The sequence below is a fragment of the Bubalus kerabau genome, chromosome 15, assembly GCF_029407905.1.
Source record: "Bubalus kerabau isolate K-KA32 ecotype Philippines breed swamp buffalo chromosome 15, PCC_UOA_SB_1v2, whole genome shotgun sequence".
NCBI lineage: Eukaryota > Metazoa > Chordata > Mammalia > Artiodactyla > Bovidae > Bubalus > Bubalus kerabau.
In genome coordinates, this window is record NC_073638.1 from 48,766,337 (window position 1) to 48,838,425 (window position 72,089).

Sequence of the window (72,089 nt, forward strand, 5' to 3'; positions counted from 1 at the left end):
TGACCAAGATAAACACGATGGTGTGATCACTCACCTAGGGTCAGACATTCCAAAGTGTGAAGTTAAGTGAGCCTTAGGAAGCATCACTATGAATAAAGCTAGTGGAGGTGATGGAATTTCAGTTGAACTATTTTAAATCTTAAAGATGATGCTGTTAAATTATGCACTCAATATGCCAGCAAATTTGGAAAACTCAGCAATGGCCACAGGACTGGAAAATGTCAGTTTTCATTCCAATCCCAAAGAAAGGCAATGCCAAAGAATATTCAAACTACCACACAATTGTACTCATCTCACACTCTAGCAACATACTGTTCAAAATTCTCCCAAGCTAGGCTTCACAGTACGTAGTCAAAGACTTCCAGATGTTCAAGCTGGACTTAGAAAAGTCAGAGGAACCAGAGATCAAATTGCCAATGTCCGTTGGATCATAGAAAAAGCAAGTGGATCCAGAAAAAACATCTACTTCAGCTTCATTCATTACACCAAAGCCATTGACTGTGTGGATCAAAACAAACTGTGGAAAACTCTTCAAGAGATGGGAATGCCAGACCACCTTACCTGCCTCCTGAGAAATCTGTATGCAGGTCAAAAAGCAGCAGTTAAAACCGGCCATGGAACAATGACTGTTTCCAAATTGGGAAAGGAGTACATCAAGGCTGTACATTGTCACCCTGTTTATTTAACTTATATGCAGAGTACATCATGGGAAATGCCAGGCTGGAGGAAGCACAAGCTGGAATCAAGATCGCAGGGAGAAATATCATCAGAAATGCAGATAATACCACCCATATGGCAAAAAGCGAAAGGGAACTAAAGGGTCTCTTGAAGAAAGTAAAAGAGAAGAGTGCAAAAGCTGGCTTAAAACTCAAAAAACAAAGATCATGCTATCCGGTCCCATTACTTCATGACATGTAGAAACGATGGAAACAATGGAAATTATGACAGACTTTATTTTCTTTGCCTCCAAATCACTGCAGATGGACACTGCAGCTCTGAAATTAAAAGACACTGGTTTCTTGGAAGAAAAGCTATGACATACTTAGACAGCATATTAAAAAGCAGAGACATTACTTTGCCGACAAAGGTCTGTCTAGTCAAAGCTATGGTTTTTCCAATAGGCATGTATGGATGTGAGAGTTGGATCATAAAGATAGTTAAGTGCAGAAGAATTGATGCTTTTGGACTGTGGTGTTGGAGAAGACTCTTAACAGTCCCTTGGACTGCAAAGAGATGAACCTGTCCATCCTACAGGAAATCAGTCCTGACTATTCATTGAAAGGACAGATGCTGAAGCTGAAACTCCAATATTTTGGCCATCTGATGTAAAGAACTGACTCATTGGAAAATACCCTGATTCTGGGAAAGACTGGGGGCAGGAGAAGGGGATGACAGAGGATGAGATGGTTGGATGGCATCCCCATTCAATTGACATGAGTTTGAGCAAGCCCTGGGAGTTGGTGATAGACAGGGAAGCCTGGCGTGCTGAAGTCCATGGGGTCACAAAGAGTCTGACATGACTGAGAGCTGAACTGAACTGAACTGAACTGAGGTTTCCTGGCACCGAAGATTGTGCACATTTTAAATTTTAATTAGCATTGTCAAATTACCTGCCCTAATGTACACCTTTACTTATTGTTAACTGAAAACTGTTCTGGAATAGTTTCCCAAATTGCTAAAATCTCCTTTGCTATGATAGGATAAAAACTTTAGGTTATAAATTAAAGGTTGATTTTTAGTATCCATTTCATAGAGAAGATAATATAGAATTAATTTTTTTTCTGTTTTCTCAGAATTGTAGTTAAAACCTAAAGCTGAAGAAAAATTCACTAAGTTACTAATAGTTGCCAAGGCTTACTAAGTTGTATTTGTCTCTAGCGCTATTACTGACTATCATCTCTCCTGCCCACGATTTTCCATTTCCTGCTCCAATCTTAGCATTTTATAGAGGGAGGGCATTCATGATTTGTCCTGTAGCTTCCTTATTCCCTGATCTTGGGAGAGTATATTATGACTTTCCACACCTGGACCCAAGGGAGTCAGAACAATAAAATTCCCATGAAGATTGGATATTTCTCACAATGTGAGAGACTGACACTCTGGTCCTCTAGGTATTTAAATTCCTATAAAATCTGGAGATTTATTTGTTCATTCTACAACCATTTCTCTCTTACTGTCATGTGTCTCTTTTCCTCTCATTTGCTAAGAAATATAAGGCTACAAAGTTTATAAACTCAATATAATTAATCACTGTGTCAAATTTGCCATTATGCTGCTATTCCGTAGCATAGTATTTATAATGGCTTAAGATTTTAATAACGTTAGATGAATTAATAGAAAGTAAATGATGAAAACAGCAGAAAAAGTGCTGTTGTGGAAAATCAAGCACTTTACTGCTCATGCTTTTTGTGCCTATAACTTCCTGAATGACCCTGAAAATATATTGAAATTTTTACACTTTATTTTCTCATTACTAACATAAAGATAGAATTTCTCTTTTGTTTTGTTATTGATAAGAAGAGTAACATACACTTCCTACATTTTTTTTTTAAAAGAAGACCCAGATGACCAAAAAACAAAATCAAGAACTAGATTTATTGAGTACCTGGACACTGCAGAACATTAAGCATTGGGTGTATCTAAATTCATTGAGAGATCCATAATTTGTGAAACTTTGCAGAGTTGGATATTTATAAGAGGACACTTGAGCATGTACTAAAAAAGAAAAATTAAAAAGAAATTTAAAAGAGAAACATTCACTATTTCCCTCCTTTATGTTTCTCATTCTCATTATCCAGCTAGGATCCACAATCCTATTGACTGCTTTCATGCCCTAATAGCTAACAGCTAACATGCTGACAAGTTGAAAAAAATTAAATAGAAAACTTGAGCATTTCCAATAACAATGACTTTTTGTTGTTTTAACATGTTGTGAAATAGTGTTGCTACTCACAAAAAGGTAAACATAAAAGCTTTTCTCACAGTAAATTTTCTGAACAAAATATTTTTACCATATGGACACGGATCTGCTTGGTCTTTGCACCATAGACAAGTGGATTGAGAAATGGAGGGACTAGCAGATAAGTGCTAGAAAAGAGGATGTGAATATAAGGAGGGATGTGAGAACCAAATCTATGTGCAAAGAAGGAGAAGAAACCAAGGGAGTAGAACTGGAGGAAGACACAGATGTGAGCGACACAAGTGTTGAATGCTTTCAACCTAGCCTCCTTCTGAGGCAAACGAAAAACTGTGATGAATATCTGTATGTAGGACAATGTGATTAATACAATGTCAAGCCCAGCAACAGTGAAGGCCACAAACAAACCACAGATTTTGTTGACCCTGATATTTTCTGCAGCCATTTTCACAACAGCCATATGTTCACAGTAGGAATGAGAGATGACTGTTGTATGGTAAAACTGTAATCGAAACTTTATCAGTATTAGGCATGCTGTTACAAGAATGGCAGCCCTGAGTGTTACCATAGCTGCTATTTGAGTGACTAACTGGTGAGAGAAGATGGCAGCATGTCTGAGTGGATAACAGATGGCTACATAGCGGTCCAGGGCCATGGCTAGGAGGATGCCTGATTCTGTGCACTGAAATGTGTGGATGAGCCACATTTGAAGCAAGCAAGAATCAAAATATATCCCTGTTACATGAAACCAGAAGATTCCAAGCATCTTGGGCACAATGCTTGTGCTGAGAGCAATATCTGTGACTCCTAGCATGCCTAGGAAAATGTACATGGGCTGATGGAGACTGTGTTCTGATATGATGATAATCAAAAGCAAAGTGTTTCCAATCATAGCGATTAGATACATGGCACAAAATGGAATCCCAATCCAGCACTGCACAGATTCTAGGCCAGGGATCCCTATAAAGGTCAACACAGAAGGCATGAAGATTGTAACGTTGGAAATGGACATAATCCTTGAGTCTCCTGATGCAAACCCAAGTTTCCCATTCAATTCCTCTTTCTTTCCATCTTCCTGTTTTTGCCCAAAATCATCATGTTGAGTCTTTCTGATTTATGCAGAAATCTTGGATAATATCATCAGTCTCATTTACTTGTAAAGAGTAAAACATAGGTCAACAGAGAGATATCACTGTTTTTAGGAAAGACATCCACAGTCACATTATCATAGTTCTTGTACCACAATAAAATGTTATGTGCAGAGCTGGGCAATGCTTTAAAAGCTGAAAAATAACTGAATTGGGAAATAAACTGCTGTATTGACTATTAGTTCATTCCAGACCTGTGGGCAAAGAAAATAGACTTGTTTATATTGTGTGAAATTTGCATTTTAATCAGAATTTAATGAATCTCTCCACATTACATAGTTCAGTTAACAGCTTTACTAGTCTGTTTTTCTCTATTGGCTGCTTGCTAAGTCACTTCCATCATGTCCGAATCTATGTGACCGCAAGGACTGTACCTACCAGGATCCTCTGTCCACGGGATTCTCCAGGCAAGAATACTGGAGTGGTTTGCCATAACCTCCTCCAGGGGATCTTCCTGACTCAGGGATAGAACCTTCATCTCTTAAGTCCCCCACATTGGCAGGCGGGTTCTTTACCACTAGGACCACTTGGGAAGCATCTCTTTTTCTTAATTGTCTCTAAATCAGGCATGTTTGGCTTGGACCAGCAAATACACAATCTCTGATTAGTATATTAGAATGAAAAATTCCCTATTAAAGATGATAGAGGTAGAAACTCTTGTCATTCAAAAGCATAATACGCTTATCTACCAATCAATGCACTCTGTCTTTATGTAAGTTTGGTAGTCCTTTATGAGAATGTGAAGGAAGAATTGAAGGAAAGGTCATTCAAATCCATGTGCACTTAGCAAATTTGGGCAAAAGTTCTTTGTTACATTTTACATTTCTAATAAAACTGTACTATTTTTGCCTATATTTCTAAAAGCTGAGTTACATAAAATTTATCATGTGCTTAAAAATTAAAGATTTCAAATCAAAGATTAAAAAATGTCTTTTATATGTAGTATAAGACACCTAGTGAGTGAGTGAAGTCGCTCAGTCGTGTCTGACTCTTTGTGACCCTGTGGACTGTAGCCCACCAGGCTCTTCCATCCATGAGGAGATGGAATCCCTAGGACGTAAGGGAAACACCAGCAGCAATGTATAGTGGCAAGAGGCCTCATTCTTAATGGCTCAGGGGCGTAGAACATCGGCAAAAGTGTAACTTGACTGAAATACAGGCTGTTTCTTGGGTTTAAAATGTCCATAATGGCCATTAATATGAGAATTGTCTAATTGAGGCTCATGTATTCTTTATGAAATAGATAATCTGGAATACTTGGGCTTCCCTGGTAGCTCAGTTGGTAAAAAATCCGCCTGCAAAGTAGGAGACCTGGATTTGATCCCTGGGTTGGGAAGAGTCCCTGGAGAAGGGAAAGGCTACCCACTCCAGTATTCTGGCCTGAGAATTTCATAGACTGTGTAGTCCATGTGTTCGTAAAGAGTCTGACATGACTGAGTGACTTTCACATAGCTGCCATTAATATGAGAATTGCCTAACTGAGGGTCATGGATTCTTCATGAAATAGATAATCTGGAATATTTAATGGTTGCTGTGTAATGGGAGCATGAAAATGGGATTCATGATCTTGTAAGGGGTCACAACAACCAACCAAATGGTACTTGCAGATGTGAATATTGTAAACTATCAATAATACATCACTTAAAGTACATCTCTCTGTTTCAAAAATTTTATATAACTATGCTTTGACTTCTAATAAGGGGTACAGTTCTCAGAGCTTTATGAGATGATGTTCCTGGTTTATAATCTTCAATTTGTTTTTCAGTCACTAAGTTATCCCTGACTCTTTACAATGCCATGAACTGGAGCACACCAGGCTTGCCTGTCCTTCACTATCTCCCAGAACTTGTTCAAACTCATGTCCATCAAGTCAGTGATACCATTCAGCCATGTCACCCTCTGTCATCCTCTTCTCCTCCTGCCCTCCGTCTTTCCCATCATCAAGGTTTTTTCCAATAAGTCAGCTCTTCCCATCAGGTGGCCAAAGTATTGAAACTTCAGCTTCAGCATCAGTTTTTTTCATTGAATATTCAGGGTTGATTTCCTTTAGGATGGACTGGTTTGATCGATCTCCTTGCAGTCCAAGGGACTCTCAAGTGTCTTCTCCAACATCACAATTAAAAGGTATCAATTCTTTGGCCCTCAGCCTTCTTAATGGTCCAACTCTCACATCCATACAAGACTACTGTAAAAACCATATCTTTGATTAGATGGACATTTGTTAGCAAAGTGATGTCTCTGCTTTTTAATAAGATGTCTAGGTTTGTCATAAGCTTTCTTCCAATGACAACTTCCAGACAGTTGTCATTCAATTTCATGGGTGCAGTCACCATCAGCAATGATCTTGGAACCCAAGAAAATAAGATCTGTCACTGCTTCCATTGTTTCCCCATCTATTTGCCATGCAGTGATGGGACCAGATGTCATCATCGTTTTTTGAATGTTGAGTTTTAGGCCAATTTTTTTCACTCTCTTCTTTCACCTTCATCAAGAGGCTCTTTAGGCCCTCTTCACTTTCTGCCATTAAGATGGTGTCATCTGCATATCTGAGGTTATTGATATTTCTCCCAGCAATCTTGATTCTAGCTTGTGCTTCATACAGCTCAATATTTCACATGATGTACACTGCATATAAGTTAAAGAAACAAGGTGACAATACACAGAGTCGATGTACTCATTTTCCAATTTTGAACCAGTCCATTGCTCCATATCTGGCTCTAAATGTTGCTTCTTGACCAGTGCACAGATTTCTCAGGAGGCAGGTAAGGTGGTCTGGTATTCTCATCTCTGAAGAATTTTCCAGTTTGTTGTGATCCACACAGTCAAAGGCTTTAGTGGAATCAATGAAGCAGAGTGGATGTTTTTCTGGAATTCTCTTGCTTTTTCCTATGATCCAACAGATGTTGGCAATTTGATCTCTGGTTCCTCTGCCTTTTCTAAATCCAGCTGGTACATAAGGAAGTTTTCACTTAACGTACTGTTCAAGCCTAGCTGAAGGATTTTTGAGCATTACCTCGCTAGTATGTGAAATGAGCACAGCTGTTCAATAATTTGAACATTCTTTGGCATTTCCTTTCTTTGGGATTGGAATGAAAACTGACCCCTTCCAGTCTTGTGGCTGTTGTGGACAACTCAACAAACAAAAATGTTGTCAAGTTTTCCAAAATAGGGAGCATATTGAGTGCAGCACTTTAATAACATCATCTTTTAGGATTTTAAATAGCTCAGCTGGAATTTCATCATCTCTACTAGCTTTGTTTGTAGTAATGCTTCCTAAGGCCCACTCGACTTCACACTGCAGGATTCTTGCTCTAGGTGAATAACATCACCATTTTGGTTATTTGGGTCATTAAGACCTTTTTTTATATTGTTTTTCAGTGTATTCTTGCCATGTCTTCTTAATCTCTTCTGCTTCTGTTAGGTCCTTGCCATTTCTATCCTTCATTGTGCCCATCTTTGCATGAAGTGTTCACTTAGTATCTCTAATTCTCTTGATATCTTTACTCTTTCCCATTCTATTGTTTTCCTCCTCCTTTTCATTGTTTACTTAAGAAAGCTTTCTTATCTGTCCTTGCTATTTTTTGGAACTCTGCATTCAGTTGGTTATATCTTTCTTTTTGTCCTTTGCCTTTCATTTCTCTTCTTTTCTCAGCTATTTGTAAGGCCTCTTCAGACAACCATTTTGGCTTCTTGCATTTATTTTTCTTGGGATGGTTTTGGTCGATGCCTCCTGTCCAATGTTGTGAACCTCTGTCCATTGTTCTTCAGGGACTCTGTCTATGAGATCTAATCCCTTGAATCTATTTGTCATTTTCACTGTATAATCATAAGGGATTTGATTTGGGTCATACCTGAATGGCCTAGTGTTTTTCCCTTACTTTCTTTCAACCTTGGTCTCCTAGGGGACTTTTTTACCATCTGAGTCACCAAGGAAGACTTTTAGCAGTGGAGAGTGAAGAAAGGCTCTTTGTTACCCTATGGACGATAGCTTGTCAGGGGCCTCTATCCAAGTAATTCTCCAGGCAAGAATACTGAAGTGGGTAACCATTCCCTTCCCTAGGGATCTTCCCAACTCAGGGATCAAACCTGGGTCTTCTACATGGCAGGCAGAATTTTCTCCATCTGAGCCACCAGGGAAGCTCAATGTTCAATTGGGCACAAATAAAATTTTCCACTTCTTAGATTACTTTTTTCATTGACACAACTTTATGAGTCCTGATGATACTCTTCTAGGGCAGGGCTTCCTAAAGAAAAGAAAAAAGGTGAAATCACTCAGTCATGTCTGACTCTTTGTGACCACATGGACTATAGCCTACCAGGTTCCTCTGTCATGGGATTTTCCAGGCAAGAGTAATGGAGTGGGTTGCCATTTCCTTTTCCAAGGGATCTTCCAGACCCAAGGATTGAACCTGGGTCTCCTGCATCACAGGCAGAGCCTTTACTGTCTGATCCACCAGGGAAGCCCCAGGTTTGCTAACCTTGGTGCAGTTGACATATAGTTCAGATCAATTTTTTGTTTTGGGGTAATTTTCTGCTTTGTAGAAGGTTTAGCAACATTTCTCTTTCCTAAACATTGGATGTCAGTAGTTCTTTCTTGTTTTGGCAGTGAAAAATATATTCAGGTATCACCAAATATCTCCTGGATGTGAAAGGAATAGCACATCACCTCAGTCGCTAAGCATTGTTGTATAGTTTTATACAGCAGGGAAAAAAAAAAACAGTTTTTAATGTATAAGAATTGATAGGTTTATGACTTAATCCAAATATGCAGAATAAATTGCTAATAAAAGGGAATCATTTTTCAATAGAAATTAACCAGATAAAAGAGATGGAGAAGGGCACTCCAAGATGGTTTGTACAAAAATCACAGAAGCCTGTGAGATATGGTGAGGCTGTTTATTGATATACAATATCAATAAACATTTATCACATATAAATCAGTTCATAAGCAGAAATGATGGTTAATATAAAGGATTGAATATTACATGTGAAGTTAGTATTTTAAACCATTTGATTTTTCACTTTGGGGTTGAAGAATAGGTTTCTGTGGAAAGTAAAAAAATATCATCTGCTGGGAAGTTAATTAATGGCTTGAAAAATGTGGCAGCTAAGTGTAAAGGGATCTAGTCACAAACACACTTGTGACAGTGCATAAGTATATCGTAAAGTAATGTGGTACAGCAAAAGAATAATAAGAATGGAAAATATGTGACACTCATTCTTATGTAGCAGAAATTAGAGGAGATGAGGTTAAAAGTGTGTGGTTTGAGATTTACAGCAATGAGTGACAAAAGACAAGCTGAAAGACACTCTGTGTGTTTAGAAAGGGAATAAAGATATCTTAAACTCTTGAAATTCATAAGCCTGGGTAAATACACCTTGGTCATCTTACAGCATAAAATCTGAATTATTAGTATTCCTTACTGCTGGGAGCCAGCACAGGAGTTCCCACCCATGACAAAGGTCATGTGAAGAGGCCTGATATGCAAAGGCTAGTCAGGGCTCAAGGGGCCCCCCTGGACCTGCCCGAGCATCTACCCCAAAACTAAAATCTGTCTGTTTTACTATTTCACAACTTTCACCAACTCCTCTGACATTAATGGGGGGCTACCCCCGACCACCTTTCTCTGAAGAAAATTAACTTAGAGCTCTAGTTAATAAGTCTCCTGGGCATAATTAGGAGTGTTTCAATTCAAAGCCCTCTGATGATTTTCTAGCTTGCCTGACAGGTTTGTTCAGACTCCTGCAGCTACGCATGTGGTTGTTCACAGCCTCCCAACACGAGAGGCATGGGAAGCTTAAGATATTCTAACAATGCAGAGCTTCTCAGAGAGTTAGAATTGTTAGAATAGAACTAGTAGAGGATTTCTTTGTTGAGCTAATGCTTGCTGCCAAGTTTCCATATCCCTTGCCTGCTATGTCCCTGGAAGTGTATTCATTAATATAGTTGGTATATAGAAATGTAAGTAGTAGCTTTAATGTTTGTAACCTTGGACCCTTGAGTTAATTCTTTTCTTGTTATAGCCCACCACAATTTTGCCCTATAGGAATGTAACTTTATCTAATGCTTTTGGATGGTGGCGCCTGACTTTAGAATAATCACCTTTAGAGAAAAATAAGTTTTCTGAAGAAAGGGTCATAAAATGTTAACAGACCTCCTGGCCAGAAGATGATGTAAATCACCTAAAGCTTTTGCATATGATAAATTTGCAGAAAGAAAGCCTGGCTTCAATAAGGATCAAGGACTGTTGACCTTGCATGACTCTACCTGCCCCGCCCTCCATTATCCTCTACGCACAACTTAAGGTATAAAAACTACTTTGGAAAATAAAGTGTGGGCCATGCTCATCAAGCTTGGTCTCCCCATGTCGTTCTTTCTCTTTCCTTTTCCTTTTCAGGCTGATTCCCTGGAGTGCAGGGGCCCTCTGAGTTCACTTTCCTGCCTGGGCTTCTAAGACCCACTTGAGAAGGTGCCTAAGGTGGGGCACCTTCAGCGATTTGAGAGGGTGCCTGCGGCCTACGTGAACAGAGCAAGTCCCGTGCTGGGGCTTTATTGGCTTTCTGCATAAACCAAGGAATATCAGCCTCTTTTCTCTCCCTTATTTTCTTAACTGCAAAATTCTTTCCTTATCTCTTTCTCCATTTCTCTCAGTCACCTATGCCGTCCTCCTGAGGGAATCCCTGGATCCAACCGGGGCTGGACCCAGGTAACCTTACAACTCTAATTTTAAATCAGCCCAAATCCCAGGATCTGAAAGATTTAAGGAATCCAGGACTCTAATCCCATACTCTCTACAATCTCAGGAATATTTCCTCTTGAAAGTCTCCACTGATCTCATTCATCCACTGATCTCTGCCTCAAGTACTCCAGTGAATACAGAGGACTCTTTTTGTTTTCTGAAACAGCTTATCATGTTTTAGGAAAGCTCCAGATGACAAATAGGTATTCTTTAAAATGAACCTTATATGATATTATACATGTTTCAATGTACACCCGTGGTGGATTCATGTTGATGTATGGCAAAACCAATACAATATTGTAAAGTAATTAGCCTCTAATTAAAAAAAATAAATGTAAATTAAAAATAAAAATAAATAAAATGAACCTTAAATTGCCTCTTTTTAAAAATTTTAAAGTCTCAAATTTATGCTCCATTGATACACATTAGCCATGGGTCGTGGCTGTCAATTGTCAAGGATCTGAAGTCACTCAACGGAATTTAAATCCTGGATGGTCCTACTTAGCTTTGCCTGCCCTGTACTCCATTATGAAATTTTACATTGTCTCGGTTTATTTATTATAGAGAAATATCATGGATAGAAACAAATTATGATGTGATTGTATTACATGATATAATCCATCTAAATATTTGGAAGGAATTATAAGGTGCATTGATCTGTCAATAAATGCCAGATATTAATTGATGCACATTTATCTTTTTCTCACAAATATCTTGAGATATTAAATGAGTCCTTTATGTGAAAGAGCATTTCTACAGAATTACTTGATGGGTATCTTTTTTCCTGCATCTTTTCCAGTCTGAGCGTGTGTAATTTCCTGACCTTTTAACAAACAGGCTTTCCATTCATCTATCAACACAGATATTCTCCAAAAATCTTTCTTTTTTCAAACTTGCTTTACAACTTGTCACCACGTGTAGCATTAACTGATCCAAAAATGCTGTGAAAAACATGGGACACATTTCCCTAGTGACAGAACACTCAACTATTATAAGAATGTATAGCTTTTTTTTTTTTCCATCCTGGAATTATATTGGATCACATGGCATACACATTCTTTTTGAAACCAACCCTCCAGTTTCCCATAATCAGTGCTGAATCTCTATCCACAATGACTTACCAGGGATCATCTGTGATAATACACAAAGAAGCCATAAAGGAGAAAATGTTCTGACGTTTCAGATGTGAAGAGTGAATGTTTTATACTATAGGATGCACCTGGGGACTGGTTTTCACAAATCTCTAGTGCGTGTTAAATTTCACTGGGGACAAGCATGGAAAAGAAAGCACACTATCATTCAGAACATACAAGATTTTTTCTCTAATAGTTGGTTTAGCATCTAAAAATAATTCTCAAACTTTGGTTCCATTTTAGGACTGGGAACCAAAATGAGCCTCTTTTTTAAAATTCCTAAGAGAAGACAGTGCTGAAGACCAGACAAAACAAATCAGTGACACTTATTTACAAAAATAATGAGACAATAAAGGTAAAATAAAAACAGCTTGAGATATTCAGACTAGTCAGCATAGACATACTGACAGAGAAATAAAATAATATGTTTTTAATCTAATTCTATATTTCTTATTTAAGCTCACTGACTTATTTAGGGTCCTAATAGGTGCTGACTTTGGAACATTCACCTCAGAGCCTCAGTTACAATTTCTGGGCTTCTTCCATGCAAGAGCTGATTACAGAAATCTTTCCAGTATCCAAATTATCTCTCTCTCAGTTGTTCCAGTCATATTCAGAATTATTATGAAAGGACTGTATATATTTTCACAAATTGATATCAACTTCCCAACCTGAAACTGTTATTTATGACATGTATTTACTAGGTTGAAAGAAGACTTTGTGCCTCCCAATAGGATTTTAAGCTTTAATATTATGAAAGAAATAAACTTTGATTCATTGAAGAATACAAGAAAGAGGCTAACAACCCTGGATTACCTGATGACCTGACTTGAAGTCACTCTGGTTTTGTCCTGTGTCATTGGGTCAGACCCCATTCAGTAGTCCTGTTCCCTTTGAATTAAGACTCTCTGACCACATCCTCATATTAAACTGCCATAAACTTATCATCCTCCCAGAGAAAGCAATGGTATAGGATCAAGGGCAGTTATATGAAGGAACCCAGCTCAGCCAGGGTGAGGCTGTTTGTACATCTTTGCTTCTGGACACTCAGTGATTCATATCAGCAGATTGAAATCAGCCATAGCTGAGGATTTGTACCAGAAAAAAATAAAACACAAAACCAGTGCACATCATCAAATAAAAGGAAATAAATTTAAATGAAATCTGGGGAATATAAATCTAAAGGGTCTAGACATGCTTATACTTTTTATGGAATTTTTTGAATAAAGATGGACATCCTTACCAAGCAGAGAGAGAAGGGGACTATGGATAAGACGGCCAGAGATCTGCTTCCTGGTGCAAGAGTAGACTCAGGTACCTCATGCAATATTCAAGTATAAAAGTAAATGAAATTCCTATTTATGCTACAACTCAAATGAATCTTAAGAACATTATTCTAAGTCAAAGAAACCAGACTCAAAGGCCAAATATTGTTTCATTTCACTTACATAAGATGTCCAGAGATGAGAAATCACAGACACAGAAAGTCAATTAATGTGTGCCATGAAATGGGGTTGGAGAATGGGGAGTGGCTGCTAAGGGGGATGGAGTATCTTTATTAAATGTACTGGAATTTGATAGTAGTGATAATTGCACAGGTTTTTGGTTATGTCAAAAGCCAGAGATTAATACTCTCTAAAGAGTGTGCTATATGGTATGAAAATTATATCTCAATAAATTAAAAAAAAAACTTACTTAGAATGGTATACACAGACCATAAGGAAAAAGATATTAGATATATGTTTTTAAATTTAAGATATATCAAATAAATGTGGTGACATGATTTTGTGACAGACAATGCAGCTTAACTCAGGTGTAATTATTAAACATTCATTCTGCGGAGAAAGTTAATATGGGAATTCTGGCTTTTTATTCAATTTTCTGTAAACCTTAAACTCTCTAAAAAGTAAAGGAAATTAATTGAAACTAATTTAATAGTAGAAAAAAATTATCATTCCACAAATAGTAAAACATTAAATGATTAAGTTATTTCAGTTTGGAACAACTCTTCCTCCATATGTCTTCATTAGGAAACCATTTAAATTATTCTATTGTGAGAATAGAAATATAGATGGGGAAACAGTGGAAACAGTGTCAGACTTTATTTTTCTGGGCTCCAGAACCACTGCAGATAGTGACTGCAGCCATGAAATTAAAAGACGCTTACTCCTTGGAAGGAAAGTTATGACCAATCCTAGACAGCATATTCAAAAGCAGAGACATTACTTTGCCAACAAAGGTCCATTTAGTCAAGGCTATGGTTTTTCCTGTGGTCATGTATGGATGTGAGAGTTGCACTATGAAGAAGGCTGAGCACCGAAGAATTGATGCTTTTGAACTGTGGTGTTGAAGAAGACTCTTGAGAATCCCTTGGACTGCAAGGAAATCCAACCAGTCCATTCTGAAGGAGATCAGCCCTGGGATTTCTTTGGAAGGACTGATGCTAAAGCTGAAACTCCAGTACTTTGGCCACCTCATGTGAAGAGTTGACTCATTGGAAAAGACTCTGATGCTGGGAGGGATTGGGGGCAAGAGGAAAAGGGGACGACAGAGGATGAGATGGCTGGATGGCATCACTGACTCGATGGACGTGAGTCTGGGTGAACTCTGGGAGTTGGTGATGGACAGGGAGGCCTGGCATGCTGCGATTCATGGGGTCACAAAGAGTCGGACACAACTGAGCGACTGGTCGGATCTGACCTGATTGTGAGAATAAATATTCATTATGAAAAGCTTGGTAGAATTTTTTGTGCATTTATTTTCTAAATCTTTCATGCAATATACATTTATTCATATTTAAAATGTAATATGTATGTGTAAGTCAGGAGTATACAAATAGATTACACATGTGACCTATATGAAAAAAGAAGTTACACACAGAAAAAATGAAGAGGTGCTGTGATGCATGCTATGAGCGCTATTAGGAGACGTAGAGAAAAAAAATAAGGAAAATGGCTAAGTTTCTTAGAGGAAATATTTAACTAAATTCTAAATGTAGGATAGAAATCAGCTAGGCAAAAAATACATGTTTGCATGCAAAATATCAGGAATAAGATACAGATGCATCAAGTACTTTTTGCTGAAAATATAACGTTGTTTGAATGAAAACTTCCAGCAAATGAAAGATGAAAAACCTAGTATTTTATTTTTCATAAGATCATATGTAAGACTAAAAAAAAGAATAGATAGTGACTAATGGAGAGAAGATAAATTATTTGAGGATACTTTAGAGATATATACTAAGGTCAGATGATTGGTTAGGTGTACAATGTTAAAGGTACACCTTTGGTACAATTGTTGCTACAATGTTGGGACATTGTTGGTACAATGCCAACATCAAAGGTAAATGATGTTTCTGGATTGGTTGACTGAGTGAATAAAGGCAGCCATTGCTAAATTGAGATATTTAAAGAACAGTGCTTGATACAAACACATCTTACATTGATGTACAGAATTTGTCAAGAGTATTGTAAGAAGCTTCCTTATACAATTTACCCAGATTTGTGTTTTTTTTTTTACATTTTTCTCAATTTTGCTTTACCACTGAACAATTCAATAGATATATGGATAGATATATGATAGTTAGATAATTTTTATGAAGTGTTTATGAGGAAGGAAAGTTATGACCAACCTAGATAGCATATTGAAAAGCAGAGACATTACTTTGCCAACAAAGGTCCATCTAGTCAAGGCCACGGTTTTTCCAGTGGTCATGTATGGATGTGAGAGTTGGACTGTGAAGAAAGCTGAGCACCAAAGAATTGATGCCTTTGAGCTGTGGTGTTGGAGAAGACTCTTGAGAGTCCCTTGGACTGCAAGGAGGTCCAACCAGTCCATTCTAAAGGAGATCAGTCCTGGGTGTTCTTTGAAGGAATGATGCTAAAGCTGAAACTCCAGTACTTTGGCCACCTTATGCGAAGAGTTGACACATTGGAAAAGACCCTGATGCTGGGAAAGATTTAGGGCAAGAGGAGAAGGGGACAACAGAGGATGAGATGGCTGGGTGGCATCACCGACTCGAAGGACATGAGTTTGAGTGAACTCCGGGAGTTGTTGATGGACAGGGAGGCCTGGTGTGCTGCAATTCATGGGGTCGCAAAGAGTCGGACACGACTGAGTGACTGAACTGAACTGGACTGATGAGTAAATTTGAGACATAGTGTTCCTTTGCTCCTAAATATTTAAATGTGCTTCCCTAGGAAAATGATAGTCTACTGCCTAACTGTAGTATTATAGACAGTATCAGGACATTTAGCACTGAAGTGATATTATAACCTAAATATTAGTCCATATCCAAGGTTAAAAATAGTTCAAAGACCTATATGTATATTTTTCTTGCCCAAAATTCAATTCAGGATTATATTATGCATTTTATATTCATGTCTCCTTAGACTTCTTCAACCTATAGCAATTCCTCAGGCTTTTTGCCTTTGTCCTTTGTTTTGTTTCATTTTTGAGGATTCACTTACTTTATATTTTAAACTTTATATTAAAGTCTAATATAAGTACAGAAATTAAACTTTGTACAGCTTACGTTGTTTTTTGCAAAGGAGTCATAAATGTGTAACAACCCAACTGAGGTTTATAACATTATTTTCACCAAGAAGCTTCTTCCTGAATTGGTCATTACATCACCATTTCTGCAAGAAAAGGAAAGGACATATGTTCATTATTTACTCTTTTATGTTTTTTAATTTCTTTACCCAGGTACAGTACACGAATCTATGTCACATAGCTGTCATGCCAGATTATGAAAACTGACTTATGATGGCAAATTAAGAACAATAAAAATTAAATACAAAACTAAAGAATTTCAATAACATGGATTTTTGTAGTTTTATTTTGTTTTGAAATTTTGTTACCACGCACAAAGAGAAAAGCTCGGTTGCATTATTCATAGTAAATTTTATGAACAGAATATTTTTACCATATGCATAAGAATGTGCTTAGTCTTTGCACCATAGACAAGTAGCTTGAGAAATGGAGGGAACACCAAGTAAATGCTAGAAATGAGAATGTGGATGTAAGGTGAGATGTAAGAACCAAACCTATGTCAAAGAAGGAGAAGAAGGCAGGGAGGTAGAGTTGGAGGAAGACACCAATATGAGCGATGCAAGTATTGTATGCTTTCAACCTTGCCTCCTTCTGGGTCAAAAGAATAAGTTGTGATAAATATACACAGGACAATATAATGAATGTAAGGCCAAACCCTGCACAGTGAAGTTCAGTTCATTCGCTCAGTCATGTCCGACTCTGCGACCCCATGAACTGCAGCATGCCAGGCTTCCCTGTCCATCACCAGCTCCCGGAGTTTACCCAAACTCATGTCCAGTGAATTGGTGATGCCATCCAACCATCTCATCCTCTGTTGTCCCCTTCTCCTCCTGCCTTCAATCTTTACCCACATCAGGGTCTTTTCAAATGAGTCAGCTCTTCACATCAGGTGGCCACATATTGGAGTTTCAGCTTCAACATCAGTCCTTCCAATGAACGCTCAGGACTGATTTCCTTTAGGATGGACTGGTTGGATCTCATTGCCATCCAAGGGACTCTCAAGCGTCTTCTCCAACACCACAGTTCAAAAGCATCAATTCTTCAGTGCTCAGCTTTCTTTAGAGTCCAACTCTCACATCCATATATGGCCACTGGAAAAACCATAGCCTTGACTAGATGGACCTTTGTTGGTAAAGTAATGTCTCTGCTTTGGAATATGCTATCTAGGTTGGTTATAAGTTTCCTTCCAAGGAGTAAGTGTCTTTTAATTTCATGGCTGCAATCACCATCTACAGTAATTTTGGAGCCCAGAAAAATAAAGTTTGACACTGTTTCCACTGTTTCCCCATCTATTTGCCATAAAGTGTTGGGACCAGATGCCATGATTTTAGTTTTCTGAATGTTGAGCTTTAAGCCAACTTTTTTCACTCTCCTCTTTCACTTTTATCAAGAGACTCTTTAGTTCTTCTACACTTTCTGTCATAAGGGTGCATATGTCATCTGCATATCTGAGGTTTTTTGATATTTCTCCGAGCAATCTTGATTCCAGCTTGTGCTTCCTCCAGCCCAGCATTTCTCATGACGTACTATGCATATAAGTTAAATAAGCAGGGTGACAATATCCAGCCTTGGCGTACTCCTTTTCCTATTTGGAACCAGTCTGTTGTTCCATGTCCAGTTCTAATTGTTGCTTCCTGACCTGCATACAGGTTTTTCAAGAGGCAGGTCAGGTGGTCTGGTATTCCCATCTCTTTCAGAATTTTCCACAGTTTATTGTGATCCACACAAAGGCTTTGGCATAGTCAATAAAGCAGAAATAGATGTTTTTCTGGAACTCTCTTGCAACAGTGAAAGCCAAAAACAAACCATAGATTCTGTTGACCCAGACATTTCCTGCAAGCAGTTTCACAATGGCCATATGCTCACATTAGGGGTGGGAGATAACACTTGTATGATAAAATTATAACTAGAACTTTATCAGTATTAGGCACCAGAGTCTTTTCAGGTGCCGCTAGTGGTAAAGATCCTGCCTGCCAATGTAGGAGATGTAAGAGAAGCAGGTTCAATCCCTTGGTTGGGAAGATCCCCTGGAGGAGGAAATGGCAACCCATATCAGTACTCTTGCCTGGAGAATCCCATGGACAGAGGAGCCTAGCAGGCTACAGTCCATAGGGTCTCAGAGATGGACACAACTGAAGCAACTTAGCACACATGCAGACTCAAGAATGGTAGCCCTGAGTGGTACCACTGCCTTGATTTGGGGTAACTAAAGGGTGGGTGAAGATGGCAATATGTCTCAGTGGATGGCGACTTAGTGGTCCAGGACCATGGCAAGCAGGATGCCCACCTCTATGCACTGTAATGTGTGAATAAGCCACTTTTGAGGCAATCAGGAATCAAAATAAACCTGTTACATGAAACCAGAAGATTCCAAGCATCTTGGGCACAATGCTGGTACGAAGGGCAATATCTGTGACTCCTAGCATGCCTAGGAAAATGTTAATGGCCTCATGGAAACTGTGTTCTGATTTGATAATGATAAACAGCAGGAAATTTCTAATCATAGGAATGAGATACATGACACAGAATGAAGTTCCAATCCAGCACTGCACAGACTCTAGGCCTGGGATCCCTATTAGGGTCAACACCGAAGACATGAAGACTGTGATGTTGGAAATGGACATAGTGTCCTTGGGTCTTCTGATGCAAACAAATGTTTTTCAGTTAAAGCTACTACTTCCTTTTCTATCTTTTATTTTCACCCAAAGTCAACATATTGAGTCCTTCTGATTTTATAGAAATCTGAGATCATATCATCCATCTCATTTACATATCTAAAGTATTAAAGAAAGATCCAAAGATGTACATCACTCTTTTTAAGAAAGATATCCCATAAGTAGAAATCCACAGTTCTTGTACCACAGTAAAATCTTTTATACAATATTTTAAAACCAGCAAAACAACTAAGGTAGAAAATAAACTTCTGACTTGACGGTTTTAATTTCATACCTTTGGACCAAAAAATAGACTTAATAATTTTTCTTGAAAATTTTATTTTAATCAAAGTTTGATGAATTTCTCCACATTCTACTTAATTGCTTTGCTACTGTTTTTTGTCAGTTGTCTCTAAATCAGAAAGAGTTGGTTTGGACCAGCAAATACTCAGACTCTGACCAATATATGAGAGTGAAAAGTTTCCTATGAAAGAGAATAGAGATAGAAGTACTTGTGACCCAAAGTTATATATATAACAGATAGTATAGTTTGATAGATGGATATATCCATCTATCAAACTATACTATCTGTCCCTCTGTAAGACAGAATATTCTTCAGAATGTGAAGGAAGTGTTTAAAAAAAAGGTTATTGAAATCCATAAAGATTTAGTGAATTTGGGCTAAAGTTCATTGCTACAGCTTACATTTCTATTAAACCTATATTTTTGCCTATAATTCTAAAAGTTTAAATCCTTAATGTTTTTGCCCTTACATTAGATTGCAAATTCTTTAATAACTGTAATGTATATTACAGATACATAGAGGGAGCAATCTCCAAGGAAACAAGAGCAGCATCAGGAGTCATGTATAGCAGTAAGAAGACTATTCTTAAAGACTCAAGGATATAGGAACATGTGTAAATATGTAACTTGACTAGAATAGAGCCTTGTTTTGTGGGTTTAAACAGTTCAAAGTTACCAATACTATAAGATCTGGATAATTTAGGCTTGCTGGTAAGTCACTTCAGTCATGTCCGACTCTGTGCAACCCCATGGACTGCAGCCTACTAGGCTTCTCCGTCCATGGGATTCTCCAGGCAAGAACTGATAAGAATTTAGGCTTATCAGTTCTTAATGAAATAGATAATCTGGAATACTTGCGTCATTCTTGTGAACCCACACATAAAGAATTAATAGAAAATGAAGAAATGCAAGGATATGTTTCTTAAAAGGAGTTAAACATAGAATAGAAATAGAAGACTGAGGATTGACATTGGGACTAATTGAGCAGAGAGAAATTGAGGAATTTTTGATCATTTATCAATTCACAGAGAATTAATTTTTTTGAAAACCTGGGTCATGAATTGCATTAATATTTTTTTTTCTGATCAAAAGCATTACTTGTTAAATGTGACATAAATTTCAATCAAATAATCCTTAAAACTACACATTGTAGAAATGTTTATAATTCTGAGAAAATAAAGTTAACTTATTTCTTTCTTTCATAGACTCTCCAATAAATTTGCTTTATGTCAGTAATCTCATGAGAAGCTAATCCTACAATGAATAGTCAATAAATCGGGCAGTAATGCAGGAAGCAGTTGTGGTTCGTGCACTAAAATGCAAGTAAAAGAATGAAGAGGTAATTTTAATGTAGGATTTGAGCATGATCTGACAAGTACAGAGAGAGGACTAGCAGGTGGGAAGTATGTAAGTGAATACATGGATGATAGGATGGGGTGATTATTATTGAAAAAAATGGTAATGAAAAACTATGAAGATAAATTTGGGAGTAAAGAGACTTACTCACCAACTGTTGGGAGCTGGTTCTGCTCTAACTAGATACATGAAGAGTACTGTCATTTTCATATCACTATCACCCATGGCTTGGAACTCCTCAGTTTGTCTTATCCTTTGCAGAATGTGTCCTGAAATACCTCTTCCTTTTACCTGTACCTTTGTAACTGCACATAGTCAACATCAGGAACTTTAATTATGTGGTGTTGGGCCATCTGCCATGGGTGCCCATCTCTGAGATAACCTTTTATGCTTCTCTTTTTTATCTGCAATACAGAGATCCCTCATTTTTTGTAGGTCTGTCTGAGATAATGTTTTTGCATTTATTCTCCAGTAAAACTCACAATAAAATCTGTGTTATTCTGGGGTATAGCATGAATTTATTCAGCTTGAATTAAAACAAAAAGCTGCTAGCTACTGATTTTAATGTTTTCTAATGGAATTGTGAAAAGGAGGAGTTATAAACACAAAATGAGGCATTTATTACCCACTAGCTAATGACACAGGGGTTTTAATCATGCCTACTTGGGTTATTTGCACCTCAGTTCAGTTCAGTCACTCAGTCATGTCTGACTCTTTGAGACCCCATGAATCGCAGCATGCCAGGCCTCCCTGTCCATCACCAACTCCTGGAGTTCACCCAAACTCATGTCCATCGAGTTGGTGATGCCATCCAGCCATCTCATCCTCTGTCGTCCCCTTCTCTTCCTGCCCCCAATTCCTCCCAGCATCAGAGTCTTTCCCAAAGAGTCAACTCTTCGCATGAGGTGGCCAAAGTATTGGAGTTTCAGCTTTACCATCAGTCCTTCCAAAGAACACCCAGGGCTGATCTCCTTTAGAATGGACTGGTTGGATCTCCTTGCAGTCCAAGGGACTCTCAAGAGTCTTCTCCAACACCATAGTTCAAAAGCATCAATTCTTCAGCGTTCAGGTTTCTTCACAGTCCAACTTTCACATCCATACATGACTACTGGAAAAACCATAGCCTTGACTAGATGGACCTTTGTTGGCAAAGTAATGTGTCTGTTTTTGAATATGCTATCTAGGTTGGTCATAACTTTCCTTCCAAGGAGTAAGCGTCTTTTAATTTCATGGCTGCAGTCATCATCTGCAGTGATTTTGGAGCCCAAAAATATAAAGTCTGACACTGTCTCCCCATCTATTTCCCATGAAGTGATAGGACCAAATGCAATATCCCTGAAATCATTGCTACAACTTTCAGATAATTCCTTATCATTCTCCACCTCCACACCACACATAGGCTAAATACAGAGATATAATTTTAATAGGCAGAGGGTTTTTTTTATTAATTTATTTATTTTAATTGGAGGCTAATTACTTTACGATATGGTGGCTTTTGTCATACATCAACATGAATCAGCCATGGCTATATACATGTGTCCCACTGATCTGAAGCCACCTCCCTCCTCCCTCCTCACCCCATCCCTCCCAGAGCACCATAGGCTGAATTTCTTTTCTGTTGTTCTCATTGACAAATAAGTATAAAGTCTATTTAAATGCAAACATGTTCTATGCTAATGAATTCTATTTAAATAGAATTCCTTCTATGTGACCCTTCCTTTTAATGAGGCAATTCTGACATGAATTTTATGTTCCATTCACTATTGAAAGTGGCATATTGAACTCTCCTACTATTTTTGTGTGGCTGTGTATATCTCCCTTTAGTTATATTGATGCTTGCTTCACATATTTGGGGTCTCTAGTATTTATAATGCATTTTCATAGTGAATTCTCCCTTTTAATATTACGTGATGTCTTTGCTTTTAAGTGACTTTTTTTTTTTTTTTTTTTGCCATGCTCTGCAGCTTACAAGATCTTAATTCTCTGTGTGCATGCTTAGTTGCTCAGTCTTGTCTGACTCTTTGCTACCCCATGGAATATAGCCCAGAGACTAACCCCATGGACTTTAGATTATAAGCTCCTCTGTCCTTGGAATTTTCCAAGCAAGAATATTGGAACCGGGTTGCCATTTCCTCCTCTGGGGATCTTCCCAACCCAGGGATCAAACCCACATCTCCTGTGTCTCCTGCATTGGCTGGGGATTCTTTACCACTGAGCCACCTGGGAAGTGCTTAGTTCCCTGACCAAGGACCAAATCCCTGGCCTAAGGCAGTGAAAGTGCTAAGTCCTATCCACTGGACCTACGGGGAACTCATGCTGACAATTTTAGCTAAAAGCTTATTTTGTCTGATAAAAGCATCCCCATACCTGCCTTTTGTTTGCCATTGTCATGAAATTTCTTCTGTGCATTTACTTTCAGCCTCTATGTGTTCATAATTCTTAAATCCATTGACTGTCTTGTAGATAGTATATAGTTAGATTTAGTTTTTATTTAGTCATATATCTTTTACATATATCTGATTATCCATTAACAAGTTTTGTATTCCTTCTCTCACTGTATTTTTTTCACATTTTGGTTCATGATTTATATTTACAGAGCTTTTTAAAGCCAAATACTTTATGGGTCAAATTTATTTCTGCATTATTCAACAAGATGTCATTCCAAAATTTCTATTTCCATATCTTTAATAGCGTGTTCTGTTTGCTTTATTGTAGTAAAGTGTTTCCTTGGTTTATTTCTTTCTTGAACTGTGAATCAGTCCAAAATTAGAAATGAGATGTCCTTCCCTGTGTACTTGGTTCCTCTTAAAAACTCTTATGAGTCCTCAGTGTTAAAGATTGATTAAAGACAATTTAAACATGATCTCTACCAGTGCAGCATCCTGGGAGAACATGAAGGTGCATGGGCAGAGGAATAGCAAAGAGCAAAGAAAGATCTGAAGTCTTTTTTTGGAAGTCAGTTTCTCCCATGACAGGTTTGATTTTAGCTCATATTTTAAGATTATATATTAAATCATTCAGAGCATCATCATTGTTTACATTGATAATATTGGATTAAATTCTCTATAATGCTGATAGATAATGTTGCTGATAAGATAATGTTATATGTTATCTTAAAGCCTTCAGATTAATTGATCTTGAATACAATTGATAAAAAATAGAGAAATGTTAAATCGTTCATTATACAATGCCATTTTTATTGAAGTTTTAAGAAGTCTCAGGTATTATCCTTGTTCATACAAGTGTAAATAAGACAAAGTTACTGTCCTCTACATACTTGCGGTAGATGATTTTTAAGCACTGGTATTTATTTGTCTCTATTTATAATTCTACAACTTAAACCTTCAAATTTGGGTAAAACTCAAATTTGGGTTAACATATTAAAATGCCTCTTGAAGGATGTGCTCTATTTAAGTCCTATGATAATTTTATTTCTTAAAAACATTTTATCTGTGAATACACCTAATTTAATTTTATAAATCTTTTTTGTGTTTTCTTTCTTATACCACTAATTCCATGTTTACAGAATTTAGTTTACATCCTATAGGTTTTGTGTTGTCATTGGTATTATTGATTTTACATTATTTTTATATCAGTATTTCAGACAAAAAATAGACAAAAATATATGTCATTAAAATTTTCAACATATAGATTCACAAGGAGATATCAGAAAATGAATCATGGCCAGAATTACAGCTAAGTGTTGGATTAACAGTTTGAAGATAGGAATGTTTGACATGATCCTTAGAAGTTATCTGGGATCAACTGCTGTTTTCTACAAGTTACTTATCTGTGCATGTCTAAGTGTTACTCAAGAGAAAGCTCTAGGTTGTAAGGGACAGGGCAAAAACAATAATGGAAACAATTGGAAATCACAATATAAGAGTTTCTTAGAGTAGTAAACCAAAGTTCTTAAGTATTGGATGATTCATTAAGTGTCTCCTTCCATTATGAGTATCTGAGATTTAAAATATTTTTTCAGATGTAGAAATGTGTAGAAGACCTAGCTTTCAGCATATTGATGTTGCTACTTTGAACTAACCTAAATTTTCTTTAGAAAGATCCACTAATGATTAAGATGTTTGGAGCATACAAATATTGTTAGCACATGGTCACGGATTTGTTTGGTCTTCACTCCATAGACGATTGGGTTGAGAAAAGGTGGAACTAACAGGTAAAGGTTAGATAAAAGGATATGAACGTATGGTGGTATGTGAGAACCAAATCTATGTGTGAAGAAAGAGAAGAAGCCAAGGAGGTAGAACTGCAGGAAGACACAAATATGAGCGATACATGTATTAAAGGCTTTGAATCTTGCCTCCTTCTGGGGCAGTTGAAAGACAGTGATAAAGATCTGAATGTAGGACAAGGTGATAAAGATTATGTCAAATCCTAAGATAGTGAAGGCAACAAATAGACCATAGATCTTGTTGATCCGTATATCTTCAATAGCCAGCTTCACAATGGCCATATGCTCACAGTAAGAGTGGGAGACGACTGTGGTTCGGTAGAATTTGAGACGGTATTTGATTAGTACCAGGCATGGCGCTCCAAGTATGGCAGCCCTGAGTGTCACCCCAACCCCAATGTGAGTCAAGAGTTTTGGGGAGAAGATGCTGGCATGTCTCAAGGGATTACAGATGGCCACATAGCGATCTAGGGCCATCGCCAGCAGGACACCTGATTCAATTCCCTGAAATGAGTGAAGAAGCCACATTTGTAGAAGACAGGCTTCAAAAGAAATCTCTATCAAATGAAACCAGAAGATGCCTAACATTTTGGGGAGAATACAAGTCTAAGTGCAATGTCTGTGGCCCCCAACATAGCGAGAAAAATGTACAGAGGACTATGGAGGCTGTTTTCATATTTGATTATCACCAAAATTAGAGTATTCCCAATTACTGCCATAAGGTACATGACACAGAATGGAATCCCGATCCAGCATTGCACTGACTCCAGGCCAGGAATCCCGATGAGTGTTAATACAGAGGGCATGAAGACTGAGCCATTGGGTCCGAGCATGGCGATTTGGTCAGTAGACTCAAGTAGGGATATTGCTGTTTCATCTCCTATTCCCTGTTAAGTCTCAAAAATTAAAAATAAGGATAAATTATTTAAGTAAAACATACTTTAGTTCAATTAGGAGGATACCATTTTATCGGTTCCAATGGCTGCTCTCTAATTTTCCATCTCTTTTCCCGATGTCTTTCAATGATCAATTATGAAATTCTATGTTTCTGCATGCCTTTATCATTTTCAATGAGAAAAATTAAGTGGACTGGATAACTTCTTTCTAGTCCTTGACTATTGGAACAAATAAATTCCCTTTAGCTTGTGTTTGCTAATCACCCTCAGTGCTGTCTTTATGACCCGCCAATTCAAATTGAGGGAACAATTCATTTAATTCAGAGTAAAGAATTTCAAAAACTAAACTGTACCTAGGTTAGACATGAAGGATCTATATCAGTGGTAAATCATTCTGCTTGATTATAATCAGAAAACAAGTTTAATGAGAATATTTTTTCATTTTGAAACTCACTTTTTATTTTCCTAGGTTAGTCTCTTCATGATTGGATCCCTCTGCAATAGACTCTTAGACTGCTTTAAATCTAATTTTTCAAATTTTCAGTATTTTCCCAAAGACAAGCTCTACATCTTTACCTTCTGTTTCTTAAACTCTGATAAGACAAATCCATTACTTTATTTTATTTTTTATTTTTAAAAAAGTTTTTATTTTGTATTGGGATATAGCCAATTAACAAACAATGTTGTGATAGTCTCAGGTGAACAGTGAAGGGACTCAGCTATACATATACATGTATCCGTTCTCCCCCAAACTCCCCTCCCATCCAGGCTGCCACATAACATTGAACAGAATTCCATCCACAAAACATTGAACAGGGTTCCATGTGCTATACAGTAGGTCCTTCTTGGTTATCAATTATAAAATAATAGTCTGTACACATTGTTCCCAAACTCCCTAACTCCCTTCCCTCTTCCTTTTCCCCAGCAACCCTAATCTCATTCTCAAAGTCTATGAGTTTGTTTCTGTTTTGTACATAAATTCATTTGTATAATTTCTTTTTACATAATGGGTGTTACCCTTTATCCTTAGTTTGAAGGATAGCTTGAAGGAAAATCTTATGTTCTTGACCTCTCCATCATCCTTCAAGTTACCCTTTATCTTTAGCTTGAAGATCTCCCTTTTAGATCTTTCTCACTATGCCTGTTGTGTGCAAATCACTTGTATTCAATTTCAAGTACCAACTTATACCTCCTATGCCTCCCTTTCATTATCAATAAACATTAAGCCTGAATATTTAGCTTTTCTTAACTATTTGCAGTAACATACAACTCTCTATGAAATTTAATGTTTCCTTTACTTAAAGCCTCAGGCATCTTATAGCCACCAAAACTACAATTTCTATCCAGGTAAACTTTTTTATTTTATACAGCTGTTTTTCATAAGAGCAGAATCATCTCTTAGTCTCTGCCCTTCAGTGATTACTTCACCCATAACACTGTATGCTTCCAGGGCCTCCTATGAGTGGCTTTGTCTTATCATTTTCCAAAGTCTTCAGGGTTTTTCTTGCCTGCTGATGAAAGCTGCTTAGTCGTGTCCAACTCTAAGGGCTCAGAATAACCCACGACTTTGTACTTATAGATCTGGATCATGTAAACTGTCAAAAATACATCTTTTGAGGTACAGTTGTCTGTCTCAAAAAATGTATATAACTGTGCTTTGAGTTCTCGGAGAAGGCAATGGCACTCCACTCCAGTACTCTTGCCTGGAAAATCCCATGGATGGAGGAGCCTGGTAGGCTGCAGTCCATGGGTTGGCTAAGAGTCAAGACACAACTGAGGGACTTCACTTTCACTTTTCACTTTCATGCATTGGAGAAGGAAAGAGCAACCCACTCCAGTGTTCTTGCCTGAAGAATCCCAGGGATGGGGGAGCCTGGTGGGCTGTCCATGGGATCACACAGAATTGGACACTACTGAAGTGACTTAAGAGCAGCAGCTTTGAGTTCTAATAGGAGGAAAAATTCTGATAGCTTTTTAAGATGCTATTCCTGAGTTATAATCTTCAATTTGGCTCAAATTACATTTTCTATTTCTTGTTGTTGTTCAGTCTCTCATCCATGTCTGACTCTTTGTAACCACATGGACTTCAGCACTTCAGGCTTCCCTGTCCTTTACTGTCTCCTGGAGCTTGCTCAAACTCATGTCCATTGAGTAAGTGATGCCATCCACTCATCTGGCCCTCTGTCATCCCCTTCTCCTCCTGCCTTCAATCTTTCCCAGCATCAGGGTATTTTCCAATGGGTCAGTTCTTCACATCAGGCGGCCAAAGTATTGGAACTTCAGCTTCAGCATCAGTCCTTCCAATGAATATTCAGGATTGATTTCCTTAGGATGGACTGGTTTGATCTCCTTGTAGTCCAAGAGACTCTCAGGAGTCTTCAATACCACAGTTTCAAAGCATCAATTTGACTCTCAGTCTTCTTTATAGTCCAACTCTCACATACATACGTGACTACTGGAAAAACTATAGCTTTGACCATACGGATCTTTGTCAGCAAAGCAATGGCTTTGCTCTTTACTATGTTGTAGCCCTTTATATTTCTTAGATTAGTTTTTTTCGTTGACACTAACTTCATGAGTCCTAATATTCTTCTATAGTAAGGCTTCCTTAGTTATTAAATTTTTTTTTTTACTGCTGCTGCTGCTGCTAAGTTGCTTCAGGTGTGTCCGACTCTGTGTGATCTCATAAATGGCAGCCCACCAGGCTCCGCTGTTCCTGGGATTCTCCAGTCAAGGACACTGGAGTGGGTTGTCATTTCCTTCTTCAATGCATGAAAATGAAAAGTGAAAGTGAAGTCGCTCAGTCGTGTCTGACTTTGCGACCCCATGGACTGCAGCCTACCAGGCTCCTCCGTCCATGGGACTTTTCAGGCAAGAGTACCGGAGTGGGTTGCCATTGCCTTCTCCTGTTTTCTTACAGGTCAGAAAAAAAAAAAAAAAGAGAGAGTCTTTAATGGTTAAGAATTAACAGTTATGTGCCTTTAATAAAATTGGGAGAATAAGTTGCCTAGGAAGTGGAATCATTTTTCAGTGGAATCATAATCAGATAAAAGAGATGTGGGGGGCACTCAAAGAGAAAATAGTTTGTACAAAAACCACAGAAGATTGTGAGCTATGGCAGGGCTGTATATAAAAAAAACGTGTTTCATATATAATATATTTCATAAGCAGAAATGATGGATAATAAAAAGCAAAGAATATAAAAAGTGAAGTTAATGTTTTAAACCAAATGATTTAACATTTTAGGATTTAAGATCATCTTTTTTTGCAAGGTAAAAAAATTCATCTTCTAGCAGCTCGATGAATGGCTTGAAAGACATGGCAGCTCAGTGTGATGAGACTTGGATGGGAGACTAAGTCAGAAAGGTATTTGTGACAGTCCATACATTATATTATGAGGAGATGTGGTCTAGCAAAAGAATAAAAAGAATGCAAAATCTGTTGGAGTCATTGTCTTTATGTAACAGAAATTGGAAGGGATGAGGCTGAGTGTTCTTTGGTTGAAAATTATAGCAATGAATGACAAAAGACAAGCTGAAAGGAACTTTGTGTGTATAGATGTGTTTGTTTAGAAAGAGAAGAAAGATACCTTAAACGTTGAAATTCATAAGCCTTACCCTTATGAATTCATAAATTCATAAGGGTAAATATACTTTGGTCATCTTTATAGCATAAAACTTGAATTATTAGTGTTACATACAGGTCCAATTTTGATTCAAGCTGAATTTCAGGATCTAAAAGGTTTAAGGAATTCAGGGCTCTAAATCCACACTCCCTACAATCTCAGGAATTTTTCCTCAATGAACTCTCTGGCATTCACCCACTAAGCTCTATCTCAAGTCCTCCAGTGAGAGAGGACTCTCTGTTTTCTCAGATAGCTTGCCACATTTCAAGTCAGCTCTGAATGTCAAACAGATCTTCTGTACAACATCCTTAAATGGGTTCCTTCTAAATTCCTTATTAAATTCCCAAATCTGCAATCCAATGATGCACATTATCTACGAGTCATGGCAGTTAATTGCACAGGATCTGAAGTCAGTCAACAGAGTTTAAATCCAACACAGACAGTTATGAAACTTCACATGGTCTCGATTTCATTACTAAGGACATATTCGTGGATAGAAACATATTACAGTGTGATTGTGAGTATTATATGACATAATCCATCTAAATATTTGGAAGGAAACATAAGATGTATTGATCTGTCAATAAATGCTAGTTTTTAATAAATGAACTTTTACCTTTTTCTCACAAATGACTCGACATATTAAAAGAGCATTTTATCTGAAAGAGGATTTCTACTGAATTACTTGAAGGGTAACTTTTCTTCCTGCATCTTTTCTAGTCTAAACATGTATAATTTCCTGATCTCTTAACAAATAAGCTTTCCATTCATCTATCAGCACGCATATTATTCTCTAAAGGTCCTTCATTTTGTCAACCTCACTTAACAGTTTGTCACCAAGCATGGCTTAATTGATTCTGAAATGCTGTGAAAAGCATAGGACATCTTCCTAGCGTTTCATCACTTAATTACTGTAAGATTATATATTTTTTATCCTGGAATTATATGATCAAGTTGTGTGTGTGTGTGTGTGTGTATAATAAAAGCAAGCCTCCAGTTTCCCACACTCAGAGCAGAATTTCAAACCCAAAGACTTACCAGGAATCCTCTGTGGTGAAACAGGTTGAAATCATAAAGCAAAAATGATCTGACGTTTCAGATAGTGAAGGATGAATGTTTTGTACTGTAGCATGCACCTGGGGGACTGGTTTTTACCAGTCTCTGGTGAGCTTTCGGGTTCACTGGAGACAAGAATGAAGAAGGCACACAGTTGTTCAGAACGTACAAGACTTATTCTCTAATGGTTTTTCACCTAGAAAAATTTCTCAAACTTTGGTTTCACTCTGGGACTGGGAAATAAAATGAGCCTCCTTTTAAAAGAGAAGACAGTGTCCCAAGACCACACACACACACAAAAATCAATGATGCTTATTAAAAAATAATGAAATAATAAAGGTAGACAATAACATCTTGAGATACTCAGATTGATCAGCATGGACATGCTGACAGAGAAGTGAAAATATGTATTTTTGTAATTTAATTCTAGTTGGGATACCAATATTTCTTATTTATGCACAGGGTTGAGACTGACTGGGAATGTTCACCTCAGAGCCTCAGTTACCAGTCAGTTTCTGATCTTCTTCTGGGCAAAATCTGGTGACACAAATCTTTTCTGATTCCAAACCATCTCTCTCCAAACTGTCCCAGTTATGTTCAGAGTGATCATGAAAAAATAGTATACATTTTCTAAAATTTTAGTGTCCTTCTAAAATTGATATCAATTTCCCAACCTGAAACTGTTATTTATGTCAGGTATTATATTTACTTGGTTTAATCAAGGTTTATGACTCACAGTAGGGATTTTAAACTTTAGCATCAAAAGGAGGAAGGAAAACCTTTCAATTTTCTGAAAAGTACAAGAGAGAAGTTATCAACCCTGGATTACCTAAAGGCCTTAATTAAACTCACACTGGTTTTGCCCTATGTCATTGGGTCAGGCCCTATTTAGAAGCTCTATTCCTTTTGAATTAAGAGACTCAATGACCACATCCTCTTATTAAACAGCAATAAAATCATCATCATCTTAGAAAAAGCAATGGTATAGGATTGAAGGTAGATATACAGATAAGCCAGCTGAGCCTGGATCAGAGTATGTGCATGTCTTCACACCTGGCCACTCAGTGATTCACATCAGTAGATTGAAATCAGCCACAGCTGAGTATCTGCACAGGAGAAATAAAAACCAAAACCAGTGCACATAATCAAATAAAAAGAAATAAGTTTAAGTTAAATGTGAAAAATAAAAACAAGCCTGGACATCCCTTGTGGAGTTTTCTGAGTGAAAATGGATGTCATTACCAGGCAGAGAGAGAGGGATCATAGAAAAGCTTATTTGGAGAGAGATCTGCTGGGAGCCAGCGTGAGGAACTCTGACCGTGGCAAAGGTCATGAGGAAGGAGGCTCGGCATACGAAAAGGCAGGATCAAGCCTTTTCCAGGAGTCCCCCTGGAAATTCTCGAGCATCTACCCCCAAAACCAGAGTCTGCCTACTTTACTGCTTTGTGCTCTCACCTACACCTCTGACTTTATAGGGGGGGGGCTGTCCCCCACCACCTCTCTCTGAAAAAGAGTTAACTTACAGTTCCAGTTAATAAAATTCCTGGGTGTGACAAGAGTGTTTCAACCTACAAACTCCTTTAGAAGTCCTCTAGCCTGCCTGAACAGGTTCTTCCAGCTACATGTGATTGTTCAGAGCCTCCCAACCGTGAGAGATATGAGATGTTCTAAACTGTCTAAATACAGATTCCTTTGAGCAGTTAAAAGATTGATTAGAAATTGTTTTGAAGGGTTTTTCACTTGTTGGGCCAATGTTTGCTGCTAAGTTTCCATATCCCTTACCTACTGTGTCCTTGGCAGTGTATTGATTAATATAATTGGTGTATAGCAATGTAAGTAGTAGCTTTAATGTTTGTAACCTTGGACCCTTGAGTTAATTCTTTTCTTGTTATAGCCCACCACACCTTTGCCCTATAGGAATGCAACTTTATCTAATGCTTTTGGAGGGTGGCGCCTGACTTTAGAATAATCACCTTTAGAGAAAAATAAGTTTTCTGAAGAAAGGATCTTAAAATGTTGACAGGCCCCCTGGCCAGAAGATGATGTAAATCACCTAAACTTTTGCATATGATAAGTTTGAAAGCCTGGCTTTGATAAGGATCAAGGACTGCTGACCTTCCCCCATTATCCTCTATGCACAACTTAAGGTATAAAAACTACTTTGGAAAATAAAGTGCGGTCCTTGTTCACCGAAGTTTGGTCTCCCCATGTCTTCTTTCTCTCACCTTCTGGCTGAATTCCCATCTGGAACGTGGAGGCTCATCAAGCCTACTAATTGTGCCTGGGCTTCTAAGATCTGACCAGGGAGGCCTTAGTGTCTCTTCTCCTTTGGGAGAACAGGAGGATGCCTGCGGCCTACGTAGGTGAGACAAATTCCTTATTTTGGAATTTTATTAGCTTTCCACGTAAACCAAGTTATTCAGCCTCTTTGCTCCACTGAATTTTCTCACAGAGCTATCCTTATTTGATCACTCTTTATATCTTTAATTCTATCATATCCTGATCACCGAAGCCATCTCCCCTTAGAATTCCCTGGATCCACTGGGGCTGGACCCCGGCAGAGCTCTGTTTCCTTGGTGCAAGAGTAGACTCAGGTATCTCATGCATTATAATATCATTCAAATATGAAGATAAATGAAACTCTTATTTATGCTACAATCCAAATGAACCTTGGGAACATTAGTCTAAGTGAAAGCAGCCAGTCATAAAAGGCCAAATATTGTTTCATTTCACTTATATGAGATGTCCAGAGAAGTGAAATCACAGATACAGAAAGTCAATTAATGTGTGCCATGAAATGGGGGCAAGAGAATGGGGAGTGGCTGCTAAAGGGGGATGGAATATCTTTATTGGGATGATGAAAATGTTCAGGGATTTGATAATTGTGATGAATGTCCAATTTTTTGGACATTCAAAAACCAGAGTTGTATACTCTTAAAAGATTGTGCTACATGGTATGTAAATTATATCTCAATAAATTAAAAAAAAAATTGATTCATTATAGTATGCAGAAACCATACTAAAAAAATTATTAGATATATGCTTTTAAATTTAGAATACATAAAATAATTGTGGTGATGTGATTTAATGATCAAGATGGCAGCTAAGCTCAAATATAGTTGTTAAATATTTATCCTGGGGAAAAAGTTTATATTGGAATTTGGCATTCTACTCAACTTTTTGGTAAACACCTAAAACTGTTAATTTTAAATAAATTAAAAACAATTAAAAAGCAGGGAATATCATTTTATAGCTGTGAAAATAAGTTTTTTGAGTTTGGAACACCTCTTCCTCTACATTCCCTCATTAGGAAATCATGTAAATTATTGTCATTATTATTATTACTGTTCTGAGAATAAATGCTTATTATGAAAATTTTGTAGCATTTTTATGCATGTATTTTCTGAATGTTCCATTCATTATGCATTTATTCATAATTAAAGTGTGTCGTGTATGTGTAGGTCATGAATATACAAATAAATTAGAGTGATCTATATTATACACAGCATGAGTGCTACTAGGAGGGGTAGAGAAAAAACAAGGAAAATGGCTAAACTCCTTAAAGGAAATGCCTAAGTAGAATCTAAAAGCAAGAAAGCAGTCAAGCGGTGGGGGGGGGGGGTGGGGGAGATGCACATTTTCATATGTAATATTAGGAATAAGGTATAGAATCAACAAATTTTATACTTTATATTGAAAATACAACAGTGTTTATATGAAAATGCCAGGTGCTTTTGTGGTGACTCAACAGTAAAGAATCCTCTTACAATGCAGGAGACACACAGGAAATGGATATTCAGCTCCTGGGTCAGGATTCCCATGGAGAAGGAAATGGCAACCCACTCCAGTATTCTTGCCTGGGAAATCTCATGGACAGAGGAGCTTGATGGGCTACAGTCCATGTTGTCGCAAACAGTTGGACATAATGTAGTGACTAAGCAACAAAAAACCCAAGCAAATGGAAGATGAGAAAGAAACCATTTTATTTTTCATAAGATTGAGAGAGGAAAAGTGACATGTTTGTTGCTCAGTCCTTCTGTGACCCCATGGACTACAGCCTACCAGGCTCCTTTGTCCATGGAATTTTCTAGGCATCAATACTGGAGGAGGTTGCCATTTCCTTCTGCAGACAAATAGTCTAACTGTCCAAAATCTGATTCAGGATCAACACAGTGCATTTAATATTCATATCTCTTTAGACTTCTTTAACCTACAGGAATTCCTCAGACTTTCTTCTATGTTTTGTTTTCATTTCTAAGGATTTATTTTCTTGCTATTTTAAAGCTTTATGTTGAAGTCTAACACATGTACACAAATCATTTGTTTTAAAGCTTAAATAATTTTACACAATATAAGCATAAATATGTAACAATCCATTTGAGTAATATAACACTATTTGCACCTACAAACCCCGTCCTGAATTTTTCATTGCATCATAATTTCTGCAAGAAAAGGAAAAGGCACACATTCACTATTGTATTTTTTTATGTTTCTTATTCTCATTAACCAAGTAGAGTCCACAATCCTTCTGACAGAAATTGTCATGGGCAAATAGAATCTGGAAACCAGCTTACATGCTGGCAGATTAAAAATAACAACAGTAAAAAATAACAATTAGAATATTCTGGATTCACAAATAACACGGATTTTTGTTGTTTTGTTTTTAAAGATTGTTACTATTGTACAAAAGGAAAAGCCTGAAAGTATTATTCATGGTAAACTTTATAAACAGAACATTTTTACCCTATGGATACAGATCTTCTCGGTCTTTGCACCATAGACAAGTGGATTGAGAAATGGAGGGACCAACAGATAAGTGCTAGGAAAGAGGATATGAATATAAGATGGGATGTGAGAACTAAACCTATGTGCAAAGAAGGAGAAGAAACCAAGGAGGTAGAACTGGAGAAAGACACAGATGTGAGCGTTGCAAGTATTGAATGCTTTCAACCTGGCCTCCTTTTGGGGAAATCAAAAAACTGTGATAAACATCTGCAGGTAGGACAATGTAATGAATGTGGGATCAAACACTGTGATGTTGAAAGCCACAAACATACCATAGATTTTGTTGACCCTGATATTTTCTGCAGCAAGTTTCACAATGGCTATATGCTCACAGTAGGAGTGGGAGATGACTTCTCTATAATAAAACTGAAACTGGAGCTTTATCAGTACTATGGCAGTACTATGGATGGGGTTACAAGAATGGCAGTCCTGAGTGTTACTGCGGCTGCTATTTGGGTGACTAGAAAGTGGGTAAGATGGCAGCATTTCTGAGTGGATAACAGATGACTACATAGTGGTCCAGGGCCATGGCCAGCAAGATGTCTGATTCTATGCCCTGAAATGTGTGAATGAGCCACATTTGAAGCAGGCAAGAATCAAAATATATTTCTGGTACATGACATGTTGGGCACAATACTGGGAAGAAGTACAATATCTGTGACTGCTAGCATGCCTGGGAACATGTACTTGGGCTCATGGAGGCTGGGATCTCATTTGATGATGATCAGAAGCGAGGCATTTCTGAACATAGCAATGAGATACAGGACAAAGAATGGAGTCCCAATCCAACACTGCACAGACTTAGGCCTGGGATCCCTATTAGTGTCAACACAGAGGGCATGAAGACTATGATGTTGGAAACAGGCAGTGTCCTTGGGTCTCCTGACGCAAACAAAAAACGTTTCTCTCTTAGTGCTACTCCCTCTGCTACTTCCTATTTTCATCCAAAGTCATCGTACTGAGTGTATATGATTTTGGTAGAGCTCAGAACACATCATCCACCTCATTCATATATAGAAGGTAAAAGAAAGATCCATAAAGACACATCATTTTTTTTTAGGAAAGGCATCCACAAGACCAAAAAATATGATGTGCAACTGTGTTACATAGAACCGGCTAAATTCCTAAGTAAGGGAATCAACTGCTGTCTTGTCTGTTATTTCATTTCAGAACTGTGGACCAAAAAAGTATACTTGTTTATTTTACTTGGCAATTATGTTTTAATCAGAGGTTGGTGATTCTCTCCATATTTCACATTCCAGTTACTGCTTCTGCTGCTGCTGCTGCTAAGTCACTTCAGTCATGTCCAACTCTGTGCAACCCGATACGCGGAAGCCCACCAGGCTCCCCTGTCCCTGGGATTCTTCAGGCAAGAACACTGGAGAGCGTTGCCATTTCCTTCTCCAATGCATGAAAGTGAAAAGTGAAAGTGAAGTCGCTCAGTCGTGTCTGACTCCCAGCCACCCCATGAACTGCAGCCTACCAGGCTCCTCCATCCATGGTATTTTCCAGGCAAGAGTACTGGAGTGGGCTGCCATTAGCATTCTGTTATTCTCAGTTGTCTCTCAGTGGAAAACAGCTGGTCTGGGCTAGTAAGAGTTCAACTGTTACATTACTGCAGAATGCTCTCTATGAAAGAGAGTAAACATACATTTTGTTACTTAAAAGCAAACTGTTTTTGTCTATGTATGGATGTATGTTTTCTGCCTCTGTGTCAGATGAGATGTCTTTTCAGGAGAATGTGAGGAAGAGTTTTAGGAAAGGTCATTCAAATCTGTGTACATTTGTAGAATCTGGGTCAAGATTTCTTGCTACGTTTTTACTTTTCTAATAAAACTGTGGTAAGTTTTTGCTATGTTTCTAATAGTGGAAATACTTAAATTTCTGTGGCTAAAATATATAAAATAAATTCTGTAATACACATAACAAGGTAATTAGAGTGGAGGGACCTTGAAGCAAGAGAAGAGCAGACAAATGTAGAGGTAAGGAGGGACTCATCCTTTATAACTAAAGGATACAGGAACATCTGTTGTGTGTGTGCTAGTTGTTCAGTCATGTCCGACTCTTTGTGACCCCATGGACTGTAGCCCACCAAGCTCCTCTGTCCATGGGATTCTCCAGGCAAAAATACTAGAGTGGTTTGCCATTCCCTTCTCCAGGGGATCTTCCTGATCCAGGGATTGAACCCAGGTCTCTCATATTGGAGGCAGATTCTTGATGTCCCAGCCACCAGGGAAGCCAAAGAACATCAGTAAATGGGTAAATTAATCAGAATAGAGACTTTGTTCTTGCATTTAAACTTTCCAGAGCTATCATTTCCATGAGACTTGATTAATTTAGGCTCATTAACTCTTAATGAGAAATAGATAATCTGGAACATGGGTCATTTTTGTGGGCTCAGGCATAAGAAGTTGATAGAAAATGAAGGCTTGGAGGGACATGTTCCTTAAAAGAAATTAAATATAGAACTATAAATGGAAGACAGAGAGCTGAGAGGGAAAATGTTTAAGAAGATAAATTTAAAATAAGCAAGAAATTTAATCATACTCAATTCACTGATAATTGGATTTTTTTCTGAAAGCTTTTGATCTTATGTGTTATATGAAAGTTATCTGATCAAAATCATTACCTGTTAACGATTATATATTTTGAATCAAGAAGTTCTCAAACCATATATTAGAGAAATATTAGTAAAGCTGTTAAACTAAGATTAGGTTATTTCATTCTTTCATAGACTTTTCAGTAAAATTGGTTTGTGTCAGTAAACTCATGATCAGCTAACACTATACTGAGTGTCAACAAATAGGGCAGTAATGCAGGAAGCAGCTGTGGTTGGTGGTGCTTTAACCTCAAGTGAAAGAAACAAGTCAGCCAGAATCACTTTAATGCAGGAAGTCTGTATCAGTTGCCGTGCATTTTAGGATAGATTGGTGACTAAACTAAGCTGTTGGATACCTGTGGGTTAGCACCCCAATGACTCATTTTATGGTCAGTTCATACATCATTGACTCTAAAAGTAGTAAAGTTTTTCTGTCTCAAAGATAATCAGGGATAGAATAGGAATCCTTTAAGAACGATCAGGGTGTCACTTTTTCAAGAGGAAGAGGCAACATTTGAGCATGGTCTAACAAGTACAGATAGTGGGATGGCAGGTGGGAAGTACATAAGTGAGTACAGGGTTGATAGGATGGAGTGATTATAGCTGGTAACGAAACGTTACTGAGGTAAACTTGGGAATAGTGAGCTTACTTGTCAAAAGTTAGAAACTGATTCTACTCTCACCAGATATCTGAAGAGCACTGTCCTTCATATCAACTGCACTAAACTCTTATCAAACACCAATTCTTCTTAATATTTTTGTATTATATATCCTGCAGTGCTTTCTATCTGGACCATCTGTAGCAGCACCTGGCCAATGTCAACATCCCACATCCATTTGGTGCTGGAACCATCCACAATGGGTGGACATCTCAGGGACAGTCTTTCATGCTTTTCTCTTATCTCTGTAATACAGAGATCTTCTTCATCTTCTATACGTTTGTCTGACATCATGTTTTTGTGTTCTTCCTCCAATAAAACCATGATCTTTATTATTTGGAGGCATAACATCAATTTATTCAGTTTGAATTGAAGAAGAAAGCTGCTAGCTATCAATTTTAATATCCTTAATGAATGTGTGGAGAAAGACAGTTTATAACCCTTAAGTGAGGGATTTGTTAGCCAGCAGTCAAACCACAGGAGACCCAGCAGATTTTAGTTATGTCATCTTGGGTTCACCCACACCTATTATCCCTGAAATCATTACCACAACTTGCAGACACCTCCTTACTCTTCTCTTTCCTAAAAAGCTAAATAAGAGATATTTATATATACAAGTTTTCTTCATACAGAGTTCCTTTTCTACTGTTTTCATTAACAAAAAAAGTCTAAAGTCTAGCTAAATATAGACATGCTCCTTTGCCAATGAATTCAGTTTTTAAATGTTTTTAATTAAATGTAATCAAAATGAATGTTTTTAATTTTTCTTAAATAAATATTTTAAATATTTGACTCTTCCTTTCAATGAAGAATTCTGGAAAGAAAAATCTGAACCTGTAATGTTCTTTTATTACATGTGTACATGCATGCTAACAGTCGTATCCTACACTTTGAGATATTATGGACTGTAACCCACCAGTCCCCTCTGTACGTGAAGTTCTACAGGCAAGAATACGGGAGTGAGTTGCCATGCCCTCCTCCAGGAGATCTTACCCACCCAAGGAATAAACCCCCATCTTCTGCATTGCTGGCAGATACTTTACTGCTGAACCAACAGGGAAGCCCAATCAATCTCTCTGTGTCTCTAAATCCATCAATAAATCTGTCTATCCATCTACATCCTATTGGCTCTGCTACTTTGGAGAATCTTCACTAATCCAGTGGTTTAAAAGAACTCAATTAGAAATTAAAAGTTATGATAAGGTTCTGATAAATAGTTATAACTCTTATTTTATGAATTGATGTACTCAGAGCTAAGTCATGTCCAACTGTTTGTGACCCCAAGGATCGTAGCTCACCAGTCTTAGACTCTGTCCATGGGATTTCTCCAGCAAAAATACTGGAATGGGTTCATAACTCCCAGAAGAATAGAACATTGGATCAGAGAATGGTAATATTTTAATTTGTGTGCAAGGCTGACACACATGATGCCAAATTTATACTTTATTTGTAATGGGCACAATTTTTAATTTGAAAAGTCTTAAAGAGTATATTAATAAAAGTATGGCCTTTGTCATAAGTGATATTAACAAGGTTATAAATATAAGGTTCATATGAAAAGTGTTTTGTATCATATAATTTTTATATAATAATTCTTGTTACTGGAGAAAATAACTGGAAAGCAAAAAATAATAATTAGTAATAGAGAATAAAAACATGTTACATTAAAATACAATTCTGTGTACAAATACAAAATTCTGTACTGAAAATTACAAACATTGTTGAGAGACAGTAGACAAGAACTAAAGCAACAGAGAGCTATGTCACCTATATATATCTTGGAATATTGTTAAGATGTCAGTTCCTTTCAATTTATCCTATAAGAATCCTAACACATATTTTGCCAATAATTCAGAAACTGATTCTATATTTTATAAGGAAACTCAAGGTGACAGATCCAAAGTAATCTTTAGAAAAGTATAAGTTTTGAGTTATTACAATATCTTCAATTAGTACTCAATATAAAACCATAATAATCAAGACATTTTGGGATCATCATGGATATAAGGTTAGATTAGTGATTCAGAATGGAACTCTTGGAAGAATACCCACATCTATATGATCAGCTGATAGTCTACAAAGTTGATAAGAAAAGGCAAACATAAACTAAGCAGTAGAAAATGAATGTCTTCCTCTGCAGTGGTGGGGATAGTATTGTTACATATTTAGCTAAACCTTTACTATTTGTCATTTTATGATCATTTATCATTTATCTAAACCTTTGTCACCTATCATTTTTAACAACTAAAGAATATAGGAACATGGGTAAATGTGTTACTTGATTGGAATAAAGCCTTGTTTTTTCTTTATTCACAGCTACCATTACCATATGATCTGGCTAATTTAGCCTCATCAACTCTTAATGAAATAGATAATCTGGAATTCTTGCATCACTTTTTTTTGTGAACCCAGACATAAGAAATTAACAGTGAAGGGGTGAAAGACTGAAGGGGTGAATATGTTCCTCGAAAGGAGTTAAACATAGAATTAGAAATGGAAGGCAGAGGGGTGGTGTTGGGGCACCAGAGGTAACTCAACAGAGGCTACAGAGAAACTGAGAAAATTTTCATTATTTCTCAATTCACTGAGAACTAATTTTTCTGAGAACCTGGGTTCATGCCTTATGTTAATGTTTTTTTCCAATTGAAAGTATCAGTTGTTAAATATTATGTAATTAGAACCAGGAAATTCTCAAAACAATACATTAGAGGCATGTTCGTAATTCTGTAAATATAAACTCAGGTAATGTCTCAGAGATTCTCCTCTAAAGTTTCTGTAAATCAGTAATCTCATGATAAAATAATCCTATATTGAAAGTCAACAGATAGGACTGTAATGCAGGCAGAAGTTGTGATTCATGATGCTAAATCTCAAGTAAAAGAATGAAGAGATAATTTTAATGTAGAATCCCTGTATCTGTTTTCATATTTAGAATAGACTAGTCATTAAAGTAAGCTGTTGAATACCCATAGGTTTGCTCCCCAATGACTAATTTTATGACCAAGCTTTACATCACTGACTCTAATAGAAATCAAATTTTCTTTCGTGGATAATCAGACAAAAAGGATAATCAGAATTAGAATAGGAGTCCTTTGAGAACAAACACTGTGTCTGACTTTTTCAAGAGGAAGGAGCAACATTTGAGCATGATCAGACATGTATAAAGAGTTGGGTGTCAGGTGGGAAGTACATGAGTGAGTAAAGGTTGATGAGATGTGGTGATTCTTATTTTAAAAACTGGTATTGAAAAGTTATGGAGATAAACTTGAGAACAGTGAGACTCACTTGACAATTGTTGGGAGCTGGTTCTGCTCTTACCAGATGCCTGAAGCATGCAGTCAGCTTCATATCACTATCACCTATGGTTTAGAATTCTTAATTCTTCCTATTATTTTCCATTATGAGTCCTGAAATGCCCCTTGTTTCTATCTGCACCTTCTGTAACAGCACCCAGTCAGTGTCAGGAACTCTAAATCATATGGTGCTGGGCCATCTGCAATGGATGGATATCAGTGAGATAAATCTTTCATGCCTTTCTGTTGTCTGTGCATTACAGATGTTCTTCATCTTTTATAAGTCTATGTGAGATCATGCTTTTGTGTTCATTCTCTAACAAAACTCAAAATAAGATCTGTATTATTCTGGAGCATAGCCTCAATTTATTCACCTTAAATAGAAGAAAGTTGCCAGCCACCAATTTTAATGTTTCCTGATGGATTTGTGGAGAAGTTATGAACACAAAATGGGGATTTATTAGATACTAGCTAAACCACAAGGGGTCCTGCAAGTTTTGATGATACCCACTTGGGTTCATCCATATTAATATCCCTGAAATCCTTAGTACAATTTCCTTGTTCTTTTGTTTTGTTTTGTTTTTCCACAGGCTAAATATGGAAATAATTATGTACACTGATTTTTTTTTTAAAGACTGAGTTCCCCTTCTTCTGTTCTCATTGGCAAATAAATCAAAAGTCTACTTAAATGTAAATATGCTCCAGTGCCAATAAATTCTATTAAATAAATATCCCATGATCCTTCCTTTCAATGAGGCAATTCTGATATGTTCTATCTGCTATTAAAACTGGGGTATTGAACACCACTACTATTTTTGTGTTGCTATTTATTTCTCCTTTTAGTAACATTAATGTTTGCTTCATATATTTGACACTCTAAGGTTTATAATATATTTTCATATGAATTCAACCTTAAATATTGCATGATATCTTTGCTTTCTGTAACAACTTTTTTTTTTTTGCAACATCATGGGGCTTGCAGAATCCTAGTGTCCTGACCTGACCCACAGCAGTGAAAACACTGAGTCCTAACCCCTGACCTGCCAGGGAATTCCCAGTGACAGTTTAATTAAAAGCCTATTTGACTTAAAAAACTACATCCACTACTCCCTCTTTGGTTTACCATTGGCTTGAAATTTCTTCTTCTATTTCTTCACTTTCAGCCTCTACATGTGTTTTAAGTCTTAAATCCTATGGCATTCTTATAGACAACATATACTTTATTTTTCATTTAGTTACTTATATTTTTTACATATGACTCATTATCCTTTAAAAGTTTTTATTATTACTATTATTCATTCTCTCACTGGATTTTTTCATGTCTTTTGCTGTTGTTGTTCAGTCGCTCAGTCGTGTCCTACTCTTTGCAACCCCATGGGCTGCAGAACACCAGGCTTCCCTGTCCTTCACCATCTTCCAGAGCTTGCTCAAACTCATGCCCATGGAGTCAGTGCTGCCATCCAACCATCTCATCCTCTGTTGTCTCCTACTCCTCTTGGCTTCAATCTTTCCCAGCATCAGGGTCTTTTCTAATGAACCGGCTCTTTGCATCTGGTGGCCAAAGTATTGGAGCTTCAGCTTCAGCATCAGTTCTTCCAATGAATATTCAGGACTGATTTCCTTTAGGATTTACTAGTTTGATCTTCTTGCTGTCCGAGGGATGCACAAGAGTCTTATCCAACTCCACAGTTCAAAAGTATCAATTCTTTGGCACTCAGTCTTCTTTATGGTCCAACTCTCACATGGCAATGGCAACCCACGCCAGTACTCTTGTCTGGAAAATCCCATGGGCGGAGGAGCCTGGTAGGCTGCAGTCCATGGGGTCGCTAAGAGTCGGACACAACTGAGTGACTTCACTTTCACTTTCTCACATCCATACATTACTCCTGGAAACACCATAGCTTCGACTATATATATGTTTGTCAGCAGAGTAATGTCTCTGCTTTTTAACACACTGTTTAGGTTTGTCATAGCTTTTCTTCCAAGGAGCAAGCATCTTTTAATTTCATGGCTGCAGAAACATCTTCAGTGATTTTGGAGCCCAAGAAAATAAATTCTGTCACTCAACGTAATTCATGTTTGCAAAACTTTACTAAAATCAAATACATTGTGGCTCAAATTTATTTCTGCATTATTTAACAAAATACCATTCCAATTTTTTTTCTACCTCTGAATCTTTAATATTGTGCTCTCTTTGTTTTATTGTAATGGGATGTTTTCTTGGGTAACTTCTTTCTTGAACTGTGCACCAGTCTAAAATTACAGACCAAATTCTTTCCCTGTGTACTTGGTTTTTCTTAAAAATTGTTATGAGTCCTCAATGTTAAAGTTTGATTGAAGAAAATTTAAACCTGATCACTACTGGTACAGCATCCTGGGTGAAGATTAAAGTGCATGGACAGAGGAACAGCAAAGAGTGAAGAAATATTTGAAGTATTTGTTTAGCAGTCAATTTCTCACATGGCAGGTTTGACTGAGGGCCATAGTTTGTTTTAAGATGATATACTGATTCATTCAAAGCACCATCTTTGTTTACATTAATACTATTGGAACAAGCCCTCTAGTATGCTGATTTTGTGTAAGATAACATTACATGTTACTTTAAAGTCTCCAGATTAGTTACTCTTTAATACCATTGATAAACACCAGAGAAATGTTTAAATTGTTTATCATACAATGCAATTTTTACTGAAGTTCTAAGAAGTCTGATGCATTATCCTTTGTATTGTTAATAAAAGTGTAAATAAGACACAATTATTGTCCTCTAGATACTTGCAGTAGGTGATTTCTAAATGCAGTAGAATTTATTTGTCTATGTTTTCAATTCTATAACTTAAATGTTCAAATATGGACAAAGCTCAAACTGGAAGAAGTATTAATATGTGTGCCTTTTGAAGTGTGTGTTCTATTTAAGTACTGATGATAATTTTATTTCCTTAAAAATATTTATTTCTGAATAAGCCTAATTTATTTTCATCAGTCCTATTTTGTGCTATATTTCTTCCTCAAAAAGTTCAATGTTTACAGACTTTAGTTTATATCATATAGCTTTTATGTTGATGATATGTGGTATTATTGATTTTATATCATATGTATATATGTTGATTTTATATCATATATATATATATATATATATATTTCAGAAAAAGTACCTGGATATTCATTGGAAGGACTGATGCTGAAGCTGAAGATCCAATACTTTGGCTAGCTGATGCAAAGAGCCAACTCATTGGAAAAGACCCTGATGCTGGGAAAGATTGAGGGCAAGAGAAGGGTATGACAGAGGATGAGATGGTTGGATGGCATCACCGATTCAATGGACATAAAGGTACTATTTTAAATCAAATAATTTCAAAATCTCAGGTGGCAAAACAGCCCTTCTCCCTGTTAAAAATTCAATAAGATAGCCAGTTGACAAATAGCTTCCTTTTTTGAATTCATAGGCTGTGGAAACCACATTACCTCATGTGCAGCATAAACCCTGAAACACTAGTGTTACTTATGACTCCAGTTCTACTTAGCCTGATTACAAGAACCTACACTTTTAAAGTATTTAGGGAGTTCTGTAACATCAAATCAATTAGACTTGTTTATTTTGCTTGTAAATTGTATTTTTATCAGAGTTTGATGAATCCCTCCATAGAGTATCCTTTAGCTACTGTTCAAGACTCTGTTAATTCTTTGTCATGAAGTCAGCTCAGTCATGTCTGACTCTTCGTGACCCCATGGACTGTAGCCCACCAGGCTCCTCCATCCATGGAATTTTCTAGGCAAGAGTTTGTCTTTAAATCAGATACAATCAGTTTGGACCAGTAGGTTCTCAGACTCTGATGAATAATTTAATGTAGGCTCCCCATGAAAGAAAATAGAGGAAAAGATACATTTGTCATCAATGAGAATAATATACTTACATATTTATTTATGTTTTTCTTCTGTATAAAACTGGATGACTTTTCAAAAAAATGTAAAATAAGAGCAAGAAAAGGTCATTCAAGTGGACATATTTTTGGCAAACCTGGGTCAAAGTTTCTTGGTCTGCCTATATTTATTCACCTGAAATCTTAAAAATGGTTGTATTCTCAAAGTAGTTGCAATTCTGAAATACATATTAGTACAAAAGGAGGAATCTCTAGGATTTAAAAAAATCAGCAGCAGAAATAATAAGGACAGGAGGACTCATTCTTGATAACTACTGGATATGGGAAAATGAGTACATGAGTAACTTGGGCAAATTGAGGCTAATTTCTTGGTTTACATTGGTCATAACCCCCATGATATTGAAATTAGTCCAATTTGAGCTCATTAATTCTTAATGAAATATACATAGTTTGGAAGATGAATCATTTTTTAAGCTCAAGGATAAGAGATTAGATTAGTAAGAAAATAAACAATGAAAGAACAGGTTTCTGAAAAGGAGTCAAATATAGAACTAGTTACTTTATATCAGCAAGTTCTATCAGTTAACAGGATACTGAACTATCAACAATATTGAATATTAGCAAACATACCAGAAATGCAGGGACAGCCATGATTTATGCTGATAAACATCAAGTGAAAAAATGAAGTCAGCTAGACCATTTCATGATAGGAACCCTGTATCAGCTGACATATAGTTAGAATAGACTCAGTCAGTGAATAGAATTAGCTAGTTTGATTTTGGCATGTTTGATCCCCAATGCTTAGTTCAGTGACTCTCTAATCCATAGATGGCTGACTCCTTCTAATAAGGGCAAAGTTTTTTTTTTTAGAAAAGATCAGAATGAGAATAGGACTCCTTTAAGTATGAACATAGTATCTGACTTATTCAAAGATAAGAAGCTGGCATGTTAGCATCAGATGACAGCATAGACAATAGGATGGCAGGTGGATATACATAAGTGAGTACAGGACTGATGGGATGGAGTGATTATTACTGAAAAAGTTGGCAATTAATATGGGGTAAACTTAGGAATTCATTACTAGTAAGTAGGACTTACTTGTCAATTGCTGTGGGGAGCCATGGCTGTTCTTGCCTGATATCTGAAAAGTAATACCAGTTCTTCATATAACTATTTCTCATTGCTAATCAACTCGTTCCTTCTCCTGAGATTGCAGTCTCATTCCTTTACATTCTGGCCTACAATGCCTCTTCTTTGCATCTGCACCCTCTGTAAGAGCACCTAATCAATGTCAGGAACTCTAATCCATGTGGTGGTGGGGCCATCTGCAATGAGTTCACCTCTCTGGGACAATCTTTCATACTTTTCTGTTGTTTCTGCAATACAGATACTCTTCATCTTTTATCAGGTTGTCTGAGATCATGTTTCTGTGTTCATTCTCCAACAAAACCCAAAACAAGATCTGTGTTATTCTGGGGCATGACATCAATTTATCAAGCTTGACTAGAAGAAGAAAGCTTTTAGTCACCAATTTTAATGTTTCCTAAGGGTACATCACGAGAAACGCTGGGCTGGAAAAAACACAAGCTGGAATCAAGATTGCTGGGAGAAATATCAATAACCTCAGATATGCAGATGACACCAGTCTTATGGCAGAAAGTGAAGAGGAACTAAAGAGCCTCTTTATGAAAGTGAAAGAGGAGAGTGAAAAAGTTGGCTTAAAGCTCAACATTCAGAAAACAAAGATCATGGCATCTGGTCCCATCACTTCATGGGAAATAGATGGGGAAACAGTAGAAACAGTGGCAGACTTTATTTTTGGGGGCTCCAAAATCACTGCAGATGGTGATTGCAGCCATGAAATTAAAAGACGCTTACTTCTTGGAAGGAAAGTTATGACCAACCTAGATAGCATATTCAAAAGCAGAGACATTACTTTGCCAACAAAGGTCCATCTAGTCAAGGCTATGGTTTTTCCAGTGGTCATGTATGGATGTGAGAGTTGGACTGTGAAAAAAGCTAAGCCCCGAAGAACTGATGGTTTTGAACTGTGGTGTTGGAGAAGACTCTTGAGAGTCCCTTGGACTGCAAGGATATCTGATCAGTCCATTCTAAAGGAGATCAGTCCTGGGTGTTCAGTGGAAAGACTGATACTAAAGCTGAAACTCCAGTACTTTGGCCACCTCATGCAAAGAGTTGACTCATTGAAAAAGACCCTGAGGCTGGGAGGGATTGGGGACAGGAGGAGAAGGGAAAGACAGAGGATGAGATGGCTGGATGGCATCACTGACTCGATGGACATGAGTTTGAGTGAACTCCGGGAGTTGGTGATGTACAGGGAGGCCTGGCGTGCTGCAATTCATGGGGTCGCAAAGAGTCGGACACCACTGAGTGACAGAACTGAACTGAACTGAATGGATTTGTGGAGAAGGAGGAGTTATGAACATGAAATAAGAGACTTATTAGCCACTAGCTAAACTACAAGAGGTCCAGGAGTTTTTAATTATACCCGCTTGGGTTATCTACATGTAATATCCCTGAAGTCTTTACTAAAACTTGCTTATACCTCCTTATTCTTCCTTTTCCTTTTTTCCACACGCTAAATACAGAGATTATACACAGCATTATGTTTTAGGCTGAGTTCCATTTCTGTTGCCCTCATTTGCAAATAAGTCTAAAAGTCTATTTAAATATAAACATGTTCTACCCCAATGGATTCTACTTAAGTAAGTATTCTGTGACATTTCCTTTCAATGAGGCAAATTCTGATATGAATTGCAAGTCCCATCCACTACTTAAAACGGGGTATCAAAGTCTCCTACTATATATGTACTGCTGTCTATGTCTCCCTTTAGTTTGCTTCATATATTTGGGTTGTCTAGTACATGTAATGCATTTTCAAGATGAATTCACTCTTCTAATATTATGTGATGTTTTGCTTCCTTGGTGGCTCAGGTGGTAAAGAATCTGCCTGCAATGCAGGAGGCCCAGATTCAATCCTTGGATTGGGAAGAGCCCCTGGAGAAGGGAATTGCAACCCACTCCAGTATTCTTGCCTGGAGAATTCCAATGGACAGAGGAACCTGAAGGGTTTCAAAGACTCAGACACAACTGAGCAAGTAACACTAACTAACTTGCTTTTTGTGACTTTTTTTTTTCTTTTTGATCTTCCTGCAAGATTTTCAGAATCTTCATTGCCCTACAAGAATCACACCCAGGTCCATGGTAGTGAAAGTGCAGAGTCCTAACAATTGTATCACCAGGGAATTCTCAGTGACAGTTTTAATTAAAAGCCTGTTTTGACTAATAAAATTATGCCCACTCTTGCCTCCTTTTGTTTACCATTGGCATAAAATTTCTTCCTCTATGCCTTCACTTTCAGCTTATGCGTGTTCTTAAATCTTAAATCCTATGACAATACAGTAGAAAACATATAGTCAATTTTTGCTATTTATTTAGTCATGTATCTGTTATGTATGTCTGATTATCCATTAATACATTTTTTATTCCTTCTTACGTGGTATATTTTCATGTCTTGCTTCATATAGTTCATGTTACAAAATTTTATTAAACTCAAATACATTATGGTTCATTTCCATTTACGTGTTAATTAATAAGAAGTCATTCCAAATTTTATTCTACCTACCCATCTTTAATAATATGCTCTCTTCCTTTTATTAAAGTGGGCTCTTTTTTGGATTATTTCTTTTGAGAATTAAACATCAGACTAAAATTAGAGACCAGATATCTCTCCCTGTGTACTAGGTTTTTCTTAAAAACTCTTAGTCCTCAGTCTTAAATGTTGATTGAAGAAAATTTAAACCAGATCTCTACAGGGACAAAATTCTGAGAATATGAAGTTGTGTGGGCAGAGGAATAGCAGAGACTGAAAAAAACATCTGAAGGCAAAAACCACAACAATATTGTAAAGTAATTAGCCTCCAATTAAAATAAATTAAATTAAAAAAATCTGGTCTTTGTTTTAGAAGTCAGTTTATCACATGACAGCTTTGACTGAAGGCCATACTTTATTTTAAGATGATATCCTGATTCATTCAAGCACCATCATTGTCTGCCATGTTGTACCGTGCTAAATTGTTTCAGTCTTGTCTGACTCTTTGCAACCCCATGGACTGTAGCCCACAGGACTTCTCTGTCCATGGGATTCTCCAGGCAAGAATACTGGAGCAGGTTGTCATGCCCTTCTCCAAGGAATCTTCCCTACCCAAGGACTGAACCCTCAGCTCTAAGTCTCTTGCATTGGCAGGTGGATTCTTTACCACTATTGCCACCAGGGAAGCAAATCATCATTGTTTACATTAATAATATTGGAATAAACTCTCTAGTACACTGATTCTCTGTAAGATGGTGCTACATGTTGCTTTAAAGCCTCCAGGTTAGTTGCTCTTGAATACCATTGATAAACACCAGAGAAATATTTAAATTTTTCATTATGCAATACCATTTTTACTGAAGTTCTAGAAAGTCTCAGGAATTATCCTATGTATTATCAGTGTTAGTCACTCAGTCATTTCCAATTCTTTGTGACCCCATGGACTACAACCTGTTAATCTCCTTTGTTCATGAAATTCTCCAGGCAAGAATACTAGAGTGAGCAATTCCCTTCTCTAGCAGATCTTTCCAACCCAGGGATGGAATCTTGGTCTCCTGCATTGCAGACAGATTCTTCGCCAGCTAAGCCACCAGGGAAATCTATGTATCATTAATACAAGTGTAAATTAGACACGGTTACTTTCCTATAGACACTTGCAGTAGCTGATTTTTAAATGCAGTGGAATGTATTTGTTGATATTTTCAGTTCTATAGTAAACATTCAAATATAGGTAAAACTCAAACTGGGTAAGAGTATTAAAATATATTCCTCTGGAAGGGTGTGTTCTAATTAACTATGGATGCTGTTTTTGTTCTTAATCTATACAGTTAGCAAAAGAAGAGTGGGAGCTCAATGTAGCTCAGATCATGAACTCCTAATTGTTAAACTCAGACTTAAATTGAAGAAAGTAGGGAAAAAACAGTAGGCCATTCAGGTATGACCAAAATAAAATTCCTTATGATTATAGAGTGGAAGTGAGAAAGCAATTCAAGAAATTAGATCTCATAGACAGAGTGTCTGAAGAACTATAGATGGAGGTTCATAACATTGTATGGGAGGCAGTGATCAAAACCATCTCCAAGAAAAAGAACTGCAAGGCAAATGGCTCTCTGAGGAGGACTTACTAATAGCTGAGAAAAGAAGAGAAGCCAAAGGCAAAGGAGAAAAGGAAAGATAAAGCTATCTGAATTCAGAGTTCCAAACAATACCAAAGAGAGATAAGAAAGCCTTCTTAAGTGATCAATGCAAAGAAATAGAGGAAAACAATAGAATGGGAAAGACTAGAAATCTCTTCAAGAAAATTAGAGATACCCAGCAAACATTCCATGCAAAGATGGGCACAATAAAGGACAGAAATTATATGGACCTAACAGAAGAAGAAGATATTAAGAAGAGGTGGCAGGAATACACAGAAGAACTATATAAATGAGATAATGACCCAGAAAACCATGACTCACCTAGAGTCAGATATCCTAGAGTGTGGAGTCAAGTAGGCCTTAGAAAGGATCACTACAAACAAAGCTAGTGGAGGTGGTGGAATCCCAGTTGAGCTATTTCAAATCTTAAAAGATGATGCAGTTAAAGTGCTGCACTCAATATGCCAGCAAATTTGGAAGACTCAGCAGTGACCATGGGACTGGAAAAGATCAGTTTTCATTCCAATCCCAAAGAAAGGCAAAGCCAAAGAATGTTCAAACACAATTGCACTCATTTCACACACTAGCAAAGCAATTCTCAAAGTTCTGTAAGCTAGGCTTCCACAGAACATGAACCAAGAATTTCCAGATGTTCAAGCTGGATTTAGAAAAAGCAGAGGAACTAGAGATCAACTTGCCAATAGCCACTGGATCATAGAAAAAGCAAGAAATTCCAGAAAAACACCTACTTTTGCTTCATTGACTATGTTAAAGCCATTCACTGCATGGATCACAGCAAACGGTACAAATTCTTAAGGATACAGGAATACCAGACCACCTGACCTGCCTTCTGAGAAATCTGTATGCAGGTCAAGAAGCAACTATTAGAATCAGACATGGAACAATGGACTGGTTCCAATAGGGAAAGGACTACATCAAGGCTGTATGGTGTCACCCTGCTTATTTAACTTATATGCAGAGTACATCATGTGAAATGCCAGGCTGGATGAAGCACAAGCCAGAATTAAGATTGCCTGGAGAAATATCAATAATCTCAGATATGCAGATGACACCACCTTTATGGCAGAAAGCAAAGAGGAACTAAAGAGCCTCTTGATGAAAGTGAAAAAGAAGAGTGAAAATATTGGCTTAAAACTCAACATTCAAAAAATGAAGATCATGGCACCTGGTCCCATCATTTCATGGCAAATAGATGGGGAAACATTGGAAACAGTTCATATTTTATTTTCTTGGACTCCAAAATCACTGCTGATGGTGACTGCAGCTGTGAAATTAAAAGATACTTGCTCTTTGGAGGAAAAGCTATGACAAACTACACGATGTATTAAAAAGCAGAAACATGACTGTGCAAAGATCCATATAGTCAAAGCTATGGTTTTCCCATTTGTCATGTATCGATGTGAGAGTTGGATCATAAAGAAGACTAAGCACTGAAGAATTGATGCTTTTGAACTGTGATGTTGGAGAAGACTCTTGAGAGTCCCTTGGACTGCAAGAAGATCAAGCCAGTCAATTTTAGAAGAAATCAATCCTGAATATTCATTGGAAGAACTGATTCAGAAACTGAACCTCCAATACTTTGTCCCTCTGATGTGAAGAATTGACTCATTAGAAAAGAGCCTTTTGCTGGTAAAGCCTGAAGACAAGAGGAGAAAGGGATGACAGAGGATGAGATGTTTTTGTGGGATCACCAACTTGATGGACATGAGTTTGAGCAAACTCCAGGAATTGCTGATGGACAGGGAAGTCTGGTGTGCTGCAGTCCATGGGGTCACAAAGAGTTAGACATGACTGAGCGACTGAACAACAGCAACAATTGTGAATAGACCTAATTAATTTTAATCAATTTTTTGCTATCTTTCGTATCCAAAATATTCAATGTTTACAGACTCTATTTAATATTTTACAGTTTTTATGTTGCTGATATTGGTATTATTGATTTTATATTATTTTTATGTGTATCAGTATTTTATAAAAAGCAGGCATCTATAAAGAGACATATCTATAAATAGATGTGATTAAATTTTTTTAAATATAGATTTACAAGTAGATATTAGAAAATGAGACATGGCCAGAATTACAGCTATGTGTTGGGTCAACATGTTGAAATATTGGGTTGGCTAAAAAGTTCATTTGGATTTTTTCATACAATCTGATGAAAAAACTAAATGATTCTTTTGGCCCAACCAATATTAAAGTGTGGCATGGTCTTCGGAATTTATCTTGAATCAACTGCTGTTTTTTGTCATTCCTTATCTATGCAGGTTTAAATGTTGTTAGAGAGAAATTCATTTATTTTAGCTGAACATACTTTAGATTAGGGTTATACTTCCCTTGTAGCTCAGTCTTTAAAGAGTCTGCCTACAATGTGGGAGACCTGGGTTCGATCCCTGGTTCAGGAAGATCCCCTGGAGAAGGAAATGGCAACACACTCCAGTATTCTTTCCTGGAGAGTCCCATGGACAGAGGAGCCTGGTGGGCTGCAGTCCTTGGGTCGCTAAGAGTCGGACACGACTGAGCGACTTCACTTTCACTTTTCACTTTCATGCATTGGAGAAGGAAATGGCAACCCACTCCAGTGTTCTTGCCTAGAGAATCCCAGGGACTGGGGAGCCTGGTGGGCTGCCATCTATGGGTTTGCACAGAGTTGGACGCGACTTAGCAGCAGCAGCAAATCCAAACAACAAACACCTCACAAATATTCTCCCTCTATGAATTCTCTGACATTCCATCATTGAGCTCGTCCTCCACTGATAGAGAACTCTGTTTTCTGAGATAGCTTGACACGTGGCAAGAACTCCAAATATCACATAGGCTGTCTTTACATTGAGTACCAAAATGTCTCCTTCTTAATTTTTCATAAAAATCCAGAATCTATCTTCCAAAAAATACCATCAACCATGGATCATGATGATTTATTGAATGGGATCTGAAATTAGTCAAGAGAGTTTAAATCCTGGATGCCACTACTTACTTTGTACAATCTACATCCAGTTATAGAACTTAACTTCAAATTGTCTCCATTTTTTTGTTGCTAAAACAATGCTCACAAATTGAAATACATTCTAATGTGATTACAAGGAATCAATGACTTAGTTCATGTAAATAATTTTTAAAATATATAGGAGAATGTATTTTCCTGTCACTAAATGCCAGATGTTAATCCATAGAAGTTCATCCTCTCCTTCCCATAACTTTATATACCTGATGAGCATGTCACATGAATGACTTCAAGGGCCTCATTCCCCATGAATCTTTCCTGGCCTAAATGGGTATTATTTGCTAACCTGTTAACAAATAAGCTTTTCATCCATTTATCTGCCCAGAATATTCTCTAGAGGTCCTCCCAGTTGTCAACCTCATTAAAATGTAACACCCATTATGTCATTAACTGATTTAGAAACCTTCTGGAAATCAGGAGACTCAGTCTTCCTAGTGTTTGAACACTCAACTGAACTGTAAGATTCTACAGATACTTTAAAATCATCTTGGCATTTTATTGGATCACATGGTATTTGTGTTCTCCATTTCCCAACACTCAGTGCAGAGTTTCAAGCCTAAAGACTTACCAATTATCACCTGTGGTAATACCCATAGAAGTAATAGAGTAGGAAACTTTTTGCTGCTTCAGCTAGTAAAGATGAATATTTCATAGTACATGGTGTACCTGGACAATTCATTTTCACAAATTCCTGGTGAGTTTTTAGGTTCAAAGAAAAGCATCTTATGGTTTAGAATATACAAGATTCATTTTCAGTGTTTGTGTCTCTAAAAAAGAAATTCTTAAACTTTGCTTTCACTTTGGAACTGGGAACCAAAATGATCCCACTTTTAAAAATTTCTAAAAGAAGACAGTGCCCCAAGAGAGGACAAAACAAGTCAATGGTACTTATTTATAAAAATAATAAACCAATATAGGAATAAACCATAAAATAAACCATATAAACCATAAAATAAACCAATAAACCATAAAAACATCTTGAGATATACAGACTACTCAGTATAGACCTGCTGACCGAGAAAAAAGGAATATTTCTGTAATTTAATTCCAATCTGAGAAGCACTCATTTTTAAGTTTTGGGCCCATGAAAAGGGATGACTTGGGAAATTTCACCTCAGAACCCTCAATCATCTGTTATTTTCTGAGAATCTTCCATATGAATTTGTTGAAATGAGTCGTTCCTGTATCCAAACCAGCCCTCATCCAATTGCCTCAGTTACATTCAGAATTATCATGAAATGTTGATATACATTTTCAAGGATTTTAATATCATTTGCAATATCTATAGTAACTTCCCATTGGGATCTATTGTTCATGACAGGTATTTATTTAGTTGAGTTAAGGCACAAAAGAGTGTGCCTTAGATAAAGGATTTTAAGATTTAGTAGCTAGAAGATAAAGGGGAAAACCTCCCGTTCTCTATTTCATACAAAGAAAAGTCTCACAAGACTGTATCATTTGTGTTTACCTGGGGGCCAGTGTGATTTTTCTTGAAGTCACATTGGTTTTGTTCTGTGTAATTGGGTCTGGCCCTGTTTCATAGTCCTGTTCTGTTTCCATTGACAAACGCTCTGACCCCATCTTATCCATAATCCGTCCTTGAAATAGTGTAGCATTGAGGACATTTACATGTGAGGCTAGCTCACCCTGCATTAGGAGAGCTGGTTGTGTGCATCTTTTCCCAGCTGGGCCCACGGTGATTCAGGTCAGCTGATTGATATTAGCAAACAGGAAAAAACCAATGTGTATCAGAGGGTCAACCACCCACCAAAGTAACAGAGTTGCCCTTAGAAATAACTACATTCAAAGGCTTTTGCCACTTTAACAAGAATTTAAAATTTTAATTTTTACTCAAATATTTTAAAATAAGATTTTGCTTCTCATTACTTATTTTGGTGGAAATATGTCCCTTTGTCCTTAGTATTTTTACAAAAGTGGGTTAGAGGTGTAAACATTTAGACATGAGGCTTTTCTAAATATTAAATCTGTTTTTATGTGAAAGTAAGTGATCTGAATCTTTGTGGTTTTCCCTCTTACCACAGCACTGTATAGGGATATGCATTGAAAAAGCAGTTGGTCTCAGGGGTTGAACAAATAGACAAAGCAATTAATAAATGACAAATGTTACATGGGAATCTGACTTTAATAGAAAAGGATTAGTACACCAAAAATAATATGAAGGTAGGAAAAATAGCAGTGGGAAGCATAGTGCATCACTGAGAAAGGAGGCATGCAGAGGATGTGTGTGTAGGTCACGTTAATGTTAATAAGTCAGTCTGTCAAGTCTTTCCTTAAAAGTTTCCTCCTCCTACAGGTAAAGGCCCTAAAATAATCCAGGAATTCTAATACTATCAGAAGATAATGTAAAAGTTAATGGCAACTGTTTAAGAACAATGCAAGCCCTGACTTAAACATTATTGTATATTACCCTCTAACAGCTCAGGAGACACTATCTCAGGAATGATTCCACAGAAGATCATAGTTTTGTGACTTACTTAAGTTTTCACAGTTAATGGAGTCAAAATGGACTGGCTGAGTTCATCTCAAATAGTCTTGTCAAAGTCCATCTAGGCTCTTATTGTGAGAAATTGTTTGACTATAATGTTTCTATATGCAGATGAATGATAGTTGTTCGCCTCTGGATTTGGCTGAAAACAGCAAATTTGAAACCATAAAATATCAAGCATCAAAAGTCAAATGATTTCATTTACTCTGACATAAAAACTGTTCTGGAACAGTTGTATTATGGTTCTTTACTATGATAGGATGGAAATTTTAAGGCTGATATTAGTGTTTATTTAATATACAAGAGAGTGTAGAATTAGTGCCTTCCTGATGTCTCCTCATATTTTGTTTTTTGGAGAATTCTAATATAGTCTTTGGGCAATTTTAGAAATTATACATAGAAATGGAGATGGAAGACCAAATGTTATCTGAATTTTTATTGACGTATAACTCACATAGAACACTATGGTGTACAATTTAGTGATTTGATATTTAAATGCATTGTGAAATGACCTCCATGATAAATCTAGTAATCATCTGTCCCCATATAAAATGATTAAAGTGCTATTGATTATATTCCTTACACTGTATATTACATCCCATAACTTTATTCATTTATAACTGGATGTTTCTATTTCATAATTCCCTTTATCTATTTCATCCATCCCCCTAATCCATCTCCTCTGGCAACCACAAGTTTATTCTCTGTATCTATGAGTGAGTCTGTTATTGTTTTGTTCTGTTTGTACATTTCTGATGCTTTTTTGATTCCACATATGAATGAAATTATACAGCAGATATCTTTCTCTCTTACTGTATTTCATCTAGCATAATATTCTCTGGGTCCAGCCATGTTGTCACAATTAGCAAGACTGCATTTGTTTTTTGTCTGTATCTTTATACTGTTTAAGTGTAAGGATATAGCTTAGTATGAAAGCAAAATGGACCTGCTCACTAAATCCCAAATGAGGCTGATTTTCCCATCAAACCAGGAGGATATGAATGTCAGGACAACTTTCCCACTTGGAGTACATACCATGCCAAGAGGGTCAACACAAAAGATCTGAAGCTTATGGACAGTTCTCTACCAAGAAGAAGAGGAGGGAGGAGATATGCCAAATATTATTATTCTCAAAGTGAACATTTAGCTGAGGAACTGCAAATAGCCAGAAGGGTCAATGTATTTTGCTACCTTACCTGAAAGCTTCCACCAAGTGACAGAAGAGGCAATTCTTGCCACTGAAAGATGAAAAATCATCATCATCGGATCTCTTCCTCTATCTGAAGTCAATCCTACTAGAAAATACCCAGGGCCTACTAGAAATTTTGTCTCTTGTGGAGTCCTGAGTAACAAAACCCATAAAAATATTAATACCAATTACAAATTCACGAAACTGAAGCACAGTGTAAATTTACCATTCTGCCACTCTTCTCTAGCATAATACTTATCATATGGTAGGTGTTGGATAATCCAGTGAATTAAAAGATAATCTTAGAGGGCTCAGAAAAATGATTGATATGTAAAATAGAACCCCTGAGTTTTCATGTTTTTCGTCACTCCTGAGTAACTCTGAACATTCATTGAAATTTTAAACATCATCATCTCATCATATCCATAAAATTTGTTTTTATTTTGTTTTTGGTAAAGAACATGTTAAGATACACTTTCTCTGATTTTTTATGACTGACATCTTCAAGAAACAAGAGTAGACAACTTGTTTTCACTGAGTACCTAGACATTACAGAACACTAATACTTGGGTGTATTTAAATTCTGTGAGAAATGAATAATTTTTGAATTATCTGGAGAAGAATTCTTAGAAGAGGAACCTCAGCCAGAGTCTATAAGGCAAAAAGGAAAAAAGAAAAGGAAGTGAAATATTGTTCATTATTTTGCACTTTTTACACTTCTCATTCTCACTACCCTGATAGGATCCATAATCCTATTCATTGATAGTTTTCATGGGCTATGAGGATGTGAGAACTAGCTGTCACCCTGGCAGATTTCACAAGACAACTTTTGAGAAATCTTAAGCATCTCAAATTACATGCTTTTGCTTTATTTTTATTTGAAGTAACATAGATGGGGAAACAGTGGAAACTGTCAGACTTTATTTTTGGGGGCTCCAAAATAACTGCAGATGTTAATTGTAGCCATGAGATTAAAAGATGCTTACTCCTTGGAAGGAAAGTTATGACCAACCTAGATAGCACATTAAAAAGCAGAGACATTACTTTGCCAACAAAGGTCTGTCTAGGCAAGGTTATGGTTTTTCCAGTAATCATGTATGGATGTCAGAGTTGGACTGTGAAGAAAGCTGAGTGCTGAAGAATTGATGCTTTTGAACTGTGGTGTTGGAGAAGACTCTTGAGAGTCCCTTGGACTGCAAAGAGATCCAACCAGTCCATCCTAAAGGAGATCAGTCCTGGGTGTTCTTTCGAAGGACTGATGCTAAAGCTGAAATTCCAATACTTTGGCCACCTCATGCAAAGAGTTGACTCATTGGAAAAGACTCTGATGCTGGGAGGGATTAGGAGCCGGAGGAGAAGGGGACAACAAAGGATGAGATGGCTGGATGGCATCACTGACTCGATGGATGTGAGTTTGAGTGAACTCCAGCAGTTGGTCATGGACAGGGTGGCCTGACATGTTGCAATTCATGGGGTTGCAAAGAGTCGAACATGACTGAGTGACTGATCTGAACTGAAGTGAACTGATGGTACAAGGAAGAAGAAACAACAAAACTATAAATCATGGTGGATTTTAAAAAGAGAATATTTTTACCACATGAATGCGAATCTGCTTGGTTTTTGCACCATAGACAAGTGGATTGAGAAATGGAGGGACCAGCAAGTAAATGCTAGAAAAGAGGATGTGGATGTAAGGGGGGATGTGAGAACCAAACCTATGTGCAAAGAAAGAGAAGAAGGCAAGGAGGTAGAACTGGAGGAAGACACAGATGTGAGCGATGCAAGTATTGAATGCTTTCAACCTAGCCTCCTTCTGGGGCAAACGAAAAACTGTGATAAATATCTGTACATAGGACAATGAGATGCATATGAGGTCAAACCCAGCAACAGTGAAAGCCACAAGCAAACCATAGATTTTGTTGACCCTGGCATCTTCTGCAGCCAGTTTCACAATGGCCATATGCTCACAGTAGCAGTGGGAGATAACTTTTGTATGAAAAAAGTGCAGCTGGTATTTTATCAGTACTAGGCTGGGGGTCACAAAAATGGTAGCCCTGAGTGTTACCATAGCTGCTATTTGGGTGACTAGCTGGGGGGTAAAGATGGAAGCATGTCTCAGTGGATAACAGATGGCCACATAGCGGTCCAGGGCCATGGCCAGGAGGAAGCCTGACTCAAAGCCTTCAAATGTGTGAATGAGCCACATTTGAAGCAGGCAAGAGTCAAAATATATCTCTGGTATATGAAACCAGAAGATTCCAAGCATTTTGGGCACAATGCTGGTGCTAAGAGCAATATCTGTGACTCCTAGCATGCCCAGGAAAATGTACATGGGTTCATGGAGGCTGGGCTCTGATTTGATGATGATCAGAAGTAAGGCATTTCCGATTACAGCAGTGAGATACATGGCACAGAATGGAATCCCAATCCAGCACTGCACAGACTCCAGGCCTGGGATCCCTATTAGCATGAACACAGAAGGCATGAAGACTGTGATGTTGGAAATGGACATAGTGTCTTTGCATTTCCAGATGCAAACAAATTAGTCCGTGCTATTGTACCATCTATTTTTATGCCAAGTCTTCATATTTTCTGATTTTAGCAGAACTCTGAGATCATATCATCCATCTCCTTCATATAACTGAAGAGAAAATACAGATTCACAAGCCACATCACTGTTTAGGAAGTCCATGCACAAACACTATACCACAATAAGACATTATGTTCATGGCCAGCCAACCTCAGTAGCACCAACCAAATCACATGGGTAATGGAATAAATTGCTGACTTGTTTTTTTCTTTCCAGACCTGTGGACAAAGAAAAAATAATAGACTTGTTTGTTTGTAGATTGCATTTTAATCAGTTTGATGAATCCCTCCATACTGTACATTCTAGCTACTGCTCAATCACTCTATTATTCTCAATTGTCTTTAAGTCAGGAACAGTTTGCATGAACAGATTCTCAGACTCTGATTAGTAGTTTATTTCAAATGGCTCCTTATGAAAGAAAAATAGAGATAAAAACAGTTGACATCAATGAGCATAATGTACTTAGTTATTTATATTATCTCTTCTGTGTAAGACTGTATGATTTTTCAAAAGAATGTAGAGTTAGAAAAGACCATTCAGATTCACATATTTGTGGCAATCCTGGTCAAAGTTCTTTGCTACTTTCTACATTTCTCATAAAGCTGTGTTATATTTTGCTTATATTTCTTCAGCTGAAATCATTAAAATTAGTTGTGTGCTCAAAATAGTTGAAGTTCTGTAATACACATTAGTGAAGAAGGAGGAATCTCTGGGACTCAAGAAAATCAGCAGCAGAAATGATTGGGACAGGAGGGCTCATTCTTGACTACAATATATGAGAAAATGAGTAAATGTGTAACATAGCCAAATTGAGGCTATTGTCTTGGGTTTACACTGGTCAGAGCTCCCATAAGCATGAGATTTGTCCACTTTAGGTTCATTAACTCTTAATGCAGTATGGATAACTTGGAAGAGGAGTCTTTTTTTTTTTAGTTCAAGCAAAATATATTAATTAGAAAATAAAGGATGAAGGAACAGGATTTTTAAAAAGAGTCAAATGTAAAGCTAGTTACTTTATGTCAGCAAGCTCATAAGGTATCATCTAACCATATACTTAACGTCAATAAACATACCAGTAAATGCTAGGACAGCTGTGATTTATGTTGCTAAACATCAAGTGAAAGAATGAAGTCAGTCAGGCCATTTTATGGCAGAAACCGTCTATTTGCTGACAAATAGCTGGAATAGACTTAATGAATTAACTACTTTGATTTTGGCAAATTTTATCCCCAATGCTTCAGAGAAGGCAATGGCACCCCACTCCAGTACTTTGCCTGGAAGATCTCATGGATGGAGGAGCCTGGTAGGTTGAAGTCCATGGGGTCGCTAAGAGTCAGACACGACTGAGCGACTTCACTTTCACTTTTCACTTTCATGCATTGGAGAAGGAAATGGCAACCCACTCCAGTGTTCTTGCCTGGAGAATCCCAGGGATGGGGGAGCCTGGTGGCTGCCGTCTATGGGATCACACAGAGTCGGACACGACTGAGGTGACTTAGCAGCAGCAGCAGCATCCCCAATGCTTAGTTCAGTGACTCTCCAACCCATAGATGGCTGACTCCTTTCTAATAAGGGTAAAGTTTTTCTTCAGAAATGATCAAAATGAGAATAGGACTCCTTTAAGTATAAATATAGTATCTGACTTTTTCAAAGGTAAAAAACTGTTATGTGAGCATCACATGATAGTATAGACAGTGGGATGACAGGCGGGTGTACATAAGTGAGTGCAGGACTGATGGGATGGAGTGATTATTGTGAAAAAGCTGATAATGGAATATTATGGAAGTTAACTTAGGAAAAGGAGGACTTACTTGTCAATAGCTATTGGAAGCCGTTGCTGCTCTTGCCTGATACCTGAGAAGTACTGTTTGCGCTTCACCCATGATTTCTCATTGCTCAACTTTTTCTTCCACCTTAGATTGCAGTCTCATGCCCTCGTGTTCTGTTCTGCAGTGCCTCTCATATCTGTCCCCTCTACATCAGCACAGAGTCAGTGTCATGCATTCTAATCCATTTGGTTCTGGGGCCATATGTAATATGTGAAAAACTCTGGGATATTTCTTCATATTTTATTTTCACTCTGGATACAGACACTCTTCTTCTCCATTTCTGCCTGAGATGATGTTTGTGTACTCATTGCCCAACAAAACTCTGAGCAAAGTCTGAGTTATTCTTGGGTACAGCATAAATTTATTGGTTCAAATTGGGGAGGAAAATTGCTAGCCACCAATTTTAATACGCCCTAATGCATGTTTGGAGAAAGCAGAGTTGGGAACTTGGAATCAGGGATTTATTAGCCACTAGAGTAACCACAAGGGACCCAACAGATTTCAATTAATTCCTCTTGGGTTCATTCACATGTAATATTCCCTGAGATCATTTCTGTAACTTGCAGATAAGATACCTTCTCGCTCCCCTCTTTTCTCTCACAGGCTAAATACAAAAAAATTTATATATACAAGTTTTCTTTCAGTTAGTTGACTTTCTTTCTGATGTTCTCATCTGCAAATTAACCTCAAGTCCACTTAAATGTAGACATGTTGATATTCTTATAGATTATACACCAAAGGTTTTATAAAATATTAATGATATTTCCTGTGCTGTAATTTATGTCCTTGTACTTTTTCACTTTATATCTGGTACTTGGTGCCTCTTCATCTCCTTCACTTATTCTGCCCTCATCCATTTTATACTCCCTATGGTTCTATCCTGGATCCTTTTCAGCCTCAAACTATGCAAACATGTTTGCAATCCTATCTACTTGAGATAATTTATTTAGCACCTTCATTATGCCAACTCATATAACAATTGCTCCAGCTGAGATGTTCTCACTCAGTCCAGGTTCATAGGGCCAAAATTTCATATTGAAATTTTAGTTCATGCCATGATAAACTGTTCCTGGGCATGTCATTTAACTCCAAGTTGGTTTTAAAAAAAATAGTTATTTCCAACTTTACTGTAATATTTGCAAATATCTTCATGCCTAGGTCTATACCTATCTAGATTTTGGGGGTGGTTAAGGGGTGGTTAGGCTACCGGATATTTTTTAAAGGATCATGAATTCTAATTTGTTTACCAAAAGTACAGATATGCATTCATTATGAAGCATACACCAATCTAGCAGTCTTGGTCTTCAGCAGAGTAAAACCAACTAGACTTATTTTCAGTCAGATAGACTGGTGTTAACCAGAGACTCATTTTATATAGACTGGTGTTAACCGAGACTCATTTTATAATGATCCTCTTAAAGAATCATTTAGATATGATCATTACATGACCATAATTAGAGGAAACAGAGGTCAATAAATGGTGTTCATGTGAATATCAAAGGAGAAAATAGTCTATATAATTTCCTATTATTCTCCATATTTCATGATTTAAATTGGACTTGAATTTAATGATATTTAATTATTTTATGATATTCCTCATTATATGATTGGTTAAAGAATGTGTTTTTGAGTTGCCTAGTTTTTAATCTGGATTCTGCCACTTACTATTTCTGTGGTATGAGGGATGATATTTGCTGTCTATGTTTCCATTTTTGTAGCTGCACCATGTAAGAAAAACTCACAATGGCCTCATATTTTTTTCTATAGATTAAATTATCTTAATCTATGTAAATCACATAGTATAGTATACTATATGGAGCTTTTTTCAAATTTATGACTTCTAGAAGGTAATGGCAACCCAGTCCAGTGTTCTTGCCTGGCAAATCCCAGGGACGGGGGAGCCTGGTGGGCTGCCGTCTATGGGGTCACACAGAGTCAGACACGACTGAAGTGACTTAGCAGCAGCAGCAGCAGCAGCATTGTGATATTACTGAACCTAAAAATCAGAATATATAGACATTTTGAATTTTGTCTGTGTGATTCACAGACTTTTATCAGATTTGGTGGGAAAGTAATGACTACAATAAATTTTAAGTACTTTTTGAGCAAATTCTACCAGAAACTATGCTTACTGCTTTATACGAATCATTTAATCTTTAAACCATCAAAGCTAAACTGTTTTACATTCTGTTTACAAATGAAAAAAACTAAATTCAAACAGGTCAAGTCACTAGCAACATTCCATAGGTATTAATAGTGAAAAAACTAGATTTTGGACTTAAGTCTGATTCAACTGTTTAACACAAAATTGCAGACTTGGTTTTGACAAGAACAATTTTTCATTGTGTGGCTTTGAAAAATTTACATAAATTCTCTTAGATTCTTAATTTGTATAATGAGACTAATAATAGTATCTAATTTATGGGATTATCGTGGGGATTACCAGTATTTACTACTGTGGAATGTCATTTCAACTACGTTGAAAATTTAAGGACTAAGCTATTAAAAATATCCTATTCCATTTTTATGATTTCACTGAATTGAGTACTTTTAAAGACAGATATTTGAAAAATGGGAAAAAAATACATTGAGTAAAGTATACAAAAGCAGAAAATATACATATATAAATGATGCCACATGTCACCTTTTACACTTAACTTTTGTTATAAGGACTTCCCTGGTGGCTCAGATGGTAAAGCATCTGCCTACAATGCGGGAGACCCAGGTTTGATCCCTGGGTTGGGAAGATCCTCTGGAGAAGGAAGTGGAAACCCACTCCAGTACTCTTGCCTGGATAAACCCATGGACGGAGGAGCATTGTAGGCTACAGTCCATGGGGTCGCAAAGAGTCAGACACGACTGACCGACTTCACTTCACTTTGTTATAAGACAGTAACCTCTCTTAACTGACTGGTTATCATTCAAGACTGAATGATATATGTGGGTATTCACTGTAGTTTGTGGAAAGTCAAAATCATCTAGAGGGAAAAATATAAAAGCTGAGTCATACAGGCCCTGCCTGAAGGGACTGCATTGGCTTGTTTCTTCTCTATGTACTTTCCTGTTGATAAGGAGCCAGTCTACTACTAAACTGGAGAAGGAAATGGCAACCCACTCCAGTATTCTGGCCTGGAAAACTCCATGGACTGGGGAGCCTGGAGGCCTGCAGCCCATTGGGTGGCGAAGAGTCAGAGGTGGCTGAGGACACACACCCTGCTACTACATGATTCAGGTGAACAAATCCACTCTCTCTGCCATGCTTCAGGAGTAAGCAAGCATGTGTGCACTTGCTCCTCAAGAGCCGAGTCCAGGCTTCCCACAGCCATCCTGTTAGTCCCACCAGCCCTCCAGCCAGCCAAAGGGACTTGTCTTTCTCCTGGTGTCAGACTTCAGGGCTGCAGTTGGCAGTGCCCAATATATGACTCAAATCACTCACTCCCCTGGGAGGGCTTCCACCCATTTAACTCCCCTCCATGTCCCTTACAGTGGCACAGGTCCTGACTTGATCTCATGTGTCCTCTCTTATTACCCACTTCCATGCTTCCATGCAATTTTTCTTAAAGCCTCAGTAGCTACAAGAGTCTTTCTACCAGTCTGCAGTTAATTTTCAGCAAGAATTGCTCTACATGTAGATATATATATATATATATATATATATTTTTTTTTTTAAGAAAGCCATGGTACATATACACAATGGAGTATTACTCAGCCATTAAAAAGAATACATTTGAATCAGTTCTAATGAGGTGGATGAAACTGGAGCCTATTATACAGAGTGAAGTAAGCCAGAAAGAAAAACACCAATACAGTATACTAACGCATATATATGGAATTTAGAAAGATGGTAACGATAACCCTGTATTTGAGACAGCAAAAGAGACACTGATGTATAGAACAGTCACATGTAGATATATTTTTGATTTCTTTGTGGGAGAGAGGTGAATTTTATTTTCTCCCACTCCACCATCTTGATAGGAATCCTCCATTAGTATATTTAAAAAAAATTATAAAAATTGCAAACATAGAGAGTAAACAGACTATTATAATGAACTTTCATCTACCCATCAACCAGCTTCAACAAGTTTTCATTGTTATATTAACAATATACCATTCTCATACCTCTCCATAATTTCACCCACTGTGCAACCCAATTATTATTGTTATTTCTTTTTATCATTATTGACTAGAGGTTTGCAGGTAATTTTGACATACACTGAAGTGCACAAGGCTTAGTTTAGCTATACCATTTTGACAAATGGGTACATTCATGTAACTTATATAAACATAACATAGAACATGTATATCTTCCCAGAGATTTCATCATATGTTTCCCCAGTCATTTCCTCACCTCTACATCCATCAGAAGTAACTGCTGTTCTGATTTTCTTTACATTAAGTGTTATACTTATTCTAAAGCTTTATATAAATGAAATAATACAATTCATACTCTTGTGTCTTGATTCTTTTCACTCACAAAACATGTAACTAAATTACAAGTACCAGGAAACAAACAAACAAACAAAATTCCTAGTACTTATCTACCTATTTCCAGGGAGAAAAACAAATGAATAAAATATTCAAGGATTCAACATTAAAATGATGTCCTCACAGGAAAAAAAAAAGACATACCCAGGTCCCATACTTCTTTCTGTAAGTATACTTCAGGGTAATGGTATTCTCTATTATTAGGAGGAAGGAGTTGAGCTATTTCTCTTCATCTACTAAAGTTTAAAGTTCACTCACAAGAAATCATAAACTATATAATTTTCCCATTTGAAAGTCTAATATCCAGGCAATAGCTCTGATCCAAGTTCCTGTGTTTTCAGAGTATCCTCTGAGATACCACACCCCTCTTTTTAGACAGTGTCAAACAATGCTCCTGAGAATTTCCTTGGTTTTGATGCTACAAACAATGCGGTTGGCCACAGGTGGGAAGAAAAGGTAGACACTGGCCATGACGGTCTGGAGGAATAGAGGTAAATGGTGCCCAAAGTGATGTATCAGGGAAAGAATGATTATGGGCACATAGTACACAAGCACAGCTGAGGTGTGTGACACACAGGTGTTCAGAGCCCTCCACCGTCCCGCCCCAGAAGTAATACCCAGTACTGTATGAAGAATCAGCATGTAAGAAATCACTATCTGCAATGAGTCTAGCCAAAATGTAAAGGAAATGACAAAGAGAACCAAGATGCTATTGGGGTGGGTATCTCCACAGGGCAACTTGATCAGATCTGAGTGGAGGCAGTAAGAGTGTGTGAGGGTATTGTGGCTGCAGAAGAGCAGACGCTTCAGGAGAAGAAGTAATGGGAACACGAGCACCACACTGTGAAAGGCAATGGTGACACCCATCCTGCTGATGCGGAGAATTGTCAAAATGATGGTATATCGCAGCGCGCTGTATATGGCCACAAAGTGGTCTACAGACAGGGCCAGTAGGATGCCTGATTCCATTATACAGAGTGAAGTAAGCCAGAAAGAAAAACACCAATACAGTATACTAACGCATATATATGGAATTTAGAAAGATGGTAACAATAACCCTGTGTACGAGACAGCAAAAGAGACACTGACGTATAGAACAGTCTTTTGGACTCTGTGGGAGAGGGAGAGGGTGGGATGATTTGGGAGAATGGCATTGAAATACGTATAATATCATATATGGAAGGAGTCGCCAGTCCAGGTTCGATGCACAATACTGGATGCTTGGGGCTGGTGCACTAGGACGACCCAGAGGGATGCTATGGGGAGGGAGGAGGGTTCAGGATGGGGAACACATGTATACCTGTGGCAGATTCATTTTGATATTTGGAAAAACCAATACAATATTGTAAAGTTAAAAAAAAAAAAGAATGCCTGGAAAACATCTGTAGCAGACAACCACCAAAACTTATATTATTAATGCCAAAGAGGAAAATGCCCAACACAGTGGGCCCGGAAACAAAGACACCAAGTTCCACAAAGGCCAACATGGCCAGAAAGAAGTACATGGGTTGGTGCAAAGCAGGATCAAACCGGACGATGTGAAGAATGATGCCATTTCCTAGGAAAATGATAGTGTACATCAGGCAGAATGGTATAGATATCCAGATGTGCTCTGCTTCGAGCCCTGGGATCCAACAAGAGTGAATGTTGCAGGTGTGAACTCAATGGAACTATTGTAAATGTCATGATGGGACTTCATCTGAGGATACTGAGAAGCACATGGACACTGGAAAATAAGTTGTTAGTTATCATACATCAAATCCTGAGCTCCTGACAGTTATACTGAGGGTATTTTCTTACAAAAGAGATGGAAAGCTTATTTCTGAAACAAGAGAATATGCAAACCACAGTATATGGAAGATAAATCTGACTAGATGTGTGGAAGAGTGGTCCTACATGAACTACAAGCTAAACATTTCTTTGTTTAATAGAAATCTGTGCATTAATAGAAATATCAAGCAGGATTATTTATAGCGGTGAAAGGCAATGGTAATAAGCATAGAGATGACAGCTTCACATGGAAATTGATAACTGAAGGATCTTTTAGGTTTCTGTAGTTTGAGCAAGATTGAATTAGCAAAATTAATGCAAGAAAATAATAAAGATAATTCATAGTTCTTTTAATAGACTTATAGCCTTGGGAAAGTCACTTAAGTTATCTGAGATCCAACATTGTGATATAAACACTGTAATAATAATAATACAACATAATATATGCTGTTTACTATTATATTTGGATTAATTTGGAACACAGTAAATGATTCAGATTATAAAGAATCTGCCTGCGATGCAGGAGACCTGGGTTTGATACCTAGGTCAAGAAGATCCCCTGGAGAAGGGAATGGTTACCCAACCCAATATTCTTGCCTGGAGAATTCCATGGACAGTCCATGGGGTTGCAAAGAGTTGGACACAACTGAGTGACTAACACTTTCAGTTTTCAAATATTCAACACATGAAATAAAAACAATTTAATATATTAGAAAAGAGGGACAGTTTCATCCAGTTCTTAATATTTTCCAATGTCTTTTTTTAAACTTACCAGTTCACTCTTTCTCCATCTGCTATCCATGGACAATGGGGAACCATTCTCTGTATTTTGCAGGAGGGTCAGTGTCTCTTGTTGAAATCTGGGATCCAAGTTGAGAATATCACCAAAGCCATCAGGATATCACAAGCTGAGTGTGAAGATGGTATTAGGGCTCAGGACCAGTTTATAACACACTAAAATTCTACTCACTTGTAACAGAGCCTTGTGTATTAAGATAGGGGTTAAAGATAGATTTCAGGATTGGCTCAAGGATGGGTGTGGTGAGTGAGGATGAAGTCTTCCTCTCCTATTGAGCTAGCACTTTTTGTAAAGTATAACCACTCGAGTGATGGTAAATGTTTACCAATCAGGTCTCTGAATAAAAATGCCTTGACCTGTACCCATTGCCAACTTCTTTGAATACTCCCATGCGGAGCAATTTCAAGCAACCAACATGATACTGCAGAGCCGATATGTGATATGTTTATAACCAGCTTCCTCAAATTGGTACAAACCAGAACCAGCACAACATTGGGCTTAATTTCAGCTGCTCCCACATATCAGGTGGAGCTGAGAGCAGGCACATCAATCCATGCATCCCTCTCCTGCTGTTTCCTTCCCACTGGGCTGTGGATATAGTTGCTGCTTCTGCTGCTAAGTCACTTCAGACGTGTCCGACTGTGCGACCCCATGGACTGCAGCCCATGAGGCTTCTCCGTCCATGAGATTTTTCCAGGCAAGTTGTACTGGAGTGGGCTCCCATTGCCTTCTCCGTGGGTATAGTTGCTACCTCTCCTTATACGTGCTTAATTGATTGGCAGGGGAGGCAAGATGAGTCAGGACTCTTCCAGGAGAAATTAGCCAAGCATGACTATTCTCAGAAACATCAGATATGTATTTCAATATGTATTTAATTGGGCTTACATTACATTGAATTTATAGGTTATACATTATAATTTCAAAGAGAATTATTAACCTAATAATGAACAATATACAATGAGCACAGGCCCCTTCAAAAATTCCAAGACAACAGTTCAGAGATGAATTTAGGAGAGAAGTACAGACAACAATATCCTAATTCCTTTCTGCTGCTGCTACTGCTACTGCTAAGTCACTTCAGTCGTGTCTGACTCTGTGTGACCCCATAGATGGCAGCCCACTAGGCTCCCCCGTCCCTGGGATTCTCCAGGCAAGAACACTGGAGTGGGTTGCCATTTCCTTCTCCAATGCATGAAAGTGAAAAGTGAAAGTGAAGTCGCTCAGTCGTGTTCGACTCTCTGCGACCCCATGGATTGCAGCCTACCAGGCTCCTCCGTCCATGGGATTTTCCAGGCAGGAGTATTGGAATGGGGTGCCATTGCCAATTCCTTTCTAGCATCTACAAACACCCAAACCCTTAAGCTGAAAGTTTCTTTAACATTGAAATGTTGATTCAAGTGTTGTTATTTTTTTTAATTCTTATCATATTTCATACATTCTAGATGTGAAACTGGCATTTTCTTATTTCTCCACTGCTGTAATCAAGTATAAAGAAACCTTGTGTTTTAAGATTTATGCCACTTAAAAAAATATTTTGTCATCATGCTCAAATCTGTTTATTTTCTTCCTGCCCTTCATTCCTTGAAGAGCTTTCCACTGAATCAGAAGTGTCTTTGTTGCAACTCTTGTCAAGATTTTATTTAATGTCATTTTCTGTGAAGTCATTTTTATATAGATTATTGGCAGTAGGGCTAGATTCAGTTTGGTGACTTGGGTTTTTAGTGTCTATATTCATAACAGTTATTATCATGCTCCAAATTAAAAATTAAATGTTAAATCCCTTATATGATGTATTTATTTAATTATCAAACCAATAAGAAAGATACTAAAATATCATCCCTAAAATATACTCCCTTGCTGAAATTAAAGCGAATATAATATATGTCAAATCATAATTCAGGACTTCAAAGGTCAGGAAACATCCTTTCATTTCTTATGTTGACTACTATACATAGGTGCATTACAGAAAAAGAGGAAAACAACTGGAAATTTTGCAAATATACAAAAGAATGCCTCAAAGCTTTTATTTATTTATTTAAGTGTAAAACTGAAAAAAGTGTGAAAGTGTTAGTTGGTTAGTCATCTCTGACTCTTTTTGACCCCATGGACTGTAGCCTACAAGGCTCCTCTGTCCATGGGCTTCTCCAGGCAAGAATACTGGAGTGAGTAGCCATTCCCTTCTCCATGAGATCTTCCCTATCCAGGGAAGGAACCCAGGTCTCCTGCATTGCAGGCAGATTCTTTACTGTCTGAGCCACAAGGTAAGCCCCAAGTAATGTCAAATTTCATATTCTCATGACAGGATATTAGGTTTTGAAAAAGCAGATACTATAAAAATGTTTAATAAAAAAGAAAGAATTAGGTGAAATCTAGACACAAGTATCTGCCTCCAATGCGGGAGACCTGGGTTCGATCCCTGGGTCAGGAAGATCCCCTGGAGAAGGAAATGGTAACCCACTCCAGTATTCTTGCCTGGAGAATTCCATGGACGGAGAAGCCTGGTAGGCTACAGTCCACAGGGTCACAAAGAGTCAGACACAACCGAATGACTTCACTCACTCAGACACAATTTATAGATAATTACATTTGGTGTGTTTAAAGCCTTTTTTATACAAGATTCTGGGTAAATATTTTGATCTTTAATTGCCTTTGTTGTTTTTTTTTTTTTTTTTGTCCTGGGTATAAACCTTTCCAATCTTCTAGTCCCTCCATGAAATCTTCATTGATGATTTGGGCCTAAAATCCCCAATATGTAGAAAAATTGACTCCAAATATACCATGTACCTACTTTTTATAGTAGACTTTATAGGATATTAGTGAATTAGAAAATATCTGATTTCAGAACTCATGTTTTAGCTTAAGAA

General features: G+C 37.4%; 3 protein-coding genes and 3 pseudogenes across 3 annotated transcripts; all 6 read right to left on the reverse strand.

Moving 5' to 3' along the window:
* Positions 1 to 2,978: 2,978 nt before the first annotated feature.
* On the reverse strand, positions 2,979 to 3,929 carry LOC129628199 (olfactory receptor 52A1-like). The gene has a single exon (XM_055547627.1). The coding sequence runs from the start codon at positions 3,927 to 3,929 to the stop codon at positions 2,979 to 2,981; it is 951 nt and encodes a 316-aa protein (XP_055403602.1).
* Positions 3,930 to 16,844: 12,915 nt separating this feature from the next.
* On the reverse strand, positions 16,845 to 19,116 carry LOC129628874 (olfactory receptor 52A1-like; annotated as a pseudogene).
* Positions 19,117 to 24,871: 5,755 nt separating this feature from the next.
* On the reverse strand, positions 24,872 to 25,827 carry LOC129628200 (olfactory receptor 52A5-like). The gene is given in 2 exon segments (XM_055547629.1): positions 24,872 to 25,602; positions 25,605 to 25,827. Coding segments are annotated over 2 exon segments (954 nt in total).
* Positions 25,828 to 35,293: 9,466 nt separating this feature from the next.
* Positions 35,294 to 38,938, reverse strand: LOC129627786 (olfactory receptor 52A1-like; annotated as a pseudogene).
* A 20,387-nt stretch (positions 38,939 to 59,325) lies between these two features.
* Positions 59,326 to 60,264, reverse strand: LOC129627787 (olfactory receptor 52A1-like). The gene has a single exon (XM_055547298.1). The coding sequence runs from the start codon at positions 60,262 to 60,264 to the stop codon at positions 59,326 to 59,328; it is 939 nt and encodes a 312-aa protein (XP_055403273.1).
* Positions 60,265 to 67,037: 6,773 nt separating this feature from the next.
* LOC129627788 (olfactory receptor 51I2-like) lies at positions 67,038 to 68,355 on the reverse strand (annotated as a pseudogene).
* Positions 68,356 to 72,089: the final 3,734 nt, after the last annotated feature.

Excerpts from the sequence above, each read along its gene's own strand:
- LOC129628199 (XM_055547627.1), bottom strand. The coding sequence starts at position 3,929 with ATGTCCATTTCCAACGTTACAATCTTCATGCCTTCTGTGTTGACCTTT.
- LOC129627787 (XM_055547298.1), bottom strand. The coding sequence starts at position 60,264 with ATGTCCATTTCCAACATCACAGTCTTCATGCCTTCTGTGTTCATGCTA.